This window comes from Dermacentor albipictus, chromosome 7, assembly GCF_038994185.2.
Source record: "Dermacentor albipictus isolate Rhodes 1998 colony chromosome 7, USDA_Dalb.pri_finalv2, whole genome shotgun sequence".
NCBI classification, from domain to species: Eukaryota; Metazoa; Arthropoda; class Arachnida; order Ixodida; family Ixodidae; genus Dermacentor; species Dermacentor albipictus.
Window position 1 is genome coordinate 23,169,795 of NC_091827.1, and position 71,618 is coordinate 23,241,412.

Here is a 71,618-nt window from a genome sequence, read left to right on the forward strand (position 1 = left end):
GTTCTGTTCGCGCACACAGATTTCTTGCTACTTGAACGCATTAAAGTAAGAATAAAGGAACGACAATAGAAAAAAGCAATCAGTTTATTGAGGCCCCTTATATACCGGCTGATTTACAAGAATCCTGTGGCCGCTACTCTAAAATGTTGCGTGGTTTCGTCCACGAATGCGAAAGCACATCGTATTTATAGTAGCAGCTGAGTGGCTTCCGGCGACAACACGCCTACCGTTTCCGCAGAAAGCACGCTTAACGACATTGGCCATTAGGACCGATTTGGAGCGCACAGTCAACAGACGAGAAAGGTACACAAATTCGCACCTTGACACGTTCCGCTAAAAGGTTCGCACATCTGGCACGAGGAGGTATATATGTTTAATCTTCCAACGGTGTCCACACCTATCGCGGTCACTTTCCTTCGCGTTTTTTTTTTTGATAAAATGTACAGAGCGCTGTTTTCAACAGCGGAGCTTGGACACGTGTCTCCTGAATATATGTCAACAAAGGAAGAGTCTGGGCGTGACACTCCGTCAAACATGACACGACAGCAAACTTGCTTCAGCTACAAATATATATGGATATATATATGTACTAAAAGCCCTCGCTTGAGCTGTTCCACGCACGAAGCGAGGCGTGCGTCGCCGCCACTGGTGTGTCGCGCACGCAAGATTCCAATCTCGTGAGCGTGACCGCTACTCACCCTCCAAATTTCAGGGGTTGACCCGTAAGAAGAAATTTAAAAAAAAGAGAGTGGAGAGAAGTAAAAGAGAGAAGGTAGGGATGTTAACCAGGAAGGCGTCTGGTTGGATACCTCTCGTTGGAAAGAGCAACCGAAAAATAGAAAGGAGAGAGCGAAAAGAAGGCGGCGAACCTGTGGGCATGCGCGTACAGCGCTCAAAGGCGCTAGCGCAAGCCGGTGGTGTTCGAAAAGCACTAAAGTGCCTTCGCTGCACTCCGGGCCGTAGATAAGCGGGGACGGTGATCCAATAGCTAATAAGCAGGGTTAAATGAGAAAGTTCGTGTTGGTTTATGCCGGAAATATAACGCCAAAGCTATACAAAGACGAATGGAGAGGGCACCCTGATGTGTTGTCTCCCTCGGTTTCTGTCTGGCTATAACGCAAAATTTTCTACGTGTTCCAGTGGCGTCTGTTCAGATAGTGAGTGATAGTTTAGTCGCCGTGATTCGTTGTACATTGATTGTCTTTGCATATGAAATTGAAGAAAGTGGCACAATATGTGTTCCCTTAGCAGCCGCGAAATTCAAATGAGGCATTGTCAGCCATTCCAATTGGTGCTGAGCAATGAAGAGTTCTCCTTGTCATAAAGGACAGAGAAAAGATGCCTCGCGTTGGTGCATTCCGGCTGGAGAAGAAAGAAGCTGCACCCAGTGCCAGTATATGGGATAAATCATCAAAGAGACGCTATAGAAAAGGACACTAAACAAACTTAGCCAGGTAACGCATTCTTTGAAAGCACCGTTTTTATTCATTTGCCAGAAAAAAACGCACTTTTTAGGAAGAGATTGCGCTTCAAATTGCGCATTATTGCCTCAGTTTCGTGCCTAAGTCATGGGTTTCAACTTATTTTTTACACAGTATGAGTGCTGTTTCTGAGCTGGAAAACTTTTGTAGACTCGTAGGATTGAATAACTAATTTCTTCAAAACGCAACGTAGTCCTTGCTTGGCACTCTTCGCGCAGACATGACACATCCGCGATTAAACCTCACGTGTCGTTAATGTAGACGTAAATAACATGCATCCAATCAAATGAACGAGAGAAGACGCTGCCGAAATCTGTGACGTCGCAGTAAGCGAGTGCGTCAACGTCACGGCGGCATCCCAGTCCTTACTTTTTTGCAATCACACTGACCTGCCAAGCCTTTCTTATACAGTAAGAATGGTTACCCTGATATTGCAATAGAGTAATTTACATATACAGTTTCATTTATCCGACTTCATTGTCCAAGTTCAACCCATACAATGTGGCGAAAGGCGTTGCCATTCAGACGAGACAAAATTGAGGCGATGACTGAAGCACTGAGATAATATTTGAACCTAATAAAAGAAACGAATTTTAGCCACGAAGCAAGGCCCCGTAACAAGCAGCGCACCGAACGATGTGGACTCGGATAATTTATCTCGAGACATCGATCCTTCGAGAAAGCGCTAGCTTGTTCCCCCAACAACAAAGTCAAGAAGAAAGATGCCAATCTTATGGCGACGATGACTCACCTACGACACCGATCACGACTTCGTCACAACGGCGACAGCGACGCCGACGTCAGCGTCGAAGATGGCAACGGTAGATGTGACTGTGATGGCTGCGTAACGCTCGCGATGTTGCAAGGTTGCGGCGTAAATTTCGATACCTTCCGTGGACGCAAGGAAAAGCAGGAGGTGACACAAACTCGATGCGGGAAACGAAGAGTTCGGTATACACTAAGGTTCCGCAACGGAAGCAGCCGTAACTTAACGCGATGTTCTCGCGTATACTCTTAACCGTGTTCTCAAGGGCAGCCACCTTATCATATCGATTTTGTGCAAACATTTTATCGCCCATTACCTATCCCTCATTGAGGGATAGTGAAATATTCTTTCTATTGCGACTAAATTCTTGCCTTCTGCATTTACCTCCTTTTCTATCATGGCTTTCGTTCTGGAACAGCTGGATGACGCCCTTAGTGTTATTGAATCAGTCCTTATTGCAAAGCTCATTTCGCGTCATTAGCCTCCCAGGAAATGGAATATCTCATTGATTTCTCTGCATCAAGTTTTCATTCCAGAGGGACCTGACCAGCGGATCCCGTAAGGAACGCGAATGGGAGGATAGGGAGTGGAGGGGCTAGTGCAGTAAGCCAATTGCCCTCGATGCCCGCAGTGTAGGGAGGGTGCAGGCCGTATTGTCGTTTTATCTGCCACACCGTGTTTTTTTGTATGTGTGTTTGTATTTTGTCAACTCTTCGCGCTGCTTTCACATGCTCCTTTATTTTTTTATATTTCTTTCTGGCTGGCGGAACACAGACAGGAAAAAGAGGTGCTCTATGCTGAACCGCAGAGTAGCGCACGAGAACCGTATGCTGTGCCACGTTCGATGACACGCCATAATTTCGCGTGACAGAAAGTCACTTATCCCGCCCACGTTATGCATGCGCAAAATCTGCATGCGTGACCTCTCCCTACGCCCTCGTTCGCGTCATTTCACCTCCCGCTCCACTGCTGCCTTACTGTATAGGTAGGCTTCATATCGAAGAGGTGGGTCAGGACGCTTCGTCGGTGTGTTCTGTATACCTGCGACATCTGGATACGAGAGAGAGAGAGAGAGAGAGGAGGAAGCTCATAGATGAAGATGAATCGCATAAAGCCTCACCGCGAGTAACGCGTTCATTGTGGATGCTTTGTCCTCGTGACTCAAGCTTGGTCTCTCGCAAATTGCTTGCTTCTGCGCAAACGTATGTTTATACCTTCTTTTTAATTCCTTGTAACTAATGCGATGAAATGTTCATAACTGATAAGGCTTTCCGAGAAATTAATCCCGCGACTTCCTTAGCACTGTTTAAAGGCAGCTACGTATGACTTACGCTTCTCCTTTTTCCCTTCATCAACGTCAATCCATTTTATATTCAATTGAAGAAGGGCGCCTCTACGCAATACTGAATTAAATTTCCTTTCATCAGCACTCTCTATCTAATGCCTGCAAATTTTTGTAATTCATCAAGCAGTTTAATCATTGATTGTCCGCGACAGTGTTTTTCGCTCGTCGGCAACCCATAGTTACTTTAATATACCACAGGTTAATTGTTGTCGCAATTTATAACTTGCAAATCCATTTCTTCCCCCTAATATAGCGCCAGCTATCCGCGTCTGCACTTTCAGTCATACTGCGTCCTGATCGTAAATCTATACCCGCAGGTACATTTATATGCAGGGTGATAGTAACCTCTTCTGCAGAGTTTTAAATAGCGGCAGATGATCATGTAATTATCATAGGCAGACCCTTATTGTGACAAGCGCACAATGTTGGCCTAATGACGAAGCAGGCAAGTAAAGTGTTCAAATTGCTGGAGTTCTTATTTGTGATTTAGAAACACATTTTCCTTGCTATACCTCGTCGCCGCCATTTGGTCATATAAAATTATTTACAAATTTGCACTAAATTGTAATGTTTAGCGTTTGCTCGCTGCCGCAGTCAATATAAGTGACACTTTCGGCCATTCTGATGCGGAAAGGACGCACAAATAGCTTTTAGCAATCTATGCTAGCGTGTGTTTTCTCGGAGTGCAAAATTTAGACAGATAGTCAGACCACTTCATGGGTTACTTATCGCACTGCATAGCAAAGTACTCAATGAAAACGTGATGTATTTCCAGGCATGGTGCTGCTTGAAAGTTTGGCCTCGAGGTGTTTAGAGGTGCAGTGAGAAAGAAGGAATCGCTGACCGAGAGTGTGTGGTATGGTTGCAATGAAATTTGCGTAGTAACAATTGTTAAGCTAAGCTAAGCAAACAACGACGCTGCAAAGCTTTTTTGTTGGCTAGAATTGTTAAGATAAACAAATTTGCAGACACAGGGTAAGGTCGACTGACGGGTGACGTCGATAAGTGAATATCACTGGGAGAAGCTTTCATCCGATTGCGGACGACAAAAAAAGGCGTTGCATTGTAATAATGATGATGATTACGAGAAATAATGAGGCAACTTTGCAACACACAGACGAGCTATACTTAACAGCAGAAACGCATGTTTCTCAAGCGCGAGGCCACGTTCACATTTTAAAAAGTTATTTTTCTTTTCTGTTGACATTCCAAGTGTATTTCTTAAAAGCATTAAGGCGGATCCACGATAAACATAACGGAACTATGTGAAACTGACGTATCTCAAATGTGCTCTAAAACCCATACATACTAACATACATACGAATAATAACATACGGATCATAAATTGTTTGCTAAAAAGTAGGTGAGTGTTTACTATTCCATTCGCTGTTTAAGGAGAAGAAAAAAAGCTGGTTCGGCAGTGCACAGGAAATACGTGAGAGCCATTTGCACAATGTGCACTAGAAACCTCCTATATATATTCACATAATGGCCACGAAATTAATGATTGTAGACTACCCAAATGATTATTAATAACAATTAAGTTACGATAATAAAGACGATAACCGAGACTTCTTCAGATTGCTGCCACCAACATGAAGTTTGTTTCATCCACGTAGACCTTGTCGCGTTTTAAAAGAATTCGATATTGGTGTCTTAACAGTGAATAAAAATATTCGTGGCGTTGTTCAGTTTCGGCAAACCTAAGGTGACATCCATGACTCATAGACAGCAAGAGGCAGGTAACAGCGGTCGTGATGTAATGATAACAATGTTAAATTCCTGAATGACCTAGAGGTCGGAGAAATCATGCTGATGTCAACAAATAATCATCGAACGATAGGACCCCTTCACACTATTCCATTACAGGCACTCGCAGTAAAGCACGAAGACTTGTGTTCCTTTCTTTTTTAAATCTTGTTTAAAGCCTATCACCTAGCATGTTCTGGAACACTGGTTCCCACAGATTCGATCCCGTTCGTTATTTCCCCGCTTCCTTCCCACCGGTGAAGTCGCACGTTCCATTCGAAAACTACATTTACTATTTAGTTTTCTTTGAACAATCCTCGCAATCAATCCTTCGTTTCGGGTGTTCTACCCTTCCGTCTTTTCAAACTGACTTTTCTTTTTCTTTTTTTGCAGCGGTGGTGTATACAGCGTAACAATAAATCGACGATGAGGGTGGCCCGCTAGAGGCGTTCGGGAACGACCGACACGCTCGCGAACTCGGCAACGCGTCGAGTGCATTAGGAGCCGAAGTCAAGAGGGCAGGAACCGAATGCGGGGTGGGTCGAATTGTGTCAAACACGCGCCAGCGACGGGTCCTGCTCTCCTTCAATGCACGCCTCCCCCGTATACGTACAACACCGCACCACCCCTCCCCCATTCTCCCTCTCCCCTAGTTCACTGGCACACGGCCCATTCTGTCCAAACACAAAGTCGGGGAGCATCGTGCTTCTTCTTGCTTTTCAAGTCCGGTAGGGCATAGCGTTTCGCAAGTAGCGACGCAAAGAAAAAGAAAAACGAGAGAAGATTAGGAACAGATAGGAAGGGGTCAGTTCGGATTCGATTGCGAACCAGGGTAGACGACGAACTAAAGCTGAGATCAATTGAAAGAAGAGTGGGGTAGCGGTGGTGTGTATAGAAAGAGAAAGCTAGGAAACTCAAGGAGGGAATGGAATGATGACACCAGTTGGGAAGGAAGAATGGTAATGGAACGAAAGCCCAAGATCATGGGGCGGGATCGAATGGGCACTTAGGCCCGTATTCTGAAACGTTCCTCACCTCAGACCATTTCCTTACCTTACGTGAGGAGCCCTTCATGCCTCCTTACCTCAAGGAGCTCCTTCAGGGCTCCAGCGTATTCTAAAAGCTCCCCTCAACGTTCCTTTCGAAAGGGCCTCCTCAGTGAGGTAACGTGCGTACTTCACGAGTCTTGGTTCGAGGGTAGATGTGAAATATTATATAAACATTCACTTTCAAGCCAGAATAAAGAATATGTGTAATATTTTGTTATGCGCATCGATAAATGTTGACGTGCGCACTGCTATTTTGCTAGGCAGGTGCACATGTTGTTCTGTTTTATTTAACGTTCTGCTTTTTCGGCAGGCAAAAATGTTGGTCTAGCAACATTGGCGACAATCGTCTGACCGCTTCTGACTACGCCACCACGCTTCTGACTTCTGACCAACGCCGCGTTTTGACAGATTGTGATAGCCGCGTACGTAAAAATATGCCGGGGAAGCTGTTTTACAGCGACGAAGAAAAAGACCTAGTAACAGAGCTTGTGCGTAAGTACAAGTTCTCAATCGAAAACAAAAAATCCGACACCGTGTCGCTGTCGAGAAAGATGAAAGCATGGGATGCACTGACTGCCGAATTCAACAGCGCAGAAAATGTGCGGCCGCGCACTGTCGCACAACTAAGAAAGCTATGGGACAACCTAAAGCAGCGGTGGAAGAAAGAAAAGGCCAAGCAAATAAGGAATGCCATGGCTACAGGTGAGATTGTGCTACTCTAGAGTTTGCCCTTGTGTTCGAGCCAATGTCTATCGCAGGAGGTGGGCCGCCGCCGGAACCTGTGGACGAGCGGCTGTCGCAGATCGAGGCTGCAGTTCCGCATCTTTCCGAACGCGTCAAGAACCCGTATGATAGCGACCGACCACCATCAACGCAACCTGCCGATAGCGTGGCTGACATCATCGCCGGAATGACGCAGAGCAACCCGGAGGACAGTGACGACGGTCAGTGACGACCGGCCGCTATACGCACTACTACAGTGTGTTTTTGTGACATTGCTAGGTTTGATAAATCGTTGTGCATAGCTCACCGATGTATACGGTGTGTCGAGACAGCTGCAACGCACCTGCACAGAATGCCGCCGAAGCGTGCATTCAATGCTGTTCTACTTATGCAGCGACCAATTATTTCACGCAAACGGTAAAGCCTCGCTTTCACCGATTCGAACAGTTTGTGGGATCTGTTGTCTTCACGGTGTGGAGTAAACAAAAACAATAATGTAAGCAGAGCGAGGGGAGATGCACTGTGTCATGTTTGTTTGCATGGCACTGCTAATTCGTTGTGATGTTAGAATTATTGTGCATACCAGCTAAGCTGAGCTGATATATATATATATATATATATATATATATATATATATATATATATATATATATATATATATATATATATATATATATATATATATATATATATATATTGGTAACCCATATCTTGGTAACACCTTCAGAATGCAGAAAATAAGAATACAGGCATAAACATGCAGACGTTCTTATTCCTTGGTTATTTGTCTGCCCAGTATGTTTTCTTATGCTGTGAAACAAATACCAAGCAATGTTATGCATGCGAACAGTGACATCACTCAACGCTTACTGAAGTTTCATCTTTCTTAAGCACTGCCTAAAACAGTGCGTACCATATCTACATGTAGATAGATGTGGCGGTATAAAAATGTAATTTTTATGTAACAAATAAGCCAGAGTGCCATAATATTACTCTTAACCCATACATATCCGTGTTTCCTTATTGTGTAGCCTTGTGCACGTCAGTTTTTCTGGGCTCTTGAATGCATGAGTACTATACGAAACCACAATGAGCGCCAAGTGCAAGAGGAAATGTGCAGGGTCCGCTATTTTCTTGCGTATAAGGACCATGAAATAAGCCATTACTACAATCTCCGTGGCTTACTGTTTCGTTTCTATGAGTACATATTTATCTTCAACTGTAAGCACATGAGATGGCCAAATAAAGCACAAACAGCGAGCACTGGTATTCAGACAATTTTTATTTTATAGTATGATAGAATACTAGTTAGCAGCAGACTAGATAATTGTACTTGTGTTTTCTAAAAATGCATTTTTATTTTTGCAGATCGCACCCTGGAACTAAGTAGCACTGAATATTTGTATGTGGATTCTGCGAATGCAAGATCCCCGTTACCAGCAGACCCTACTGATGCCTCATCTGAGCCTGCGCAATGCAGACAGCAAGCCTCTCAGCATACTCAATGCGCTACAACCCAGTCAGCATCTCAAGAAACAGCGGTTAGCCGGCGTGCACTTTTGCAGCAGACGCTATCCACTGAACTGGAATCCCGGCTGCAAGCGTTGCAGGATGAAAGATGTCAAAGAGCCACAGAGCACAAAGCCAGAATGAGAATGATGGAAGAAGAACATGGATGGAAAAGACTGCAATATGCTGACGAGGAGAAGAAAAATTTTTTGCACAGGATGCAGTTGCGTCTTCTGAGGGCTAAACTGAAGGTCTCCTCAATGAGAGCAGAAGTTCTTGCCAAGCAACTGGCTGGTGATGAGGCAAAGAGCAACTCTCAATAAACAAGTTGTAACAGTTTTTAGCGTAATGTTCCATTGGAGCCATTACTAAATCAATCAATCAATCATTTTATTTCAGTATCAAAGACACTTGGTGGGTACAGACAAAAAGCCATTCATCAGGCTTGACAAGGTCTGCACCCCCGAATATTGGCAGACAAGGCGCAAAACAAATACAGCACGCCTACATAAATAAACCGAACAGTGTACAGAAGTCAGGTGTGTGTGCATTTACGGTCTTAAATCAGCTGCTATTGTCATAAATACTAGTAAAAGAAGCATAACAACAAATTATTGTGTAGAAACAAATAATAAGATAAGAAAGAAATACGCTTGAACACACGACAGGGTCACATGAGTACATGAATACTGCATGAGATTACATACTCTATTGCGAAAGCAAAAAGCACCGATAATTAGAACGTCACAGTAAAGCAAAGCAGACTATTAGGTGTGGCACTGTGTTATATTTGAAACTCTGAATTGTTAAGCAGCGCAGGTAACTGGTATTTTAACATCTGAGTGCCATACTTTGTAATTACATATAGGAAACAAGGCATGCACATAAGACGAATGTTTAGATGTCCTAACACACCAGTGGTGCCATGAAGTAATAATGGTCTGTCGTTTTCTCCGTCTATGTCCCTGTCTGGTGAGCTGCAGTGCTCGAAAAGCGTCTCTCAATGAGCCGCCTTCGCAGCTGGTTGCCACGAGGAGTGTCAGCTGGTGCAGGCCCTGGTTCACTTGCATCCTCTTCTTCATTTCCACTCAACCAGAAATCACCCAATTGAGACGCCACGTTATGAAGTGATGCACATGCTGTTATTATTGCACATGTCCTCTCCTTTTTTGTCTGCAGTTTTGTCTTCAGGCAGCCAAACCGCCTCTTCCAAACTCCAAATGCTCTCTCTACAGAGTTTCTCGTTTTAATTTGGCTCTTGTTGTATCTGCACAAAAGTACACAAAGTTACAGCAGAATTAGTCAAAACAAATCAGTCAGCCTGTCAGGTCACAGATGAGCTTAATTATTCGAATTTTTTTGTATACACACATCCGACATACCTTCCCATCAAAACTGGATGTTAAGTAGTGCGTTATGGCAATACATAAAGTGCATGGCAACTCTTGAGCAACATGTAACAAAGGGTACACTTTCCAGCTGCACTGTTTCGTGCACAAGGCACTTTCTTTAACTTTATATCCTTTAATTCAAGTGGTGCATGTTATCTATGGCACTCACCATAAGGTACATGTACACCGCCAAACTGCACACAATCAATAGAGCTGATGAATTTAAATATGCATCCTGCCTTTTTTCTGCAGCTGTCTGGGGGTATTTCAGGGGTGGCATGAGGTACGGCAGGCAAGCGTATCCCTGGTCTCCCAGAAGCATGCCAGACACAGTTCCCTGCTCGTATGACGTCATTACACGACTGTTTTCAAAAATTCGGCTGTCGTGAACTGAACCAGGCCAACCTGCAACAATGTCAAAGAACTGAAGCTCGGGTCCTGTCACAGCCTGGAACAGCAAACAAAAAAAATGTGATTTTAGAAATACTGCATACCTCTGCACACAATAAAAATTCAACACAGAATGAAGAAAACGTTAGTGACATACATTCATCATCATCAACCTGTGTTTATGTCCACTGCCTCCCCCCCTCCTCCCCCCCCCCCCCAGGACGAACGCCTCTCCCTGCGATTTCAAATTACCCGTGTCTTGCGCTAGCTGACTCCAAGTTATGCCTACAAATTTCCTAACTTCATCACCTCACCTAGTTTTCTACCGTCCCAGTCAGGATTTGTCAGTGTCGGCCGTATGCACTCAAACCCAATTTTATTCTGTAAATTCCCTTCTCATGATGATGACATGCATTACTTGAGCTATAAACAGTTTACACGTTAAAATGACACGATTGCACGACAGGAAATTAATACACGGGACAGACTTGTCTGCAGTGTTTCTTGTTGTCTGGATCAACTTACCCAGAAAAACGTATTACATCGCTTAATTAAACTTGTGAAATACACGGTACGCACAGCTACTCATCGTGCAATAATATTTTAGCTACCTCGACATGTCACTAACGCGCAGAAGTTCGCGGGCATCAATCAACGAGGTATTCCTTGAAAACAAGTAAAAACTAAAACGCCCACAACTTACCTGCACATTTATCGAAAACACGCCTTTTCGGTTCCGGTACACTTCTGCGTTGTCTCCTCCGGGACTGATGATTTGCACGTGCGTGCAGTCGATGCAGCCAGTGACGCCCGGAAAGCCAGCGATATTGTAAAACCTTGTCTTGACGGACTTCGCTTCTGCACTTGTTGGTAGGCGCACGTACTTGCGGAACAGTCCCACGCAGATTGCCTGCGTCACCTCCCAGATGCTCCTGCTCACGGATGGCTGCGATACGTTGACGAGGTCACCAACAACAGTCTGCATCGCGCCGGTTGCGTAGAATCGGAGTGTGATGAGGAGCTTTAACACAGGCGGAAGAGGCTCACCTCTTTTATCATCATTTCTGTTGAGCCGGAGCTCTTTCAGTAGCAGCACAATAGACTGCTTGGAGAAGCGATATCTAGACCGAAATTCTTCATCGCTGTACAGTTCTAGTGGGTTCAACCGATCTCTCAGGTTTCTCGCTGAAGGTGATGGATAGCGGTACACCTCACCGTACACGAAGTCAGTTGCTCGTAGCGCGAATTCCACAAAATTTTCAACATTGCTGTCAATGAACGAGCCACACACCGCCATTTTTTTTTTGCAACTGGCCGCGGCGCCGTAGCCGCCTAATAGCCGCCGTGCTACTAATGCCATCTGTTGGCAGATGAGAGAGTTTGCAAAGTGCTGCAGAGAAGCGCCCTTTTAGTGCAAGGAGTGAGGCAAGGCGGCACCAAGGTAGCTCCAGCGCCACCTTAACCTAAGGGAGCTCCAAGGAAGGCCTCAGTGAGGGCACCTTAGTAAGGAGCGTTCCAGAATATGTGGTAAGGCGTCCTTAAGCAGTTGAGGTTTCCTCAGTGAGGTAAGGAGCGTTTCAGAATACGGCCCTTATAGTCTTGGAGCGCTAAATGGTGATTTCAAAAAGCGACTGCCAAACCGGTAAATTTTCGAATTATACTGAGCTACACTTGGCTAATATATCAAATTTCTTAATTTTTTACTCAATACCGCCTCTTTTAGTACGCAAAAGCAAGTGCCAGCGCAAGCAGGCGCGTAAGCCCAAGAAATAAACAATTACAGAAAAGGCGTTTCATTTATTAGAATTGAAAGAGACGAATGAATCAGCTAAGCCACTCCTAAAAATGGCACTGGTCCAACTCGCTGCATTCCGAGAAGCTAAAAGGAGGAAAATTGCGGGGATGTTCATTTTCCGGAACGGAGTCAGTATGGAATGGAGGAAGCCCACTCCACAATTCTGACACGTGCCCATAAATATAACAATTTCAATAAAAAGTGCTAACAAGAAATTTGGCGTAAAGCATTCAATTTAATTTTCTGAAACAATCTGCCTGTAAAAAAATGGAAGACGCTTAAGCTTCGCCTTCAAGAGTGGAACGCGATAGCGTTATCGCATCCCGTTCGCACCGCCTACTAAAGCGCGCTACGCCAGCCAAACGTCGCGATCGGCACAGATAGCCGGGCCCCGACGCGCCATGAAGGCGGAAGCGATCATGGGGCGAGTGGCGCGCCACGTGTCAAGGCAGCGCCGTACATTGCGAGGTGGGGGTCTTCTGTTTTTGCCGCAAGATGGTTCTGCGTGTGCGCAGAGCGCAGCAAAAATTTAGCGGAAACGTACTTCGCTACTCGTGCAACTGCGACTTCTGTAAGTTACATGGTCATAATTACCGATATACGCCGCAGCATAACTTTCTACTGCACGTTTCTAAGGCAACACCGCATTCACTAGAGGCGATTTTGTCCCGTTTTGAAGTAACGAACTCGTGGCTGAGAAGTAGCGTCTCCGTCTCACACTCCGGAGACCCTGGTTCGATTCCCACCATCTTGCAAGATGTTTTTTATTTATGAAGTGCCTTCTGGGATTTATCGCTCACGGCCAACGTCGCGGACGCCGACGCCGACGACACCGGGTTTTCTGCGACACGAGCTCCTTAACGCTGTCGCGTTAAAATTGTGTGATGTTCTGAAGGCTGGCTAATCTATAGACTATCTATAGGCTTCAGAGAAATAAATAAAGATGCGTGGACGGCGTTGACTGCAACATGGCTCTGCGGAGTGCCGCCACGCGCTCGTGTGTTCACACTATGAGTGAATGAGACTGCACCTGAGTGTCCACGGCAATTTGGCGGCACGCGAGTTGATCAACAACAAGGTTCTTCTTGTAAGTGCGATGTGAATCTCGTCAACATCAAGGGAATAATGTCGAACACTTCTGCTGTACTTCAGCGAACACTTCTGCGGACACCCAGATCACGCTTTTTATTTCTTATGCAACACTCCGAACAATAACCTTCTAAAAAGAAAAGAAAGCTAGATTGACCGAGTGATAGTAGAAGCAGATCACAATGGAGACCGGGGTTGAAGGTATTGCGTCACAAAGCGCTCTAATGACTTTTAAAATGGTAACGCGAACCGAAGGGGCAAGTTGCAAAACGGGAAAAACGCGTCCCGCTGCCTCGATCTGCTTCGTCGAAGCGTATCGAACCCCTCTTCGCGCCTTTACAAAGCGAATGGCTGCCATGCACGCTCTTGAAAGCAAAAACAGAAAAATATATACGAATAGAAACGAATGCCTATAAGACACCGTCATTTTTTTTTCCCATGCCTCGATAGCTCTAGGGGTCTCGACACAGAACGCGGCACGTGACCACCCTGGAAAGTTTGAAAGATTTTAAAAAGCGATTAAAAGCTATGTAGATAGACAGTGCGGACGCAGACGGTTATGCACCGGGGTGCCGATGAAGCGATAGCGGCAAAGTGAGGGCAGCCACTACAGGAAGGGCAACTTGCGTTCTTGTTGTGACGATCTCTCTTTCGTGCGCCTTTGTTAATGGAACTTGAGCGATCAGTCGGCTTGCCGGTGCGTGTCAGAAGAGGCCTATAGAGCTGGGTGCTGGTAGATCGAAGAGCGCGCTCGTTTTCAACGCCTTCGGGTGAACGCACGCCAGATTTAACGCATTAACACGGTTTCTACTCTGAAGCTTCCCGCGGGACCGAATGGTCACGTTCGGAGAAATTCTACTGCACTACCGCAGAGAGCGGTTACGCTACCCCCCAGCACACAAATCACTGACTAAGTCTCAATCCACCACTTGGCGACTCCTTCAGACACGAACTTTTCCGAACCCCGTGCTTTACAACCGCATGTACCCCGACGCATACTCACCACTCTGCAAAGCGTGCAAAGCCCGCGCCGACCTCAATCATATTATTTGGCAATGCCCCAAAGCCTCACCCACCAACACCTCCCGCACTAACACACGCATCATTAGTACGGCCGAGCAGTGGGAGACATTGCTGCTCAGCTTAGACCCAGAGGAGCAGCTCTGGGCCGTCCGGATGGCCGAAGACGCCGCCAGAAAGCAAGAACTGGCCGCCGTCTGAGGAAGGGGTGGATTGGGGGTTAGTCTCCCGACCCCCGCCACCCCTTAACCCCATCAAGGACACAATAAAGTTTTATCTCTCTCTCTCTCTTCCTGCATACGATTGTGTTTGTTCGAAATTTGGCGACAGTCTAATGCACATGACCAGCACAGTGGACAGAGTGAAAAATGCGGCCTAATTTAATATTTAAAAAAAACTAAAGTACACGGCTGCGACTCACAAGTGGCCTCTTCGTGTTCAGAGACGATGTGTGCTTAGGAAGCGCGACAAAGTTAAAAGCGAACCACCCAACGAAACAACTTAGACGCTGAGTTTGAATACCGTCGCCCCTTCAGCCTGCTATGAAAATATATGTTTAACGTTTTCGACTATTTGCAGAAAAATGGGCTGGAATCTAGCCTTTAGAGATGAATATTGCACAGACGTATCCATCCTTCTTTTTCTGAACGTATATTTCTTTCGTCTCCTTTCCTCTTTCTCCTGCGCAGGGAATAGTAGGCTAGATGTCATCACACCCGCCGTGGTTGCTCAGTGGCTATGGTGTTGGGCTGCTGAGCACGAGGTCGCGGGATCGAATCCCGGCCACGACGGCCGCATTTCGATGGGGGCGAAATGCGAAAACACCCGTGTGCTTAGATTTAGGTGCACGTTAAAGAACCCCAGGTGGTCAAAATTTCCGGAGTCCTCCGCTACGGCGTGCCTCATAATCAGAAAGTGATTTTGCCACGTAAAACCCCAAATATTATTATTAGATGTCATCACGTGTCGCCACCTTCCATACCATGCTAGCTCACGCTGACCTCTGCCATTCGCATAACAAATTCTTTCTCCTCCTCTTATCTATGACACACTAAGAGTCGATAGGTGCAATCAATTTCTTCTGCCCACTTCTTGTCGCCTATCCGTGCGTTACTGCTTCCGCGTACCTTAGGCGATTAGCCAAAACATGCCTGCCCTTTCCTTCAAGATAACGATATTTATCGGTTCGCAATCTCTACAGTTTCTTATGACAGAGAGTATAGAGACCTAGCACTATTTTCTTCTTTTTGTCAACCTCATCGGACGTTCCTAACCAAGTACACTAAAAAAAAAAAATTCCTCGCCCCTGCATTTTAGTGACTGTGGCGTTAAGGGGACACTAAAGCGAAACAATAAATCAGTTTAGACTAACGAAGCATTGTTTGAGAACCCTGCAGGCATGCATTTCAAAAAAGTAGTTTGATTATTAGATGAGAAATTGAAGGTCCAAGTATCAGTATTCGAATTTCGCGCCGAACCCCCAACGCCGTTACGTCAGCGTGACGTCAGAGATCCCAAAGTACGTTTTCGCATTTGGGCCGCGTTGGCTGAATAAAGGTTCCCGAAACTTGCCATGTTTAATATCTGCTTTCTTTAGAACACAATGTTGTCAATCTGTACCGCTATGTATAATTAGTAGGCCCTAGAACATGCCATCAAAATCCAAGACGTCACAGCCCCCAGGTGCGGGAACTTAAGTAGGCGTCGCCACCTGTCTTTCGTTCTCGCGCTTTTTCTGGCTTGCCAAACGTCTTAACGTTGCAAGAGTGGTGTTTTTGGTGTTGTATAACGGTAATTTCCTGATGCAGACGAAATCATTTTTCACTTTAGTGTCCCTTTAAGTGGTGTAGCTCGAGGTCGCGAGTTCGGTTAATAACTGCTGTGGCCGCATTTCGATGGGGACCGAACGCAAAGAGCCACAGATGGGCAAAATATACACAGAGTCCCCATCCTACTGCATCCTTCATGATCAGATTATGGTTTTAGACGTGCACGATCTCACAATTTAATGTTTCAATCAAATCAAATTCTTGCAGGTTCCGCCTTAATTCTTACTTCAGTTCTTCCAGTTAGATCCCACGCTATGAGGCACAGCGTCTGAAAACAAAACACGCGTGTTTGAAGGATGAATGGGTGAAGGGTGGGGGGGGGGCGTAGGGGGGGGGAAAGGGCGCCGTGTTAATTTCGACTTCCATGTGGCTCTTTGGCGCACACCTAAATCTCAGTGCACGAGTATTCTTGCATTCCGCTAGTATAGAAATGCAGTCGCCACTGACCAGGAAACGAATTCACGACCTCGGGCTTTGCGGCGGAAAGCCATAGCCGCTGGAGTCACCTCGGCGAAAATATCCGAACTTTCTGCTTTATTATGTCCGAGTGTTTTGTTTTGTGATGAGGAACGCGCGCTCAGCGTGTTACAGTGGTCGTCGGTACAAGCTTGTACGTTCAGTACACCGTTCCTCATGTACAGCGACCTTATAAGGCAGGCCTATAGAACACTTAGCGTTATAGGTCGCTGCTCGCTTTTCTGTGAGAGCTGTGGCTGTGCAGACAGTTATACTAACCCTCCCCCCCTCCCCCCCCCCCCTTTCTCTGTATAAAACGTCCTCGCGATCATTCTGCATCCGACATGAAAGCGAGAACGCGTGCGCGCATGCCGGTGTACATCAAGCTTTACAAGTACATAGGAAGGGGGAAGCCGCGCCTTCTTTTTTGTCGTCACGGCACAGCAGCCCCCTCTACTGGCTAATACCCTGCACAGTTAAAGCCACACACCCCCTCTCCCATAACAGCCACCACCCGACCTAACAACTCCTCTTTGGCATGTCAGAGGGGTCCCCGTTGTACCCAGGCACGGCTGCTCTACAAATGACTCAGATGACTTTTTGACCGTGAGAAGAGAGGTGTCCGTCCGTAACGTGCAATCAAAACGATTCCTTTCTTTCTTTCTTTTCCCTTCCTTTCTGGTTTTCTTTTTTTATAATCCATTCCAACTCCACCTACCCCCGCACGTGGCACGGAATTTTAGCTGGCATAAGAAAGATGGTACGCTGGGAAATGTGACATTGTCCATACATCCTAAATTAGGCCAACGAGCTTCTTCGCCGATTATGGCTTGAACATTTGTAAACTATAGATTTTCCCGATCTGGCAGTGTCACGGCAGTAAATTGGGACTTTGTGAAGTAGTAATTGCCGCTGTAGAAGTGTATCTGTACTCGTTGAACCAGATGGGGTTTATACAATAGGTCCCACAGAGAATTTCTAAGAGATGCCGGTAAAATTTATTTGACTGAAACGAGACAAATCAGCCAGTTGGAACATTGCAGCGTCTAAGTTTACGAACTCCCTCGGCAATGTGGGTTAGGAGCATTTATTTAGTAATATATGAAGTCCTTTACGAGAAGTGGAGAAATGCTTCAGGAACGCCAACTTAAATTTCCTCCGGCCCCTTTTATCTCATCACAGTATTATTGTCAGTTATCTCTTTCATTTTACTCTTTCGTTGTCATCAAAAGGCACTTTCTAAGGAACTATACAGTGTTGGTATCTTCTAAAGACTCCATTAACACTTCTGTGGTTGTGTTCAGTTGATGCACCTGACGATAGTAAAACTTAATCCAATTTTAACCCTCCCCCTGTTTTCCCCCTCTGATATCTTTGAAATACTAAACACCGTAAATGTATCAATGAATCAGTGGCTAAATCAACCAATCTCAACAAACAAGCGCCAAGCAAATAAAAATGCATAAGCACAACTAAGGTTCCCTTGTTTTCACGGAATAACTGCTCTCAAATACAGACGCAAGCTGTTTTTTTTTTTTTAAACCTGTTACCGAACAAGCCAACCTGCATCTGAGCAAAGGAACAAATTTAACAACGGGACGTTCCTAGAAAACGCTTTCACACTGTATAACCGTGTACAATACGGTTGAAAAAGATAGAAATAAATCGAGCCGGGCGCTTCGAAGGTCGGGGGTGTGGGGAGTGCTTGCCGGGAAGCCACCCGCTTCGCGAGGAGTATAATGGAGCGAGTCTAAAGTACCGCGCGCGTACATTCGCTTCCCGAACCTGGGTCACACCGCACGCGCCCATGCAAAGACCAGCGGAGAGGAATAAAAGAGTCTCCGCTGTTCCCTACACTGCGAAAAGATAGATGGTGCCGGGAGTCCTGCCTTTTTTTTTTTTATCAGCGACATGACACAGGGAGGGCTGTAGAGTGTACACGGCACATGCCCACGTGACAGGCTCCAACGCACGCAAGACGCAGACGTATACGCATACAGTATACACATGTGAACGCGCGCGCAGAACTAGAACAAAAGTACGTTCTGGCAGCGTTTACGGAGAGCGCCTTGCCAGCAAGGGGTGCTTCCTTCGCGTCCATTTTCGAAAACACAGAGTCGGATCGGCGTGGGGAGATTGTTTTCCTTTTCGCGTCAGCGTCTTTATTCTACGCACCATTTCGGCTAACACACACGGTTGATGGCACCCAAATGGACCGGTGACGAATTGTTCTTAGCTCGTTTGGAGTCGCTGTCTTTTTTTCTGCTGTTTCGTTTTTTTTCAAATTCTTCCTTTCGCGAAGCGAATCAGGTGTCCGACAGTTCTACTTGCGCTGAGAAAATATCTGGTCTGCCTGTCGACAGTTCAGGTAATTGATGGTTTCGGGGTGACAGATGCGTGCGGTAGCCTGTTTCTTGATTGCCCGTCTTATCGATAACTTTAGGATGGGAGTCGTGTGGGCGACAAGCTTGAGCATCTCTTATTATTGTGAGTTATACTGTTGGGTGAGCGGAGGAGAAAGAAATGGTCCCGAAGACAACTGTAAGAAAAAAAAAATCCTATCTGTCTATATATTGGAAGGAGGGCGTCTTTGGCAGTGTCCAAGAAAGTCGATTGGGACAGCAAAAACAGATGACTTTACGGATATAATGACACCTGCCTGAAAATTTCAAGTGATGTTTAGAGTGATATCTTTCGCTCTAAATTGTAGAAGTATACAGACCTCTTAGAAAACGCCCTGTTTCCTTCCTGTTTCTTCTGTCTGGTGTATATCTATCTATCTATCTATCTATCTATATATATATATATATATATATATATATATATATATATATATATATATATATATATATACGCATTGTCACAATTAGTGGACATCGATACGTATACAATGCGTTCACCTGTGCTGCTTGGTACACATTTCTAAACATGTCAGTCAGTGCTCTGTCGTGTGTTTTTTTTTTCTTTGCTGTGTGCTGTGTCGCGCTGTTTAAGGTGCTGCTTAATAGAATATGTATGTTGCGTGTGATCAGGTACACAATTACTGTGTTTCGAGACCTAAAGCGCGCAGCTGATGAACATACGTTCTTCATGCCTCTGCACGCCAATGATAAGCGGGAAAAAAAATTAAAAGTACCCGGTTTTTTTTTTTTTACATTAGCGCTCCTTTAGCATAACTCGCAGGCAGCTTACCCGAGGAAGCAGTCAAAGCATTCTTTTCATTGGCACTGCACTTCTTTTGTAATATTCCTAATGTTGTTCTGTTGTTATTAAATTGATTACTTATCGCGTATCGTTCACTATATTGAATGTGCGTCCAATCGTGTTTATAAAATGCTTATGCTACTGAACGTCTGCAACGGCTCCATTGTAGTCCTTTGGGGCTAGGGGTACCGAGATTTCGTGCTGCGCTGAACACCACACACAAATGAATTAGAGACCATTAGCTCGGTGCTACTAAGAAAGCCCACATTCCGAGTGCATATTTCTGCAGCGGCGTAATTGAGCTCAGATCACAGTCACGGTGGTGCATCATAAAGCTTTCTTTTCTTTGTTCTTTGTCTTGATGACAACACGGTGATGAAGGCATGCTAAAATGAATTGACGCGCATTGCATATAGCCAGTTGCGGACTCCAGACGGCTGTCATATTAACAAAACAAAACAACCATTGCTCAGAAGCTTTATAGCGACATCTAACGACAACGGACAATTGTGTCCGTTCGCAGCAAATAAAAGAAAGAAAAGCTAAGAGTCCAGCTTGCCACCGGTACTTGCAGCTGGACAGCAGTAACAAAAAGAAGGTGAACGTTTTGACGAACGCTTATATGCCCGTATGGCCATTACCAAAAGGGGGTGACCCCCGGAACCGCTACTCACTGTGCACATGCTATTATTTTTTACGCCTCGATATTTAAAAAAAAAAGAAAGGACACTAAAGTAGCAAATCCGGAGCCGGCCACCTCAACTGACCACAAGCTAGTCGGTGGTGGAGCAGAAGGTGCCGGACCGGCAGAAATCTTTTGGCAGCTGCGAATTTCGCTGATTGATGACCGACGCTGCACACTGTCTGACAGCTGTCTGCAAGCAGACTCGGGGCGCTCAACTCTTACGCTGGACCATACAAGCCGTTGGTGTCATGACCGGACCACTGTCCAGTTGGGACTAAAGATATAGAGCAAGACAACTGGCGCAGACAGGACAACAGATTTATCTTCACCTACACACAATGCCACTAAAGTATCACCGCGAAGCCAACTAAAAATGGCAGCCGCGATTCATTTTATGTGCTCTCGCAGAAACATATTCTGAAATTGCCTTCGAATTATGCGTGATCAAAACACTACTGTGCTCAACGAATGCTCAAGGAAAACTTGAAGGCCCAATTATCCATGTTAAGTTTACGTTGTTATAGGTGCCCATAACGTTACAGCAGGTGACTCAGCATAATCGCATTGTCTAACAATGGCTCCGCACACTTTCCTTAAAAACGCAGCCATTAGGTGTCGCTAATGGCGCATTGCCGGTTCTCAGCATCGCTGTAAAACGTGCCCGTCAATCTAATCACACTAACACAATTACGTAAATGATCAGCGATTTCAAGCCCGCTATTGCTCGAAGTCGAACACAGCCATAAGGCCTGGGTAAGACAAGGAACTGAGCAGCTTACTGAATTTTTACGTGAATTCTCCGCACCTGTGGTTCTTATCGCTTTGAAACCTAATGTAGCACCCTAGAAAAACGCGCTTCTTCCAGACCTTTTCTATTTCTATTCTTATTTTAGGGAAGCCTGTAAAAACAATAAAAAATGCACCCGACCCGCTGAGCTTATAAGGGCGGTCACCTAGTGTGTAGGCCGGGTGGAGTCAAATCAGATTATCTAAATGTTTCGGGTGCGACAGTTCCCTGGAGACTGTCGCTGAGCTGGCGTGCTATTGTTATGGCTCTTAGCACGACTGGAGTTGGTAATACTCGTCATAAATACCGATAACTGTCGACCTCCGACAGCGCAGCAAATGACTCGCGCGGCTTCCCCGGATCGGAAGACGAGGCAAGCACGCCTTTACGCGCAAGGAGATTGTCCAAATTTGTGGGGACTATCGTGTAGCTTCAGTGTTGGCAAGCGTATTCCCTGTACTTGCTGTTTATGAGCAGATCTGTTGCTCGTATACTCCCGGCGCCATTATTACAGGATCGGATTGTTCTCAGTACTGCTGTTTCCGTTGTCTTGCCGAGCATTACCACTGGCTTGCACCACCCGTAGACGCGACGCATACGAAAGAACTTGCCAAGCGAAAGTTTTACCATATTTTTTTTCTTAGAGAAGATGCATGGCCACGAAAAATCGGAAAACGCGAACTGTCTTTCGTGAAAGCGAACATTGCCTCCATTCTCGGCAGGATATCACTTGGTGTATAGCTTTTTTTTTCCTTTTCACTAATAGTATACCAGAAATATATTTATAATAATGCGATCCTTGGCCAACATACTCATTGCAAAGACTAGCTTTAGTGGCCCTTCGAGAATTTCTAGAAGCGAGGGATATTCTCGGAAAACATTGAATAGAGTGTTTAAATTTGATAGCACGCATTCTATGTTTTCCTTTTACCCGACTTTGGCCAATCCAATACCTGGTTTTTTGTAACGTCATAAGACTGTAATCCGTGATTTATTATGTGCCCTTATTTTAGTCTAGCTAAGTGACTGGACTTTGTGTTTACTTAAGTGCGCATATGTGATTGGATTCTGTGTTTCTGTGTTACTGAGTTGGCTCGTTTTAGTGTGGCATTAGCCTACTTACGCGTGACTGGACTCTGGGTTTTTATGATTTGGAGTTGTCTTTCAGTTACAGTGTGGCAGTAGTGTACTTATATTACGAAAATTAATGTTGGTATGATTTCACTATTTTTGTTACGATTTACTCGTTTTTTTTAAAATCCCTATATGAAGAGGAGCAGCCGGCGCCAATTAAAGGTGACAACATCTCCTAAATACCTGAGAATAAAAAAAAATGCTATAGCATATAAGCTTTACGGTGTCATTTTGACATGAGGCAATCAAATGCAAATTAAATTCTGGGACGTAACGTGTCAAAGCAACATTGTGATTATGAGGCGCGCAGTAGCGGGGGAATCCGGAACTTTAAGCTTGGCGGCTGGGATTTAATCATGCGCTCCCGGGCTTAGTAGTGATACGCCAAAGCCACTACACGTCACCACGCACCACGACGGGTTATGAAAAACTTGGCATAAGTTCATTGTGACTAGAAGTGCGAAATTTGAGGCGGTTCCGGTTCTTGGTACATCATTCACTGCCACTGGCAGTAAGCAAAGGCTTCACGGTGACAGCCGCAGTACTACACACATCGCCCCAATTTGAAGAGGGACGAAGAAGAAGAAGCATCGAAGAACATGGAGAAAGATCGGCTCCCGCTTTCAACATCGGTTTCGACCCATTAGTCTGAGTGTATCCTTGGTTCGGTTACATCAATCGACGCTTAGCATCAAGAGGATTACGGTGACACCAGGATTTCTACGGTGGGTCGACTATTCACATTTTAAGAGACTTTTTCGAGCAGCCACCATTGCCGCCGCGCTAGGCCAGGTGCTGCCTGAGTGTGGCAATTGGAGGCGAGTCAGGCATGCAAGTCATGATGGATGGGGAGGAACTACCTCCCGACAAGTGCACCGAAGAGTACGGATGGCAGGCAGCAGTTTCTAGGCGAATTTCTACCAGATCCGCTGTTAGCGGCAATTCAGCCGGAGCTAGGCCTCATATGGCTACGTCGCCTAGAACATTCGAGAACGGCAGTCGAGTCAAGAACAGGGTCGCCACGGCATCCCGAATGCCATACTTGCCGAAAGATCACTTTAAAATCATACTCCGACCACGCGGCGGACTCAATATTAGCAAGATTGGCTCTACCAAGATAGGCAAAACCATCGTTGAAGCAGCTGGTCTAAGCTCGGACCACATTGCATCAGACATCATATGCCCGAACGTGAACCAAAACATAATTGTGGCGAGTACGCCGCAACGAGAGAATGCTGAGAAATATGTGAGAATCAGGTCAATTAACCTGAATGGATGCAGCTTCGAGATCAACGCATATGAGGCTGCACCTCACAACACGTGCAAGGGAGTGATAAGGAACGTTGACTTAGCAGATGGCCCGACGGAGCTGGAGAAGAACATAGTCAACTCAAGAAACCCTTTGGCTCTCGCCGTTAAAAGAATCAAGAATACCGGTACGGTGATCATCGCCTTTGATGGACACAAGGTTCCGAATTTCGTCAGATATGGCCCGGTCCTTGTAAGGTGTTCACTATACAAGAAACAAGTCGACGTATGCTACGCTTGCGGTCGGCTCGGTCACAGAGCTGATGTGTGCCCGTCTCCGCAAGAGAGAATATGCCGAGGCTGTGGTGCAGTGAATCCGACTGACAAACATCAGTGCCAACCCAGGTGTGAACTGTGTGGTGGCCCACACCCAACTGCGGACAAAGTGTGTAAGCAGCGCTATACAACTCCATACGTGGTCAGAAAACGGAGAAACGAAAGAGCACTAGCAACCAACGTCAACAAGGACAATAACGACACGCAGCCAAGCTCAAGGTCCCGCGGCAGGTCCAGGTCCCGCAGTCGCTCACGCTCCAGGGGAAGAAGCGTGTCCAGATCCCGACCCAGATCCAGATCCCAATCCAGGACGCGATCCGGATCAAGAGATCGGAGCCAACAGGCTGCATCGAAACCCGGGGAAGGAATCAACGGATCCACATGGGCCGACAAAGTCAAGGGAACGGCCATAGCGGACAAGACGCCTCCTCACCGGGACAACAATAAAACAAGACTTATCTGGGCCGACGACGCGCGTACCGATCCGGTAAGTGCCATGCTTTGTGACCCACCCCCAGAGCAAAGTAAGGATCGTGAAATAGAAAGACTTAAGAAAGAGAATGCAGAACTAAGGGAAATGAATCAGAACATGATTAGAGAGATGACGGCAATAAGGAAACTCTTAAGCGAGGCTAAACAAGCAGAAAACAAAGATAGCACTAATACACGCAAAGAAGCCCCAGTCCCGGCGCCTGCTGGTGAAGGCCCAATGTCAGCCAAGCGTAGGGCTGTTGAAAGTAAACTCAAGAACACTGAAACACAGATGGAGGAAGTCAAACAAGCGCTGGCGTCTTTTAAAGACAACATGCAGATGCTTATGGACAGTGTCTCACAGTTGACAATGAATGTAGGCCATATACAGACGGCACTGAATGACCCTAAGGAGGGACTGAAGGCTTTTGGCGAAAGAATTAAAACCCTGGAAATGATGACTATGTCAATGGACGTAAGGGAACAATGCGGGTCGTCATTCCTCAGAGCTACACTAACTCCCCAGGCGGGGGAGATGAATATGCAATATGGCTCACAATAAGAGGGAATTTCGAATATGGCAGTGGAATTGCGGGGGGTACAATAACAAACGTTCCATCATCCAGCAATACCTTAGGTCACTTCAGTCTAAACCGGATATTATCGCACTTCAAGAGACAGGATATGGATATGTCACACTCACTGGATACAGAGCCATAGAGTGTCAAACGTTCGGTAGGGGCCTGTACGTGCTTGTAAATAAGCAGCTTACACACATCCCACATGAATTAGGCGTCATAGACAAAAACCTAGAGTACCTCATGGTTGAGGTTGTAGTACCAACTTCACACAAAAATCAAAGGAACAATAGCTTATTCGTACTCAACATTTACAGTAATCCGAAACACCAGAAACAACACTTCAAGAGATTATTCGAAAAGGCTACTAATTTAGCTGGAAGTAGACCTCTGATTATATTAGGAGACTTCAATGCAGCCCACGAGCTATGGGGCTACGTTAGGACGAATGCCAAGGGCAGGAATCTGTGGAATCACGCGGATGAGCTAGACCTGGTCTTAGTCACGGATAAGACACATCCTACAAGGCTTGGCAATTCTGTCTGCAGAGACACCACACCTGACCTTACGTTCATTAAGAACACAGAGCATGTTTCATGGACTAATACAAACATGAATTTTGGCAGCGATCATTACGTAATAGAAGTCACACTGGAAGTTGAGAAAGGCCGAACTCGAGAATTCGAGGTCGTAGATTGGGACCTTTTTCGTAAATTAAGAGCCCAAAGCGGAAAAGAAACCACCAAACTCAATCTCAGAGACTGGTGTGAGGGCATCAGAAGGGACATCAAAACAGCGTCCAAACGAATTGTTACAGATACTAATGTAGAGGCAATGGACTCGAAACTTGCCCACTTAATAGAAGCCAAGGAAGCCATAACCCGAAGGTGGCGGGCACAAAGGCTAAATCGTAGGCTCAGAAAAAGAATCGCAGAACTTAACAAACAAATCGAACAATACTGTAACACCCTCTGCCAGCAACAGTGGGACGAGTTTTGTGAGTCAATCGATGGGCAAATCAGGAACGGCAAGGCGTGGAAATTGATCAAGCATCTGCTGGATGAAAAAGGCACTAAAGCCAACCAAAGACACAGCCTTGCCCGAGCCATACACGTAGCCCTTAGGGATCAGCCCATCGAAACAGTTACCAAACAACTAATTGACAAATACCTACCAGTTAGAAATGAGCAGGACCAGCCACTTCCATCAGAATACAGGGGAGCCGCTCAACCGGAACTCGACCAACCCTTCACCATATCCGAAATCCGGAGGGTGTTAAGTGAACTAAATCGAAATTCAGCCCCCGGTCCTGATGGAGTAACAAACAGATCACTTAGAAATCTCGATGAGCCGTCCATTGAATCGCTGACAGACTTCATTAATGAAGCATGGATCTCAGGCGAAGTCCCAGAAGAATGGAAAACTTCACAGGTTATACTAATACCCAAACCGGGTAAACCTCCAAGCTTGGACAACTTAAGGCCAATATCACTTACATCATGCGTGGGGAAGGTCGCTGAACACGCAATCCTTAACAGGCTAAAAGACCACTTAGAAGACAATAATATATACACTCACAACATGCTGGGTTTTAGGTCTGCACTTTCCACGCAGGATGCCATAAAGCAAATTAAACACCACATACTCGACGGATATTCTAGAAATACTAAGGCCATATTGGGATTAGACTTGGAAAAAGCGTTCGACAGAATCAAGCATGAGTACATCCTCAGAACGATAGAAGACATTGGACTCGGGTTGAGGATGTTTAAATACATCAAATCCTTTCTCGAAGCACGCACGGCGAAGATAAAGGTCGGAGACACAAACTCGGAAGTGGTTCAGCTCGGAGATCGAGGAACCCCCCAAGGATCGGTGATCTCTCCCGTCCTTTTCAACCTGTGCATGATTGGTCTGTCCAGAAAGCTGGGCAAGATTAACGGCATTGACCATACCATATATGCTGATGATCTCACTGTATGGTGTGCTGGTGGCAGTGAAGGGCAGATACAGGACGCACTGACTGAAGCGATCAAGACGGTGGAAGAATACCTGAGGCCCACTGGACTCAGGTGCTCCCCCCACAAATCGGAGTTACTACTTTATAGACGTGAAAAGGGGGGCAGGCCTAAGGGCTGGAAACCTCTATCGGAAAGCAATATACACCTACATACAGAAAATGGTGCCAATATACCCAGAGTCAACGTGATCAGGGTACTAGGCTTTTTCATTGATGCAAACGGTGGAAACCATACCGAGGTGAAGAAAATCACCCTTAAAACGGATAACGCGTGCAGGATGATCAGGCGCCTGGCAGGAAGACACAAGGGCATGAAAGAAGATAACCTCATCAGGATAATCAACTCATTCGTACTCTGTCATATATCATACGCCGCTGCCATGTACAATTGGACGCAGTCTCAACTCAAAAAGCTTGACGCAGTGATCAAGAAGGTTGTTAAAAGCGCATTGGGGCTCCCAATTCGAACCAGCACTGCAAAACTGCTCAAATTAGGAATACACAACACGACCATGGAGATCGCGGAGGCTCAAGAAACATCACAAATAGCGAGACTATCTACAACCAGCACGGGAAGATCAATCCTGGACAAGATCATGATCAACCCCATTACGGATTCAGCACAGTACGTTAAAGTTAATCAAGAATTCGCAAACAACATAATCGTCGCACCTCTACCCAGGAATATGCACCCAAAACATAATATCAACAGGAGAGTCGCACGAGCCAGGGCGTTAATCGAGAAAATGGATAAAGGGGGCAGAGGAGCCTGCTTTGTCGATTCGGCTGCCTACAAAGATCTAACTAAGTTCGCGGCGGTGGTAGTAGATCACCAGGGCAATTGCACAAACTGCGCCACGGTCTACACTAACAAACCTGAAGACGCTGAACAAGTTGCCATTGCATTGGCACTAACAGACGATAGATTCATCGAAATATATAGCGACTCGAAAACGGCTATTAGAGCTTTCAATAGGGGAAAGATTGCCCCGCAGGCTGCGAGAATAATTAACAAAAGGCAAACAAATGTTACACGTTACATTTATTGGTTCCCGGCGCACCTTGGTTCACTTGATGGCATTCCCGTCAATCCAAATGAATCGGCCAACAGCGTCGCCCGCGACCTTACAGACCGGGCCGCTTTTACATATGGTTTTGATTCTGCTGGATTGGAGAACTTACATAGAGATACGCTCATTACATACAATGAAATTACAAAACATTACTACATGGGAAGGAGGGAGTTTCCACCCCCTCACTATAGGCTAAACAGAGCACAAGCAGTTACACTTAGACAATTACAGACAGAGTCTTATTATTCACCTGCACAAATAAAGAAATGGTATAACATTACAGACATGAATATTATATGCAAAGCATGCAAACAGGAGATATGCACGCTTGGACATCTGCTCTGGGAGTGTGGGTCGCTCGGCCCTGGCATTTCCCGGAATCGGTTTTTAGGAATGATCAGATCTCCTGATCATATCCCTCAAGTCCTGGCTGTCCAGTACGCCCGTGATAGGGCTAGGAGGCTTGACCTCCCGGTCCCAACATGGAACTAGCCAGGCAGGTGGCAACACCTTGTACAGGACCAGATTAAAGTTTTTCCTCCTCCTCCTCCTCCTCCCCAATTTGAAGTTTTCTATTACCCTCTTGCAACCACGCGATCATTATACATTCTATCTTTCCAGCGGTTATCTTGCGCAAGGTTTAATTTGGGTCACACGAGATGAGATTTCCTTATTTTGGCATGCTACATTTAATGCCACCAATTAAAACCATTTTGTGAACTAAGAAAGTAAGTTATACATTGTTTTTAAAAATTTTGTTCGGATAATGCAGTGTTTTTACAGTTTCGATTGAGTGCCCGTGTCAAGTAGCGGCCTTTTTTTTTCTTTTTTAGTTATCTGAGTAAGTGCAGCTCCGAGGTAACATAATTACCTAGCCAAATTTAGAAAGACAGTTCTTGGAACACGCAGAAATAATAATAAAGAAGAGCTTTTGATTCTAACAGTTCATAACCTGATTACTTGTATCTGTATTTTTTTAAATCGGAAACGACAAATCAACGCAGTGACTTTGATGATTTCGGTTAACTATAACTGCTTCTATATATAGTCTGTGAAACTGCGATGAAACCACAGCCTACTGGCAAACGGCGCGTAGAGAGCTGCTTTCTTATTTCAGATGAGGCTATCATTCCTGCCTAAGGACTGGCCAAACTGGAACGTGTGATAAAAAGCATTTTAATATCTACCACATCCCTGATTTCTTTTATTCGACGCCTAAATTACGGGCTCGCTGTAGTTAACGCACAGGTGACCCTTTTCCGCGCTTACATCAAACGCGTAAAAGAATGAAGGAAACACAAAGGAGAAAGAGATAAAGAAAGAAATAATGTGCATTAATGCGGATGAACTGCGCATCTTCAAAAGCCCATATATGATCATAGAAACACAGTAGGAACATACAGATGCACAAAAAAGAAGACGAAAGAAGAGGAAGAGAAAGGAATAGATGTCCTGTACAGCTTGTCCCCCTTATTTAGCATTACATGATACGTTCATTGTGTTTTGACATTTTCAACCAAATGGTAATGACTGTCTCTTTCCGCATGCTAAAAATTAGTGCGTATTTAGAAACAAATATTTTATAATTAAAGACAAATTAAAATGAGGTACCAAAAAACAACTCACGATCTGCAGGACTTCAATAAAGTTTTACGATGCCATGCCATACCATACCATATCAAAAAAAAAAAGCACCCCCCCCCCCTTCCTATTGCAGGCCGAAATAAACCTACGAAGACGTTACGGCACCCATTCAATGCCCCGCCGTCTACATTCATCGCCACCTTTCTGCACACACTGCGAGAGAGCCGGCTGTTTCCTTTCGTACAAAGGAACGAAGAACGCGGTAGCAACAGTGTGCAGGGGAAGGCAGGGGGCCAGACGCTGCCGGGCGCAACAGCCAGCGAGGCAGGACGGAGTGTCAGCGGGGGGAGCGTGCAACACAGTCGCAACCCAGCAACGCGTCTAAAGAGCCTCGGCTTCGCTAGCCGTGTCAGCACTAATTTGATAAGCCTCCTCCCCGCCATCCTCCCCTCCCCCACGGGACACGGCTGCCCGAAAACCGAGTTTTGACCGAGAGGAGAGAGGCGAAGTGCAGGGCGATCGATTAGCGGCGTATACGGGCGCTGGACACCAGAGGGAGCGCGGGAGCGGAAAGGGGGCGCTCATTGGCCGCGGTCTGTTTCACTATTGGCCGCCCACTGAGAGAGACACGCTTGCAGGCGAGCGAGCGTTCGTCAGAAGCCGGAGGCATTTTTTTGTTGCAGGGAGCTCCGATGTAACGTTTCTCGCTGTGTAACTAGGAAGACGAGGCAGGCGAGTATTTAATTAGCATACATGGAATGTTGAGACCGCGTTCAACGAGACACACGCGAAAAAAAGAAAATGTGAACTACTTGTGAAATGACTTCTTGATAGACGCTTAGATCAGTGCTTGTCGTGAGTGGTGTTTTGTTGACGACGTAGCCAGTGGCGTATTTCTCTTCTAAGCTCTGGACTAAGCTCTCGATCTGAATTGTGTGCGTGGGCCTGCCATTCGTCATAACACGTGGAGGAATGTGAAGTGTAAAAGCACTTCTGTAGTGGGGTGGACAGTACTTGGATGTTTCATAAAGCTCGCTGCCATGTCATCCTTAGCTTCATTAAGTTCATTACAATTCTTCCACCGATTTCTTTACAATTGCAGACAGAGGACTAATAGGGTAGCCGAGTTACATTTTTACTTACTCTCTCCTTAACAGCTAATTTACAGCGTTCGCTGTGTCACTAGCGCCCGTTAATAAGATACGATGGCGCCGCACTCTTCAGCTGATCGATAGGCCACCGCCAAGGTGAAGGAATGCAGGTGAAATGATTGGCAAAGGCGAATGACGGACTTCAAAAGAGCAGCAAGAGAGAGAGTGGTGTCTCTCCTCCGATTGTCCACCACCGCGTAGCGCCCCCTACACAAACGAACACGATTCGGACTACAGACGTCGGTGACTTAAGCCTTTGTAGAATCGAAAAGACATTGATCGCGCGCACATGCGTGGTGTGTTTGCTCCAAGCAGTATACCGTAAGGAGTAGTGCTGGACAAACGGCTCGTCAGATTGCGCCAGCTATCGCATGTAATTGCTTCTCATCATGGGACGAATTTCGGCTTTTAACACGAATAAACAAAGTGTCATGACTGCTTTACGCTAGATGCTTTCTTTCTTTTTCTCTCTATATTAAATAAAGAGGCTAAAATCAAATGCTCCACTTTTAAAAAAGAGGAACTTCACTCAAGCGTGAACTGCGGATTCCGCAGCCATAGGGCGCCATCTTTTCTCTAGAAGATCTTGTCAAATGTCCCAACAGGTACTTGCGGACATTTCCTCTTCCACCACCGTTTAAACCATTTTTTCTATTGTCTCCTACCCTTTCGCGCACGTGTAGTGAGTAGCAGTCAACGGAAAATTTATTCTGGATAATCTATCTGTATATCATCTCCTACTTTTTTCTTTCTTTCTCATGCTATTGATTCAAATGGCGAGGTTTTCTACCTCGCCATTTCGATCAAAGCCGAGTATTAGATCACCACTCATAAGCTGTGATGTAATGGGTCAGGCGCATTTCGTGCAGGATTGCACGACCTGATGCTCACTCAACTTTACCGCAAGTGAAAGATTGCTTAGAACTTGGAGCTTCTGCACATTTTATTTTTTTTGCATAATTTATGAACGAGGTAAAAGACTTCGCGAAAATGGACGTATATAGAATATAGTAAGTTGGAAGCTTTGTCAAAGGTTAATTGTTTCACCTGTATTTGTGTTTTGTCATTGCACAGCTTAATGTCCTTAATGTCCGGCAAATTGGTCATTGTTTTGTGTACACAGCAACGCAATAAATTTCTGCGCACGTGCATAATTATTGCAAGTTGTTGTATTGACAACTCTGTATTTTGTTGAATGCAATCAATTTCAAATGTCGCCAAATCTGCGAAAGCCCGTTGAAGACAGAAGGAAGAAGTTTAGGCCAGAGTCCTTCACTATTCCTAATGGTGGTTGAAGCACCACGCTTGCGGTTCCCGAAGATGCTGCTGGCACCACAGTTCTCCTCATGTAACTTTTGCGGAAAACTCTACGCGCGGAACGGTAATGAGCACGTAGAGGCAGGAAAGAATCCGCGCCTCTGAGCTCCCCAATTCCGTTCGCAACGCTCCCCGCCAACCCTATACGGACGCGCCGCTCCCCTCTCGACGGTGGCGCCACCACCTTTCGGAGAGCGAAAACCCGGGACTCGCGCCCTTTCCCCGCTAGGTTTCCTCTCTCTCTCCACCCTCTCTCTGTTTACCCTCACGGGAGGCGGCCCGGGAATTCCCCTCGCGTGAGAAAACTCATGGCGGGCGCTCAAAACGCATGTGGTGCTCCTCGGGTGCGGTTCGGCTCGCGCTCGGTGGTCCTCGATACATCGACTGCGTGCTGCGTCGGCGAGTGTTGGCTACCGCGGCCCCGCTACAAGGAACGTTCTAACGGAGGCATGGTGCGTTCGCTCGTGCCGTGTGCCTATGACTCGGGTCACGTGAGGACCCCCGGCGTTTGTGGCTCGCATTCCGGCGGGAAGTTCCTCTTCGTCGCACCTTTACCACTCGCCATGGATGATATCCTCATTTTGGACCGTCTCCATCAAGGTGAGGATCCAAGTATGTTGTCCCTGCAGCACGTGCTCGAGGAATGATATCGTGCGTTTTGTGTGTCAACTTCTAAACGTTATTAGATTGATGGCGTGCTCATGCGTAACACCTAAAGACATTGACCGTAATGTCGTTCGCAACGAAATGTGGTTGCGAAAGGTCATACGCCTATGTAATGCGGCTACCCTTGAACCCAAAATTTAAGATGGCGAGATAATAACACAGCAATATTCAACAAGAAAGTATATATTCTTTAGTTTCGGTTAGTATACGAGCGTCCGCACTAGGATAATTTCTAAATATTACTGCAGAGTCTTGTTACCGCATTTGGTGCTAGCTACCGCGTGCTTTGCTTCGAGGCTGTATTGTGCACCGTGAAGAAAAAGATTGCCTTAAAATTTGGTATGGTGTCCAATATAGACAATATTGAAACAATGTCAGATTAGAAAAAAAAAGGGTTGTTCAGTCATAATGTTTGCAAATTTTAGTCATACTTTCGTCACAAAATATGACATCGAGGTGTGTAGCACAACAGGTACCACTACCTTTCATGTTCCATTAGGTACGTTGTTAGAAGGGCGCTTAGTTAGCATATTAAACGGTGGCACGAGATGTGAAGGCCATAATTACGTAGACAATGTAGACCTGAGCAGAACTAATTGGGTTATAAGTTTCAGCATATGATGCTATCTGTGGCAATGCGTATCCCAACGAATATTTATTAAATGCCTTTGCTCGAAATTAAAAGCTACAAACGAGGTCATTTACTCTAGACATTTCTCCTTCGTCTTCTGACCTTGTGATCAAAACCACCACCATCGCAATTAACATTATTATTATTATTAGCACTATAGTAGTAGCAATAGTAGTAGCAATACTACTTATGCATGTCATACGCCGCCTCGTACGCTTTGAACTGCCATTAACGCACTGAAGAAGTGATTTTTACTGAATCCTCAAATGATGAAACTGTCATGTCGATTCCAAACCCAATGGGACGGTGTTACGCGACCTAGAAATATAACCACCGAAAAAAAAAGAAATAACAAAAAACGTGCTGGAAGTTACATGGGTAACAGCCCCTTGACAAGATCACGTGCCACGGGACAGTTATAGTTCTCTGTATTAAATAAGAAAGTTAGCACGTTCCCTTTAGCAGGGTTGGGAGAAAATATGAACCAAACAAGAAACTTTTCAAGCAAGCACCTCTTCTGCTTTGCATCAATTCGGTCAGCATAGCTCTGATAAATTGCGGTAATGATGCATATTGTTCTTGAGTAAATCGCCTTTTCGAATAAACATCCACTGCGTTGCGGTCAGTTACTCACAGGGGACCCTGATATGAAAAAGTTTCATAAGAATAAAATTGGGTTGGAGTGCTTACGGCAGGCATTAGCAAATCATGACTGGGAGCTTGCCGCTGTCGTTGAAAAGAAAAGCGTACAATCATTGCGTTCTAGGGGTGCTAACATATGGGGAAGACACTTAGAGGTTAACAACGAAGCTCGACAACAAGTTAAGAACCCCGCAAAGAGCTATGGAACGAAAAATATAAGGCGTAACATCGACACAGTAAGAGAGCTGTGTGAATGAGTGAGCAAACGCAAATAGCCCATATTCTATTTGACATTAAGAGATAAATATGGAGCTGGGCATGCCATGCAATGCTTAAGGTAGATAACCGGTGGACCATTAGAGTTACAGAATGGTTGCTAAAGGAAGGGAAGCAACACTCGAGGGCAGCAGAAATTTTGGTGAGGTGATGAAATTGGGAAATTTGTAGGCGCAACTTGGAATCAGTTAGCACAATACTTCTCTCCCAGATCACTGGGAGGGAACTTCGTCCTGCAGTGCACATAAAAGTATGCTCACGATGAATAAGACGACGATGGTGATGACGACGTCGCAGTTTATTATTCGCGTAACTCGGAAGACACACCGCAGATTTATGCATTTTTTTCTTCCAGCTTGCTGTTTAGCCCCACGAGAGGCACGCGCTAAGCTTCAGGCGCGAGACACATCTCTTGCCGCCATCAATCATGCAAGAGCCACTTCCCGTGCCTTGTCAAAACACTCTTCTCGCGGTTTTAATTCGGTGACAAACAGACCGTGAGCTTTATATACCGTGACAGCGAGTCATGCGTGCGGTTTCTTTATAATTGAACACCTGGCCACGGCGCCTGCTAAAGAACCAGCGCGATATGCAATCGTGTGTCGTCCACGTATACACGTGCTTTCAACGCGGTGAGCGGTTGCGCTGTTAATAAATAATAGGACCAAGGAACGAAAACTTGTTTGTGGCTCCGTTTCGATTCTTTTTGAGCCCGCGCCAGTGTATGAATGCGTCGTCCGTGTCGCTAATTTAGTTTTGTGAGTGACAGATGCTCAAAGCTGTGTCGACTAGAATGTATGGCCACCGCTGGCAGTAAGACTGCAAGAAGCGAGAATGAAATATGCATTGCCTCCTGAGTGGAACATGCTCTTCGTTGATGCGTGTATAATTGCATGCGTCTCTGAGTCGACGTGGCTTGTACTCATCGCCAAAATCCCTGCAAGTGGTGTTACTGCACTCTCTCGAAAACTTTCGCGTGTTGAGACGCTGGCTGGCTCGTGGATTGCTTTCCGGCTTATGAATAGGGAATTGGAAAATGTTTCTTGCGATGGCCTCGAGCTTGTATGCAAGCAAGCGCAGGATAGCATCGTTGGGTATGCGCCGTCACAACTTATTTGCCCACAGACGCCAAGACGACTTGATGTTTTAACTCCAGAGGGATGCACTGATAACGGCAGCTCAGAATTTTTCATTAATTTCCGTTCATTCTCGCTATGTCGTTAGTGAAAAGACTTTTGAGGGTGACGACAGTTACTTGCTTAGGTGTTGAGGAATTTTGACTCCACGTCTTTCGCAGATCTTTTTCGGAAAGGCGAGGCTTGAATATTTCTGGAATTTCGTTAACTATTCATGCGATTTGATCTCTTACGCTAATGTAACATTCATTTTCTCACTCTGAAATACAGGCGCATGTCAACAACTTGCGGAGCTCAACAATTATTTTTCTAAACAAAAGGTAGTTGCTACTTAAGGTGCAGTAGTTCGTACTGCGGGACTTATATTGCAGAGTTCTTGTCCTTAATTCAAGTGCACGCCCATCAGAAATACGGAGTGTGCAGTATTTTCATCCATACCAATATGGAATTTTTTATTTCATATTGAAAACATGCCCGATTCCCCTTTTCTCCCTAATGCATATGATAATCCATTATCTTTAAAAGCCTAGTATTCATCCACTGCATGGCGAAGGCCTCTACCAGCGAACTCTAATCACTCCATTCTATCCCTGTAACCTCCATTCTATGCCTGAAAATTTTGCACCTCCGCCGTGTTCTCTGTCATCCCTGCCTTCGTTTCTCTTACCTTGGCCACTTATTCTCTTACTCCAGCAGACCAATGGCTATCTGTCCTGTGCATTACGCTACCTGCCTAACTATACTTATTTCTCTTAATGTCCACTAGAATATTAGCTACAGCACCCGCCGTGGTTGCTCAGTGGCTGTGGTGTTGGGCTGCTGAGCACGAGGTCACGCGATTGAATCCCGGCCACGGCGGCCGCATTTGGATGGGGGCGAAATACGAAAACACCCGTGTACTTAGATTTAGGGGCACGTTAAGTAGCCTCAGGTGGTCAAAATTTGAGGAGTCCTCCACTACGGCCTGCCTCATGATCAGAAGGTGGTTTTGGCACGTAAAACCCCATATTTTTTTTTTAAATGTCAGCTACAACAGTTTGCTATAGTTTTTCATTTCATCTCTCGTTGAACGGTTTCTAATAAGCTTCTCAAGCTCCACTGCCATAGCGCAAGTTTCACTTGTATCAACATTCTCTCAAATTGCAAGAAGTGCGAGTTTAGTGAGCTGGGAATATGAGTGCAGCCTTTTCTGACGCGGTGTTCAATTTCGCCAGCTGTAATGGAGTCTGTTCACAACAAACTTTTCTGATAATTCTAATTTATTTCCTTGTAGCAAGCTGCCTATATATTCCACAGCTCAAACGTAAACGAATGAGCAACAAGTGAGTAGCGAATGAGGAAAAGAGGAATCGAACCTGCGACCTCAAGCACAGCAGCGCCATAACTGCGATAAGCTACATGGTTAGGCCGGTAACACACGGTAACACACTTACATCTCTCTCTCTGCACGCAGGCTTGTCGGCCACTCCTACGCCCTCGCCCCTGCCCGACTTGGTGACGTCGTGTCGAGGCACGGGCCACTCCTCGACACAGACCGAGCAGGCGCCCTGCGGCGCGAGCCCCTGCCGAGACGGCGCGAAGGTCGTGGGTCGAAGACTCCGGTATCTCTCGGACACGCTGGACACTGCACCGGTGAGTAAATGTCGAGAGCACATCGTGTCGGCTCGTAAAGCATGAGGTCGCGGGATGGAATCCCGGCCACGGCGGCCGCTTTTCGATGGGGGCGAAATGCGAAAAAAAAAAACACCCGTGTACTCAGATTTAGATGCACGTTAAATAACCCCGGGTGGTCCGAATTTCCGAAGTCCGCCACTACGGCGTGCCTCGTAATCAGATCGTGGTTTTGGCACGTAAAACCCCGTAATTTGATTTAATTTGTCATGTCGAATCTTTAGTTTCCAACTTGTCTCGGTGATAAAAGAAGACGCTTTTAATCAGTCTGATAAGCCTGCTACGTGCCATTTAAGACTGGAACAGATCTATCTGATGAATGTAATAGCGAGAAGCCCAAGTAAATTATCAACAGCCACGGCAGTCATGAAGCTAAAGACAGGAAGCTATACAAGGGCAATAAAAAATGTTTTAAGAAACAGGAAATAACGGTACGAGGAACAAGAAAGGACAGAAGTCAAAGTTCAGAGAATAAACAGTAAAAACAAGAAAAGAAACAATACAAAGTGTATCATCAATCAAAACTTCCACACAGGCACGTACGCGCGTTTTAGGAAACGTTCGCATGACACAAGAGTTTGTAAGAATTATCTGATGCGACGAGCACGTTTGGTGTCTTGTATGTGAGGACACGTCATTTTTCCACGCTTTCTATTGTTTATCTGTAGAATGGGCCCGCTAATGTTTTTTCCGTATTTTTGTCTTAATTTTTCTTGTCCTGCATTACGTCGTTGTTTTCTGTTGACTATAATATTGTCATGAGTACTTCACCAAATTAGCCTCCCGTAACTTGAGCTGCCCATAACGGCGTCCTGATTCTTGGAAACCGCTTGCGAATGAGACGCCGACTATATATATATATATATATATATATATATAAGAGCCTAAGCTAGAACAAAAGAACGAAGGAAACCAAAGGACGGAAAGAAAAAGAAAGCGAAAACAACCACGAGAAAGAAATGAAGAAAGAAGTAACAACGAAAGAACAATCCAAAGCAGTTGAAGCAGACACCTACATGACCACAACAGAAACGAACGCCCCACGGGCACTCCCAGTATGCGCTTGACGAGACGGGGCCTGTGATTGATCGAAAGAAAGAAAGAAAGAAAAAAAAATAAAGAAAAAAGAAGCGCTCTTCGTGAAGCACGAGAGCCACTTCGAATATGTAACGAAGAATCATTCTCTGCACCTGCACTATCAATGGTTGGATCGCGCGGTGACCGAACAACATCGTCCGCAACGCGTGCATCATCCCATGCGATGAATCCGCGCGAAAAAATAATAATAATGGAGAAATCGAAGCAGCGGCAATTCGCCGCATGCATACGAGACAAGAGCGCCATCGTGTCGCCAGTGCGCGTGAAAAGTGGCAGGCGACGATGCCTTCAGGCGACAAAGAACCCGCTCCGCCACCTCCGTTCGTGCAAGAGTGCTTTCACGGAATACAGCGGGGTTCGTAAAAAAAAAATTGTTCAAACGATCGCTGTTCGCGTGTACCGTGCCGTGTCATGGTAGTCGCCGCTACGGAAAGCTCTATACGCTTCGTAATCATGCGAAAGGCGCCAACTCCATTAGTGCCTCGCGTGAAACATTTGCGTGGGTGGGCCTGGGTGGGGGGGAGGGGGGGATGGGGGCGAGGAGGGAAGCGATGTTGTGATCGTGACAGCTGTGCACGATGCTCACTTTCGTGGGCGAAGGTGTCGCTTTAAGCGCGAAAACGCTCAGGTGCGTCGTCGAATCGGCCGCGTCCTGTTTCTTCATTTCTTTGTTTCGATGCATTGGTCTTTCGTCGCTTGCACCATATGCACGTATACATGCGCGTGGTATATGCAGAACGAATGCATTGTGATTGGGCCATTCTTTGTGGAGCGCTCGAAATGGCTCCCCGTGCTGGCGTGTCGGCGCTAATCTTCTTTCTTGCGACAGATGGCGCTTCGAGAGATGACCCGGTATGGGCGTCACGCGATGGGCTTCCGCTGGCCAGAGACCAACGCGTGTAGTGAAGCTTGACTTGTCCCTATGCGTGACGCGCCGGCAAAAAAGAAAAAAAAAGTAATATGGAATGTTCTTTATAAAACTTGAGAGAAAGATATTACTGTAAATCGGCAAAATTTGAACGCAGTTTTGCCTTCACGTTTTTTCGACGTCATTGAGTAAAAAAGTACAAGTTTTAGAGGAGACTCTTAAGAAATGCAGTTTCTCAATGTTGTAACTCTGGAGGCCCGTGTTTCAACCGAGAGCACACGCTGAGATAGATAGTTGCTTTACAAATATGAACACTGTAAGCGCAGGGACGAAAGGACCACTTATACAACAATGCCTTCACCTATAGCCTACAGTGACAACCTGTCGGTCCCTGTCTGGGAGACTCCCGCTGTGCGCTGACGCGCGTCCTGCAGGACCTTTAATTAAGTGTATTCAATCCAATCCTGTACAGTGACAAGCACTCTGTTCTTTTAACTTTCGGACACCGCTAGACGTGAATGAATGCTTAAATTCGCATTGTTTACTCCTCCAAAGAGCTTTATCTTATTAGTTGACGCTCGCGAACTTACCTATGGCGATAACCAGTGGGACGCTAACAGTTTGTTTGATTCCCAAAGGTTTGAGATTGATAGTGAGCTGGTACCTGCAGTGTCCATTTACCCAGACCAAGTATAGCTGTAGACTGTCACTAAATATGTTCGACAGGTGATTCCCGATGAGAATCTCGAAACTAATTTGTCAAGCACTAATTGTTCCCAGCATGCGACAGTGAGAGTCAATGAAGAGAAAGTTCGTAAACAGTATATAAGGTTAATAATTACTTATGGGCTACCGAAACCCAAAGCCTAACGGATGCCGAGAATACTACAGAGCTAGATGTAAAATTAGGCGATCTAAGTAAAGCAAAATAATTATTAGAGACACAGAGTGCGACCATATTTTTTTAGCTGAAACTTACATGAAGTGATAGAGGAATGAAGGGGTCAGTGAGGCTGCATTTTCTATGGTAACAAGCACATAAACAAACAGTCGTTGAAGCCAGAGAAGGCACACCGTAAATTAATGGTTAAGTTTTCTTTGAAAATCTGGAATTTATACGGTAAAAGTAAGTAGGCGAAAAGAAATGATGCCATAGGTGCGAGGCGAACCCACATCCTCCGTACTACGCGTGTGGTTCTTCATCAATTCAGCTACAGTGGCGGCAATGCTTCCGTGCGATTGCATGGGGACTTCTGTATACGTGTACAAGAATATCCCCGGGAGTGTTAGCCCGCGCCACTCAGCGTTATGACGGCGGATCAGGAAAAAAAAAGATATTTTTCATCGCTGACGTCTCCTAGTGCGTGGACTTGGGAGCACGCAACTGGCCAATGAAGATGAAGAGACAGAATTGGGGTGCCAACGAATACGTACACAATAGGGAACCCGCGGTTGGACTTGTACAGGCTAACGAGGCCGATTGAAACCAAGCACAGCTCGGGACAACGCGCCACGTAATCTCATCACGGTAAGGAGAACCCAGGCAATCGTGGAATACATGTTGCAACCACACGTAGACATCATCATCGTCATCACCAGCCTGGTTACGCCCACTGCAGGGCAAAGGCCTCTCCCATACCTCTCCAACTACCCCAGTCATGTACTAATTGTGGCCATGTTGTCCCTGCAAACTTCTTAATGTCATCCGCCCACCTAACTTTCTGCCGCCCCCTGCTACGCTTCCCTTCCCTAGACGTTCTAGCTCAATTTGGGAGTAAATGAATATCGAGATGCCCCAGCCGCCTAAGACATAAAGACCGGTGAAGACAAGCCAAGACAAGACAAGACAAGCGCTGGCCTGGTCGCAACACTGCGAGTGGTGCCGTGCTTTATGAGTGGGTTTTCTCCAGAACTGTAGTAAACGAGGTCTACGAAGGTAATAATGATGATGGCGATGATAAATTCGGGCACCAGAGAATGGAAATCTGCACTTGATGGAAAGGAGGCCAGTAGATTCTCTCCTGTTCGAGTTGCTCGCCGCCTAATCTAAACTTTATCTTAAGCTAACACACGAGTATAGTGATGTGAGTATACAGTGCAATCTCAACAAGAAATTCGCTCTCGAAAGCACCGTATTTATTCTAAAATGTAAGCGATATGTCGCGCCATTAGGAGTGATCAATCATTTCGATCTGAAAAAAAAAGCAAGTGCACCCTCTTGTAGAAAAAAGAAAAGAAATAAAGTAAACTGACAAAAAGTAAATGTTCCTTCTTTCACAGCTCAATCTTATGTTGTGTGTGCGTCCGTGTGGGTAGATGTCAGTTTATATACGTTGGAAATATCGTGCAAGGCGCGGACAGTTACATGATAGCCGGTGGTAGAAACAAATACAGAATGAATATGAAAAAAAAATGATGTGGAGACTTCAGAAGGGTCTCCGTAGGGCGCATCCCCATCTAGACAAGCGTCTACGCCCGTCTGACAGCCAACTGAAGCCCGCAGAGTATGCGCTAGAAAACGGCGAGCGGGGTCATCTTCTTGATGTCTGCTGCCACACACGTGTTCCGGTTCCCATACTTGTCTTTCACTCGCTGAAGCGTAAATAACTCAGAAGAGAAAAGAGAAACCCCCTGAGTGCTGCCACGTGAGAGTGCAACATCATCATTCTCTTAAATTACCACAAAGGTGAAGGAGGCGCACTTGGTTGCACGCGATGATCGTCAACAGAGTAGAGACCGTGGAGAGATCGCTCGAAGTAGGAAAAATTGCAGTACGGCGAAAGTGAGCTGACGTTCGAGTGATGGAAAGCAAGTGCGTAAAAGTATATATAAAAGGCTGTTGAAATTTGGAACACATATTCAACGAGTATGTCGGGCGTTCAACTGACGACTACATTGGGCGTTTCAGCTTGACGTGGTACCTGACGTCTACGTGGTGGGGCCAATATATACGGAAACATACTTAGTCTAAGCAGAAATAAACTGAATAAACATAATGTTTTTAAAGCGCTCTTGCCTTTAGCTTTCTTGGGTATTATATATATATATATATATATATATATATATATATATATATATATATATATATATATATATATATATATATATATATACGAGGCCGCCATCTCAACCTTACACTCGCGCAAGCTGCCTTCAAGGCCTAAAAATCTAGGCGGTCGTAATACTTAGCGTGTGCTATGATACATCCATCTTCGTAAATGCAGTGCCCCAAAGATGAGATAACGTTAGCCTTGTATGACAAAAATGTAGCGCTGTTTGATTTCCGAACCAAATCTAGTTGAAGCTGACGTTGCTGAGTGCTACAGAACGAAAGAAAGTAATCGCAAGGAAATGTGAAAGTATCACGTGGTTGACGATAGTCGTAGTCCGGGCGACTAGCCTGATCACAGTGTTCGCTGCTCGTTGAAAAGGTCTTCCCGCCTGGCCCCTTGATTCAAAGTGCTTTTTGTCATTGATGCAGCATTGTTTCACCATTGATTCACGACTGATTGTTGCGACGCAATGCTCTCGGCATGGGAAATCATACGAATATAAATATATCGAAGAAGAAAATATGTACTATATATATTACATAAATACAACGACAGGGGGGTAAAAAGGAGAAAAATACAGGATAACCACGCCCACTGAATAAATGCATTTAATGCTTCGCCGCATTTGTTTGCTCAACGAACTTCGCCACGCTCTGCGGGAAATGCGTAAAGCCACCAGACACGTTGACACTCCCTTTTAGGCGTAACCCGCGGCAGCTGGAAGACGGTGTTACGCAACGCACAAATTAAACTTGGAACAAAATTGCTGCATACGTATTACGCGAGCTGTTTGATATATCGATCCGGCTCACAGCTTTGAAAAATGCCACGCGTGAGAACACTCCGGTATCCTTGGACACACGTTGCAAAATTATAGACCCCGCCGTACAACGGTATACGCAACTGTTGAGAACACCGTTATACAAATTACTTTAGGTAACTTGCGACAAAGCCGTACAAAAGCATTTTTTTTTTGTGCTCGTTGTTCATTGCTTAAACGAGTGCAGTATACAAACGGCAAGACGCAGAGTGTTAGGGAATAAGATGCTTAAGGCCCAATATTCTACTTAATAGGGACTTTCTTCTCTTTAGTGGCACATATGTATTATTAAACGAAACCATACCAGCTGCGTTAACTTCGTGACTATGTACTTGCCCTGCTGAGATCGAGGTCATGTGTTCGAATCCCGCAGCAGCGGCGAATGAGGCCAAAATGCAACATAAAGGCAACTGAAGAAAGTAAACCTTTAAAAAAAAATCCTAGTGCATTTAGATTTAGAACCTCAGGTGCTCGAAGTTAATGCAGAGTGCCCCAACTACAGTGCGCCTCATAATCAGATCCTGGTTTTGGCAAGTAAAAACCTATAATGAAAATTTTCTTATATAGAAAAACAATTATAAAAAACAAAACATCGCTACATATCAGTGAGCTCGCTAAATCCTCTTTTTTTTCTTCCATGTCGCACCTCCCAACCCTTTATTCGCCCAACCTCCCTGCCTTTCTCTCATTTGTATCTCATACCTTATGATTGGCTCAACAAGGGGTTTAAATTGGCGACTTCAGGAGAAGCCAGTGCTTGGGAACTACGCTTGTATGTGACTCATCTATAGAGTTCATTTTCCTGGCTCAGTAAATGAAGCATATGGTGCATGCATTGAAAAAAAGAAAGGACAGTAACCAAAACAGACAACCCACGATGGTGAGCAAATGCGAAAACTGGAGTTTCATTCCTGGTACCAGCGATGCGCAGTTAAAGCACATTTCCTGCCCCGTATCCTTTATTGCCTGTGGAGGGAGTACGAGGTTTGGTTATTGGTACAATTGGGCACTCAATTTAGCCCGTTTTACCCCGTTCCCTTTGTGGTCCCTGACTTAATCGAAACAGAATGGCTCGCTTTAAAGATCCACGGAATTAAAGGCAATCTGAAGGTTTCTCGAAAGCGCCACGATTAGACGGGGGAAGCAGTGAGCATAAGAGGAGACTGGAAACTGTGGCAAATTCTTTCGTTCCTTTTATTTTGTTTCTTGTATGTTTGTTTTTTGCAGTACATTATTTGCGCTCAGTGATCACTAATCTACAATTCTGCCGTCATCGATACTAATCTGCAGACTGACTCGAAAATCTGTCACAGTCTGTAAGAAGTGTCTTAAATTTACATGCGCATTTAATTTGCCCTTTTTGTTAAACTGAATTTAATATAATAGCAGGGCTTTTCGCCTTACGACGGTAACGGCTGTTTCATCACACAGTATTAATAAAATAAAGACATCAACAAATGTCACAAATTGAGAAAATTAAGCGCGAATAGAGATTACGAGAGCAGACAAGTATTACGTGTACAGTCCGAGGTAGACACAAACAAGAATACATTAAAATTGAGAACAGGATGTGCGTACAACGTACTTTGTTTCACAAACAGGCGTATGCATGAGATAGTCATGTGCGTGACATACAGGTGTGTAAATTAGTATAGTAGGGAGACAGAGTACTATACCTCAAAGCTTCAGTAGCAGTTTGTGAAGAAGGGCTTAGTAATATCACATGGGATTAATATTGCAGAAAGATGGCTGCTTGCCCTGGTTGAATCTTTACTTCAGACAAGCGAAAATAATTTCTAATCCACAAAACGTGCAATGAATGAAGGAGGCGACAAAACAGACAGTGGCGCTCTGTTCTGTCGCCGTGTTCTTTCCTTACATAATTTGCGCACTAGAAAGGATTTTCGCCTGTCTGAAATAACGATTAATATTGTTATCCGCATATATGAAGATCTAAAAAGCTCAGAAAGAATGCAGGCAGAAGACCCTTTTAAGGATGGACACGGTGACCAAAACAGCGCAAGCCCACTAGAAATACCGAGCGTTTGGATTTGTTCCATACAATATTTAGCACGTGTTGTTTTTTATCGCTTCTCAATTTAAACGCACGCGTGTCTTCCGCTGCGCCATGATCAGAATACGACCGCCATCGCTGAGGTTCGATGTCTCAGCATAACAGAGCGATAACGTCCTAATATGTGCTTGGCATGGACCCAAGTAGAAAAAAAAACGCATACAAAGGTTGAAAAGCAATCAAAAATGCATGATTTGTTCCACGACTTCCTACCAACTTGATAATCTCTCAGACAGTTTCAATTGCTCTGTGTACGTGCCCTTTTTTATGACAAAGCGACCAGTGCGAGCGATAGAATAGAACAACATGCATACACACTTCACGCGTAACCGCCTCGGCATTTGAATCAAGGCTCGTTATTGAAAGCGTTAGCAGCTTTTGTTTTTTTTTCGCTGAGTTTAAAGCACCTGCAGTGATGTGTACGCACTTTAGATTTCAATAAATATAGAGCCGTTCCTGGTACGGCTCTTCAAAAAAGGTGGTGTGAAACGCGACGTACTGCTTACTAAAAGCGTTGTGATCGTTGCACTTTAGACCAAAGAGAAGAATGACGTAGCTGTACCCAGAATGCCACCAAACAAGTTTTTTTTCCTTACAACGAGGCGTTTCTTTAGGGACCCAGACATTGCGTACGAGATCTCACGGGAAGCTGAAAGTATTTGTCCCCTGCGTAGTTTAATTGGAAGCTAAAACGAAAATGTTTGGACGCGCACACAGCTCCTGAGAGAGACGAAAACCCTTTACAAATGCACTCCTTACAAACATACCTCCGTGTCAACAGGTGGGGAAAAAAAATGACACGCCTCAATGCAGAAAACGTTGTTCCCCAATTGTCCCTCCTAAGTAAACCCACGTAAGTGATGCGTGAAACACGGACGGCAAAATGGATGAACTGCCGAAAAAAATACACACTTTTTGACTGGGGACTGACAACGCGTAAACGGAAGGGTTAAACGCAGCGTACGCAGCGTCACCCCGTGTTTTCAGGGATGGGGAAGAGCTGTTGAAAAGGGGCCCGCGACTTGCCGCTTCCGTCAACAATTCCAGACTCACTCAAATGTACACGCATCCAATTGCGGTTCGAACAGAAAGCGCGAGTACGAACACCCCGTTCAGAAAACCGGTCAGTCAGTCAGTCCCCCTCAGCCTAACCCTTTTCTGCGCACTAGCCGCACTTAACGTCATTTTTTTTTCTTATTGGAGGGGGGGGGGGGTCTCAGCCCACAAAGACCTGTTTGAGGTTGACCTGCCCCGACCTTCTTTCAAACGGAGGAAGAAAGACCAAGTGAATCAGTGCTGTTCGGTGTTCCTCAGTGGACTTAGCAAGAAGCGAGTGGTTGTGCATGACACATCAAAGCACAGACATACGGAACATATACTGTACACATGTATTCTTCCCGTTTCCGCAAAAAGAGCGGGCGGAGCAGACAGGAATCGACCGTCACAATAGCAGCGTTCTAATGAAAACGGAGTGCGGCAAATGGAAAAGTAAAGGGTAGGTGAAGAAATCGCGATTGACGGCTTCTACAGCACCACGGGCTCCCTCAGTGACGCACAATGCCGGCACTCGAAGGGGCTGGGAAAGACAATTAAGAAAATAAAAGGTGACAAGCTTCCACTAAAGAGAGCACCGGTTCCTTTTTTTTTATTTTCTGAGTCGGTGCTTTGTTCTCCCAGCACGTGTATTAGTCACGTACATGGCAGTCGGGGGCCACAAGTGCCCGATTCGAAAGCGGAAAAAAATGTACATAGAGAAATGTGAAGTTCGTGCACATATATAAACGGGATGCACTTAACTCCTGAGTAGTGCGCCAACACCTAACTCGTTGCAGAGTAGAGTCTGATGGCGGCGACATAGCGCCGCGACCGCCCCCTGGTGGCTAGAGCGGCGCCGTTTGAGTGGCACGACCCCTGGTGGTTTCGACGGCAACGTCGTTTGAGCGGGGGAGATTTTTAAGGAGAATGGAGGGGGGAGAGGGTGCGAAGGGAAGGGGCACGGCTATGGTCGGTTTTTGACGGCGAAGGGTGGTAGGGGAGGGATGGTTTGAAAGTGCGGGCAAAGATCCTGTTCCCATGAGCTCGGGTAAGCGTCCCCTTATTGTAAAGGCCCCGTCGTTCATTCGTTTCACTCGTCATTGAAGTAGCGGCTTGTTCCTTACATCGTGGTGTGAGTGTTTGTTTGTGATTAGCACTCTGCTTTTTCTTTCTTTTTCTTTTTAGAAGGGGGGTAGGCGTTTCGTGGGAGTACATTTGACGATTGCGGAAGGGCGAAAGCGACAGGAAAGTTTTAGCTCCGAAACAGCACTGGCAAAATGAAAGCTCGGGATAGGCTCGATTGGTATATAAGCATTCGCATCGTTTTCTAGGGCTAGCAGAAGCGAAGGGCGCTACGTGGGCTTTATTAATTTCAGTGTAATCAGAGCGGGTTAGTAGTTACGTTCCAAACCCCGGGAAAGAATACAGAGGAAGGATTCGTTGAAATAAAGTGTTGAGAGTTCTAAGGAGTTTATTGAAATGTATAGTGAGAGTATCGCGGTACCGATTTTTAAAAAATTAATTGCGCAATTCCTCCGAGAGAAGAGCTGGCACTCGGCTCACCTGCAGAAGTACTACAGATGAGACTACACATAGGCCTATTCGTTACATGAACGCTGTCTTGGGTGTGAGCTGTTGGTCAAGACAACTGCAGCATCATAAGCCGCGGTCAGCAAAGTTCGCCATGGTTAGCAAAGAAAGCGGCCAATTAGAAATCGCAATGACCACCGACCAACCTGCTCAGTGACAGGGAAAATGGAAGGCGCCTGTATTCTTTTCAGCTCGTATGTAGGTAGTCGCCGTATAGCGAACTGGGGTCTCCGACGCACAGACGCCATTGTAGCTCATTCAAGCGTTCAACTCACTTGGATCGGCGGCCGGGGGACGGGGAGTGGTTGATGAAGGGGGGGGGGGGGGGGGGGGCATGAGGGCGCCACCGTTAGCGACCACCTGCGGCGGGGGTGCCCGGTCCCGCCGGGCGAAGGCACGCATGGATGAGCCCACTGATGAGGTTCGCCACACTCGAAATCGGAAGAGTGCTAGCGGATGCCGATTTACGGCTTCGCAGCCGCTCCGTTTGATTATTACTATTTTGAATTGGTGGCACGGACACGGTCTTCGAAGATAACTCTTGTGAACTATAGGTTCTCTCGGGCAGCGAGTCGTTGATTGATCCCTCAGGATTGCCCAATGCTACATGGGCGTTCCCGTCTTCCACAAAAAAAGAATTTCTTTTTTTTTTTACCCAGCTGTTGAGCTCTTTCCGGAAAACCAGCAAATTTACCGAATTGGTGTCTGCATATAACGGGTGCAACCGTGTGTATCCCGCGCGCAATTTTTTCTCCCTCTTGTCTCTTCCTGTAGCCTAATTATCTCGGTAGACAATCGAGATAACTTCGCTTCATATTCATATTTTATGAAAAGAAAAAAAACATAATCAAATTTTCTCCTGAAACATCGATTGCGAGAGAGAGAGAGAGAGAGAGAGAAAGTTTCTCCTCAGAATCGAAAAAAAAAGGTTTCTTGCTGTTGTTAGGATGAAGGTAGAGGGTATCATTTTTCAATCGCCAAGTCATTCTCGGGTTTTAATGCGACACTTTTCTCGTATAGCTTCGGAGACACAGATTACAAGACGATGGTGTTTTGGGAAAACAGACGAGAAGCATCACAAAGAAAAATACAGCACGATTTGGTTAAGGCGTTTAATGGGGACGTCATTTACTTCGTTTCTATCCTACAGGCCACCTGCAGGAAAATATAAATTGCCTGGGGCTGTGCTGGACCCACTGTGATTTTAATGCTAATAAAAACAAAGTCGAGCGTTTAGTTCTCGCCCATTCGGGCTGTATCATTGTGTCTTCGGAAACGGCGAAAAAAACAAGTGAAGCGCCTGTATAATTGTGCGAGTTCAGACAAAAATCAGGTATGCAGCATGAAAATACCAACCCACCACGTTATGTTGCCTGTTTATACCTTCATTTAAGCCAATAACTTGTGTTTTCGTAAAGAGTAAGGAGGATATGATTATTTCTTTCTCTTACATGTACATGCTTCTCTCGGCATCTAACTGGTGTATTTAAACAAAGCAATTAGTCTTTAACCTTCGTAACATAACAGTCGGTATTGTCACTAAGAACCATCTTGAAAAGTACCCGTTTCCCCGAGCGCTCTTGGGGGTCCGAGAGGCTAGAGTACTAATTATTTTGTCTATCTTCATTTCCGCTAGGCCACACTTCTATATGTACAAAAAACACACAAGAGTGAGTGCGAACAAAGAAATGCTTGAACGTACACTGCTGTGTTTTCCCACGTGACGACTCCCAAGCGCACTCTGCTTTGAAGAACCGGTGTTTCGACCGAGCGTGAAACCTGTGTGGTTAACTGCGCCTGCACGAGCGGAAGCGATATCAGCCCGCTCAGGCCCACAAGCGACGGGTGGTCTAGGGCAGGCCCAAACCGACCCGCTGCTTAAAGGGGGTTCCAACTCCACTTAGCACGGTGAATGTGTGAGGTCGAGGGTGTCGGAGGGTCTGCGTACTCGCCGCCGGTAATTACATAGTGGAGTGTGGTTTCTGGAGTCCTGCTAGAGGACGGACTCTACCACGTTATGCTCTGTGCTGATTCATGTTTTTTTTTTTATTCTCGCATAGTTCATCCCTCTTCTGAATTTTGTTTTCTTCTAACAGCGAAACCGAGTTAGCGGACGTAGGACAAGTTTTACGAGTGCCTAGGCGTGGGAAAGCTAACAGGGCTCATTTTTTCGAACTGCTTGACCTGCTTTTCTTGCGACATCATCGCCCAGTGATATTTATGAAGTTCCATTAATGACAGAATTGCCATAGTCATGGTCATCAACCCTGATGCAAGTTTCTTTATTGTGCACACTATATATATGGCGTGCGTAACTGTATGTGCTGTAAAGTGTTTACCACTGCACATATCATAATCATCACCCAGCACCCGGAATAGCGTGTCAGGCTAATATCTACAGCTTACCACTAAAGCTTGTATCTATGTATTTCCAGTTACGTTCGTGATTTCCAGGAGGTGCCGTTAAAAGCAAGCTTGAGGATGACTTTCAGCGGCTGTTTGTTTGCCTGGTTAGCACATTTGCTTGTGTTTTAGTTTGCCCTTTCAGTAACTTTTCAACATGGTTTCTGACTTTACCTTCCACGCTAATGAAATTCCTTTCGCAAACTGACTGCAGAAAATGAGCTATGAGGCACTGTTCATTCGTTGTCGCCCACTTGATGCTTGCCGTGCTGCCGCTTTCGAGAATTGCGTGGCAGATGCCAGAGTCAAAAAAAAAAAGAAAAAAAGAATATTTTGCTGAAGACTTAGCTGCTGCCACGTTTATCTGCACTCGGCCCAATCGCGTGCATGACAATAAACGTTGCTCTTCCTTTTCTACGTGTTAACCTTTATATCGCAAGCTGATTCACTACAATAGTGAGTCTTCAACTGGGCATCAATAAAAACGTAATACGCTAAATTAAGCGTCGCACGCGCTGCGTCATAACGCAAACAAAAGCACAACATTCGTTGTTCTATAAGCTGCTTCGCCGGAATATTGCAATGCATACCCCTTCCTCGCCACATCATATGCTTACCAGAGCACAACGTGCACGTGCTATTAAGGCAGGGTTGCAAATGTCGGTGGAGGGATGCGAGGGTGGGCGGGGAGTGTTGGCGAGAAGGGCTGTGAAGAAAGCGTTGAATATGACGCCAGCTTCATGTGCCTCGACAGGGGGTCGCGCTAAAACAACGGCCACGGGTTTAGGGGAGCGCTGTATGCCCGTCTGTTTGCCTCCCTTAGCGCGGCAGGTTGGGATCGCTTGGTGAGCCTTACTCAGCATTCACCGTGGCACAGTTTTCATTCCTCCTATCATTGGTAAGGCTGCTCGCGTTTTACGCCTCGCGTACCTTGGCGTGTACGCTCTGATGAACACGACGAAGGGGAAGCTGCTCGCGGTGCTGAACAGATGGCGCTGAGGCTCACGTTTTCTTTTCGAAGCCATATCAGGGTGCCTTAGAACACGCACCTATAAATCGAGATATAACAAGGAATAAGGATCATGTGCTTGCTGCGGTAAAGCTAGGGAAACAACGCAGCATGTGTTATTGCTATTCCTGGAAAGCTTTTCTCTTCGGCTAACAAATGAATTTATTCGGCTGAGTCTGAGGATCGCAAGTGAAATTAATTGTTGGACGATATCTTGTCTGAATGCGAATTAATCACGTGAGAGAAACGAAATAAACGCTGAGCCGTTAGAAGACGTTTCGCCTTTCACACGGAAGTCGTGTTTACTGTTCCATGTGAACATGTTTAATGTTCAGTGTGAACATTAAATTGTCAGAGCATAGGCGCTCGCTAACGGGTAATGTCTACTCCCATGTCGCGCGGCGTTGCTCTGAACATGGGTGCACTCCCATCTACGAAGACACCACAATACATTTCGCGCATAGCACTCAGACTACGAGGGAGATTGTTGAGGCCTATTATATCAAGAAACAAGGATTGCGTTGCGTAAGCATGCCTTCATTAAATTTGTATGGCAGGGAATTTGAATTTTTGAACACCTTCATAGTGTAACATTAGGTTACAGGGTTTTGCATTTTTGCCTGTACACTGATCATGACGCCATCTACGGGAGAGCACGCGGGTATCGGTTGTAGTACATAAGGTTGTGTATGCCTTCAGTTAAAGTTAGTCGTGAGTTCCGCGCTGTCATGTGTGTTTCTTGCCTTTCGTCTTCATCGTCTTGCGGTGCCACTTCAAGATGTTTACAGCATGATCGTTCATTTGATTGGTAACTCATTGTTTACGGCAGTTTATACGGCCTATAAAACTACCAACCACGTTTCATGTAGTTGTCTCGTACTCTGCTGCAGCTATCTATGCTTCGGCTTTTGGATGAAACAGTAATTTCTTTTTCTCCATATTGGTCTCTGGAACATTGACTGAGAGCTGAGGTACGACGGACCCACCATACCGTTTTGTGTCTTCTACAACTTGCCGTCCGCAATAAATGTTGACGCAGCACCAAATATGGAAATAAAGAAAGAAAAGAAATAAATCTGCCAGAGTCTGTGAACATAGCATCAAATTAAATTTCAGTTGGTAGTATACGTCCTGTTACCTACATGGCAACCGATTAAATTATTACTGTCATGCATTGAGAAATCAAGGATTCACGTTTGCCATCGAGCTCATGTTCCGTAAACTTTTCCGGCCGGCTGTGAAGCCTGCTCAGCAACGATGTAATTTGTTCAAATACTGCAGAAGCACAGCACAGCACACGTACGTTAAACATTTTGCATTGTATATGATAATAGAGCAGAAGCAGGCGTTAGCAATTGCAATAACAAGAAGATGTGTATAAACGAACAGCGTCCTGCAACGATATGGCCGAATATATGTTGAGGTGCAGGAGGTAAAATGAAAAAGCGACAATGTATGGATAATTCATAAAGAAGACCACATATCCGCACGACGACATGAACCAGTCACGCAATAGCTGAACTGTTTATGTAAACCGGGACCATACAATCCGAAAAGTTATCACGTACGCAATTGATGGGAAGGTGCAAACCGTTGAAAAATATTGCGCAAATGTGCAGACGGGACCCAGGATAGAGACACACGCAGAGCTCAAATCTGCGAAGATAACGAAAAAAACCCAAATTTCCAACGCAAGTAAGTCGGGTGCCATACACAAGCATTCAGAGCCTGAGTAGCACCGATAGAAGTTCTACCAGCTTGCGTTTCAGAACGTACGTCCTGTCATGACGGCGTTGAGGCGGCATGTGGTCGCAATGTTTCCATGAAGGGTACCTAAATATATGAATCTGGATTGCGCATTGCAAATGTGCATAAAATTATCACTTGCGATGGCACCGTGGCATGCCACTCAAGTAGCCTATTGTTACGATATTCTGTTATGATCAACGTGCTTGCTTCCTTAGTTTTCAACAGATATTGCCGTCTGGTATCGAGTGTCTGTACTAGTTGAAGGAGCCAACAGCTGCGTGGACGATCCTTCATTTACGGTTCTTGCTAACCCTTGCCATGTGACAGTAACGTTGGTTTTGTAAAAGTAATCAAGCATCGGCAATCTATGATTGGTCTCAACAATTTATTTTTCAAAGTGTTATGTAGCTAGTTCTTTCACATGAGGGCCGTACGCGCACTCTACATTTCGGTGGGCTTATGTTTTTATCAAGTGCAAGCATCAGAAACCCTATCAAGGATGGGTGCTTACAGATATAGATTGCATTAAAAAAAACATTGACCCTGATGAGCTTTAATATTGCTTGCTGACGAACTGGTTGGTCATGCATTATTTGTAGCAGTATTAATGCACATGTACAATGCGTGGGCAATGCAATAGGGGACAGCACTCTGCTCCGTCCCTTCTTGTTTTTCCTATATAATTTGTTTTTGCTGTAACACAACTGCGAACAGCCTAGTAAGTGTAGGGGACCTTGAACAAAACGGCAGAGAGACGCGGAAGAAGTTTTAATTATTTAGCGCTAACGTAGATGGTAGCATCTTCCCAACGTACCTGGGCCTTGCGTCAAACACGAAATTCGTAAACAACATACTTTGTGCTTTATATTATCCGCCAGTAGGCAACCATTGTCTTCCAAACCAAGTCTAATCAAGTCTTGAAGAAAAGACTTTATCAGATCAAACTATAGCGTTGTAAGCTCAGCATAGATGATGTTGTGAGCGAATTGTAATGTTGTAAGTAGAGCAAGCATAATGTTGCTCCTAAGTGTGCCCCATACAATATAGATGGGCCGGCAAAGCTTTATTTACTGGCCTTTCTTGCTGGGAAACAAGCAACGAACAGCCCGCAACAGGCTGCCAACTTTCTTCAAGCAGGAAGGCCCCTGAGGAAACGGCGCTAGCACCACCCAGAAAGCTGCACGCGGCTATGTTCCTTCCAGGGCACTTGTCCGGACCAATGAGTCGCTTTGCAGAAGGCGCCAGCGACTGTCAGGATCTCGTGTCTGGCAATCCATCACACTGAGCCATGGAGTCTCCCATAGTATGAACGAGAAGACCGCTGCGTCGGAAAAACGCAATTAGGGGGAAGGAAGGCGTAGGAATGGGATCGAGGTTGGTGCGTCACGCTAACGATGATGGGCTGATACAAAGACTGTTACAATACGGACTTGTGATGGACGAACATCTGTGGACCCGTCGCCTTCTGGCCCCGCTGAATATTTACAGCCCTTGCGACAGCAGCCTGTTCCTTGCGTTCTACTCTGCTGTCGCTTAACGTACTCAAACGCTTCTGAAGAGGTGGAGCGATATTGCATTTTTTTCGCGAGTGTGCCTACCAGTGAGGCGATCGACCCACTGTGAGCTTGGCTAAGAAACCAAGTAGATCCACCATCACGCTCTGCTCCGACGCATTTGGGAACGGTGTCAAGGACGTTTTAAAAGAGCGGAATGAAGACAGTGTTGTGTATTGCGCTGTTGTCATGAGCGTTGTGCTTATGCGCACTGGCGTTGTGACAGAACGCCTGTCTGAGCGATTTCTTCGGATTGAAAGATGTGAGCACAGCAGACCCCAAGCGTACAGCTAAAACTCTCTGTGATACAGTCTTGAAATGAGTTGCGAGTAGACGTCATCTAAGCATGGTTAAGAAAACCTTCGCAAATGAGCGTTAGCCAAACCTGCCGACTCCTCCGAAGAATCGCCAACAAGAATGCAGGCATGAGGGAGGCTAACCTATTAAGGATAATACAGTCCTTCGCGATCAGCAAGATTACATACGCAACACCGTACCTTAAACTAACAAGGGCCGAGAAAAACAAAATAGAAATCCTTATTAGGAAAGGAGTTAAAACAGCCCTAAACCTGCCACCATGCACATCTACGCAGAGGATACTAAACATGGGCATTTCAAACACCCTAGAAGAGTTGATCGAAGCCACACTAGTCTCCCAGCAACAGAGACTAATGCGAAGCAGAGGTGGTCTGAGAATTCTAGCGAAACTAGGATACAAAACTAACAACAAAGTAAGAAACACGGGAGCCATCCCGTCACAAATCAGAGACAGGATACGCATACCACCACTCCCGAAGAATATGCATCCCACTCACCACCAGGACAGGAGGAAAGACAGGGTTAAAGCGTTACTAAAATCACTAGATAAACAGCAAGGGGTGTTCTACACGGATGCAGCAGAATATGAAAGCAGACGAGGTTTTGTCTCAGTGACGACACAGGTTAACGGTGAGAACTCAAAGAGCTGCAGTACCCCGCAAAACAGTGTGGAGGTTGCAGAGGAGGTGGCCATAGCCCTAGCTTTGACTCAAAAAGGGGTGAAAATCATAGTGTCAGATTCCAAAACAGCTATCAGGAATTATACCGCAGGGAGAATCTCCAAAGAGGCGCTCAACATATTGGAGAAAGGACCAATTCCAGAAGAATTAGTGAACCTTATATGGACTCCTGCCCACGAAGGCTTGCCCGGCAATGAGAAAGCGCATGCATTGGCCCGAGAGCTTATTTACCGGTCCACCAATGCAGCCTCTACAGCCAGGGAGCCCCTACAAAAAGAGGAAGGTATAAACACTTACAGCAAAATTCTCGATTATTATAGAATGGGAAGGAAAACACTGCCAGAGGCGCATAAGAAACTAAGTAAGCAGGAAGAGATAACATGGAGGCAACTCCAAGCGGGGGTGATCTGCAACCCCTACATTCTGAAGAGATGGCACGATAGCATTGAGGCCATGAGTTGCAAACACTGCGGGGCAAAGGCGGACATGATCCACATACTATGGACATGTCCTAGATACAATAAGCCAGGTAGGGATAGACAATCCTGGGAGACTTTAATGACCAGCTCAAAGGAAGCTGACCAAAGAGAAGTCATCCGCATGGCCCTGGACACCGCTGAGCTCCAAGGAGCATCAGCCAGCTGAAAGGGGAGGAGTAAGCCGAGGAGACAGGAAGACTCTTGCCTCCTTGGGGCTCTTTTTGCGGGTGCAAATAAACGTTATTTCTCTCTCTCTCGTATTTAAAACTGAAGACAACCAAGTGAGGGCCGAACGTGGGACTTTTACAAGTTTACTAGCAAAATAGCTCTTTGAAATATGTACTCGGATGTGTGGCTTGTAAAGTTTCCGCTTAAATCTTCAATTTTTATGATCTATACATCATCGTCTTTATTTCGGAAGCGCGAAAAAGAATAGTTATATTTGCAAATATACCTAATTTTGTGTTCTATATGTAGAGAGATACAAACAAGCACATAATTTCGTTCTCAGTTTTAATAGCTTGGCGCTCATTTCGTTTGAAATCGCGTCAAGTGAGAATTCAGTGGCAGGAGATTTTTTACTCGACTCACAGAAAACCAATGCTGGGAGACGGCATAAGAAGGGAAGAAGCACACAAACAGTGCTCCGTGTGTATATGTGCTCCTTCCTTATACCCTCTTCCAGCGCTGGTTTTTATGCCTCAGGTAGTCGCGATGGCTCCAACAACATCTTGCAGTTGTTCAATGTGATAGTTGGCTGCATAGCGCCAAAGAAACGAAATAAGGGAATTGAAATCTGCATAAACCGTGAACCTCCCTTCACGATGATGGAATGGAATGCCGAAATCGAAAAGGCGTTAAACGAGCAACGAAAATTATGATAATTCTACGTATGTACCGGGGTGTTGCTCTACTGTAGCTCATGAATATGGTCGAGAGAGAGAGAGAGAAAGCAAGGACAGGAAAGGGAGGGAGGTCAACCAGAAGATTATCCGGTTTGCTACCCTACGCTGGGGTGGGGGAAAGGGGAATAGAAAAAGGAGAAAGGGAGAGAGTGAGCACTAAGTACGTGTGGGTGGGACACTATGCACAGGGACACTATAAACGGTCTCTTAAACCAGTGTACCTCAAGTATTGCAGTAATGCATGATTCGCTTTTCGTGCCAGTGACGGGTGTGGCCACGGTCCGAGTATCTTTGACTCGGTGAAAGGAATATGGTCGAGAAAGCAATCACCTAAGGAAGCTGAAATAATGACAGCAAGTCTTTCTTGGAACACGCCTGTCTTATTCTGCTCCCAAAGAAAAAACGTACTTTCAATACATTTTCCAATGCGCCCAACTTCTATGCGCGTAACGCGGTCTTCTGGGCAAGAGGGGTGTTTTACGACATGTCAGCGCTGCCTTTTAATCACGCTCGTCACTCTCCGCTCAATGCGACGCGTGGCTTCAGAACACGCGCAGATATCCGCGGGCCCCTTCCTGGAAAACAAATTAGCATAAAGCTATGCCAAGCATTCGTGCGTGCACGGGTAATAAATGATGGAGACGGACATACCCGGGATTTAAATTAAGCTGTTAGATAAAGAACGCCTGGCCTCACTCGGCACTGAAGAAATGCGGGGAGGTCAGCATGCACGTAGCTCATTTCCATTCTCGATTACTCGCTGATACGGGGGAATTTTTTTTTTTCAAAGCTGCGTGACGTAATTAATGTAAGTGCATTCATCGCCGCTTCGTTAGGTGTGGTGTGGGACTTAGTATTTAGGCCCAAAGGTGGCCGGCGGTCCGTGTTGAGTTGAAACCGGGCGAGAGAAGAAAGGAGGGGAGGCGGAGTCTGTGCGAGGGGAGTTTCGTTTCGCGTGTAGGTCTTAATCAAACGACGCACGTGGAAGTCTGTTTCCATTCACTTCCGCTGCTGTGGCGCTAATTAGGGAGACGGAGTCGGTCGCAAGATAGGCCTTAGGAATTGTGTTTCACGCGTCGATGGAACTTCATTTTGGGCAGCCACAGATCTTGGTGCGTTCGCCGCGATTTTATGCAGTGCTCCTGGCTCACAGTACGTTGCCGGCTGTCAGTACGTGTTAGATGCACTCGTGTAACAGAGCATGCAGCGGGGACTGGTGAAAAGAGTCGGTACTTTAGAAACAGATGTCACGGATAGAGACTAATATTTGTAGCAAGGTATGGGCATTGGAGGCTTACGAAAAGAGTTCTACTCAAATTGAGGACGACGCAACGAGCTATGGAAAGAAGAATGATAGGTGTAACGTTAAGGGATAAGAAAAGAGCAGATTGGGTCAGGGAAGAAACGCGAGTTAATGACATCTTAGTTGAAATCAAGAAAAAGAAATGGGCATGGGCAGGACATGTAATGAGGAGGGAAGATAACCGATGGTCATTAAGGGTTACGGACTGGATCCCAAGGGAAGGGAAGCGTAGCAGGGGGCGGCAGAAAGTTAGGTGGGCGCATGAGATTAAGAAGTTTGCAGGGACGGCGTGGCCACAATTAGTACATAACCGGGGTTGTTGGAGAAATATGGGAGAGGCCTTTGCCCTGCAGTGGGTGTAACCAGGCTGATCATGATGACGATTGGCATTGAAGGAATACTTTCGTTTTGTTTTGGGGACAGCTGCTCAATAGGACATTTAGGGGGGGGGGGGAATAAAAAGAAAGTAAGGATGCACAGTGAATAAAAGATGCAGTCACAGCTTCGTTCAGCTAACTAATCGTGTCATTTGGACGAGTCGCAGGCTGTCAGAGTGCAGCAAGAGTAGAACTCTGGATATGCCCTTCCTGTTTCCGTGAACGGCATGAACAGAACGCACAATGTTTTAAGATCTCTCAGCCCAATGATGCGCTTCTTGTGCGATAATGGTAAGACACAACTTGTACGATACACTTACCGCATTTCGAACACCATTTTGTGTCTTCTGCATACTTGTCAGTGTCGAAGTCGTCTCGCTAACTTCTCTCTAAGCACATTGAGGTTTACGTCTTAAGACTCAACTCGTGTGAGCGTGATGTTGTCTCGGCAAACAAAACGAATTGGAAAGACGGTAAATAATTAAACTCTTAGGTTATTCATCGCACGAAGAATGAATTGAACAAGCGGATAAAGACGGAGAAGGTTGTGAGTAACAGAAGTGGTGTTGCACCATCGAACAAAGAGTTACTTGCCAAGAGACCATGGCTATATGTATTGGGTGGGTTTATTAATGATTTACTGATTCATCTATGAAATTCTAGTTGCAAATTGCCCTGCTTTTTTTACATGCTTCTGTTATCATGCTGATTACAGCGTTTCAATTTTCTTTATTTTTTTTTACTTTGTGCAGAGAAAGCAGCACAAGACCGGAGAAGTAGTTCTTCACGACTGGCTCACGGACTTCTTGGCGACGTGCATGAGCTCAGTGGTCACGTGGTGGAAGAGCTCGGTGTGAAGGAACAAGGAAGTGTGAACTTTGAGCATGAGTGAAAAAAAAAGAAAGATTAATGCGACCTTGGACTTATACGGGCCACGACCGTAGTTCCACAGTGCAAGAACTTCATCGGCAGCTCCGACTGTTCCATCACCTCCACGGCCATGGAAGTGCTGCCACACCGAGAACTCATCGTCCTTGCACACATTCAAGCGCACAGACTGCCAAGAACTGTTTTTATTCACACATCACATCACCAGATGGCTTTTAACGATCTGATAAAACGAGTGACATTTCGCGAAAACGTACAAGTGCTGCTTCGTTCGCAACAAATGTACGAGAACGACACAAATTGAGTGTTCTTTATGCCTACGTATCGAAGACGTGACCAGCAGTCATTGACCTAGAACATGGCACAGGGGAAGGAAGGTTCATGAAAATAAAAATTGACGTTCACCCGTATGTATCATGAAGCTAAAAAAGAAACCCCAAACGGGTTTCTCAGAGACGAAGTTTCGTAGTTGAATAAAAATTTTTTTAACGACGAGGCTTTATATTTGAGAAACCAGCATAGTTTTCCTTTGTACCTTCATGGCACATACGGGTGAATGTGAATTTTTCTTCTCATAAGGACTGAGCATAAGTGAAGTGTAGGCTTGTGCGCATGCGAAAATTAAGAATTGAAACGAAAATTCGAGCCAGATTGCAGAACACAGACTAGTACTGAACTCAACTTTTACACGCTTTCTTTGAAACCTGTTCTTATTTGTATTCCACACTTCACTTATGCCTCATTCTGGGTCATTGAATGGACCGTGGTTGGTACTTTTCAAACACAAATACTGTGTGGGCTCATATTCCATTTTCATACTCCAAGCCTAGTCTATGAAGTTTAAGGATTACACAGATTCAGCCCAGAGACACAATGTTCTTGCTCATTGGAAGCTTCCGATTGGTATATTTTATCCAGTGGCACTGTCATCGAAATCGGCAACCTCAGGTGTAATTAGTGAGGAGCATAAGAAAAAAGCATACGGAAAGTTTTTAACCTTAGTGTAAGTTGCTCATACTTTGAACATTCCTGCCACGTAATAGAAGTTTGTGAATGGAAATATTACTTCATTCTCGCACAGTGTATTTTGATAAGACGTTAAAAACGAAAATGAGCAATAAAATACATATTGCACAAGTTCTGAACTGGTCTCCTTACTTTAAATTTCAGCATTAATTTTTATGGACAGTAGGTATTCCAACATTCTGATATACTCTGTGGGATTCTAATTCGAACCCTTTGAGTGAACGTGAGTCATGTAATTGGACGTCAATATAACACGTCAAATGCAGGTTTTGCTTGTATTCAGGATGTGCTGCTCCCAGTTACCATTGCTGGGAGCAGCATTGCCATTGCTGGCTATAGATTGTACCAAACACGAAGTGGGCACATCTGTAAAAGGAAGAGGTAAATAATTTTCCTGTAAGAGTGCATTTTTTGCAGCTTTTATATGGTTATAACAGACCCTCTGTATCTATAGTTGAGGACATGCAGTTGTGTTATTGCTATAATATTGGTGTCCACGATATTTTGTGCATATGTAACATTCATTACGACAATAACCACAAAGGTGGCGAAACATTGTTCGACTGCAGTGCATCTCAGGACCATACTCGAGCGTAATCCAGCGACAGTCTATATTCAGTGATGTAGCCATTATCCAGGCTTGAGTGCGTTAATGCCCGTAAACACGGGCCCAATGAATCACGTTGCATTCTCTCCACACCCAGACTTCATCACTAAGTGGAGTGCGGATGACCCAGAGCTCGCTTGACAAATGTTTCCGCATGCCGAGCATGCGCGGATGATAGAATGAAGAGAATTCTTGTGATTCCGCCATTACTTCCGCAAACGTGAGCCGACTGGAAGTTAATTTGTCGTGTTGCTGGGAGAAAGGAACGAGCTAAAACGTCCCTACTCTTACGGTGCTCCAGTGGGCATGATAACTTCGTAAAAAAAGACGTAAATAACGAAAAGAAATCGGGGAAAATGTATAATTTCTCGAAGATAGGAAAGCAATCGACTTCCTCCCCCTCCCTCGCCCTTCCCTCCGTGTTTAGCTGTGGGTAAGGTCTGAGTTGTTTTGCTTTCCTACACTTCTTGCAGCACTGACGTGCCTTTGTCATGCTCTTTTGACCTGGTGTCAGAAGACAATACATCAAAACATTGCTTCCAGGCCAAGTTTATCCTCCGGTCCTGTCGCCTTCGTTGCATTCCCTCGCGCGGAATCGCCCACCACATCATAACTCATGGGTGACGGCGACCAACAGTGACTCCCCCCGGAGGCGGTATTGTTCTGTTTAGTTTGCTTCTTCATGCCTGCTTCGACCGCAGTTTAATGGATTGACGCCGCGGCTAAAGTACAGTTGGTGTAAAGTGTGAGGATGGCAATTAAGTTGGCGTCTACCCCGGACCGCAACGTATAGTGTAGTTCATGAAGCGGACGTGTTCCTCCCCTCGAGAAAGTAACGCATGATATTATGTATATTAGTTTGACTGTCTTCCAGATGTTCAGTGAAAGCACCAGTGTAACTTTTCCTTCAAGGCATGGTAAAGCAGCATGAATAGCGTGGACACACAATGGCATGCACCTCATATATATATATATATATATATATATATATATATATATATATATATATATATATATATATATATATATATATATATATATATATATATTGTGGGAATTTATAAGCTATATTCTGTCATCTGTACACGATCATCATCATACGGGGTTCATATGGGGTTCTTCTTCATCATCGCTTGTGGGGCTGGTTCTCGGGTGTGCTCCGTGCTGTGGGCGTGGTCGGTTCGCCTAATCTTTTGACGCGGAATAAACGCCGTGATTACTGCTGCGTCACAAGTGGTGGAGTGTGCTCTTCGGTCCCCCGTCCTCTGACTCCCCTCTCAACCTCCTGGAGCTTCGATCGGGTCGCCGATTGTGCCAGCTGTCCGCCAGCATGTCGCAGGACGAGCCAACAGGCACTTCTACTTCCACCATCTCGGCCTCGGCTACCCCAGCCTCTCCGTATTGGGTTGTCAGTGGGCACCAGCGCGATCCGCATCTGTTTGCTGGACTTCGCGGCGAAGACGTCGAGGATTGGCTGGACGACTATGACCGAGTGAGTTCGGCTAACCGTTGGGACGATGCGTCCAAGCTACGTCACGTCGCCTTTTATCTGACAGGAGTAGCGAAGACTTGGTTTTTCAACCATGAGGTTGATTTCACGAACTGGGGCGCTTTCAAACAGCAGCTACGCCAAATCTTCGGCACACCGGCTGTTCGTTCCGCCCTCGCAAAAAAGACGCTCGACACTCGCAAGCAACAGCCCGGTGAATCTTATACGTCGTACATCGAGGATGTGCTTGCTCTTTGTCGACGCGTGAACACGGCCATGACCGAATCAGACAGGGTTCGCCACATCCTCAAAGGCATCGGAGCTATTGCTTTCAATGCTTTAGCCATCCAGAACCCCGCTACCGTCACTGATATCGTCGCTACTTGCCAGCGCCTTGACGAACTCGAATCAGTACGGTTGCAGCCAGACACCACTACAAATACTACCACCGACGACCCTGCGTTAAGAGCGATGATACGCGCAATAATTCGAGAAGAGCTCCAGTATCTTGGCTTAGCCGCGGGACCTATGCCTTCTCCTGCCTCCGATGCCAATCTGCGAGACGTCATCAAGGAGGAATTGGCATCCATGGCTGGTGCAGCGTACACGGACCCTCTCACCCCTAGGGCCCCATCAACGTACGCACAAGTGGCCGCAGCTACTCCAGTCATCGTCCCACCGATGCCTCCAAAACCAGCACCGGCTCACATCGCTTCCATGACTACCAGCGCACCTACCCAAACCAGCTATCCGCAGTGGCGTCCTCCTCGTCCCATCTGCTACTACTGCGGCTATCGTGGCCACATAGCGCGTTTTTGCCGCAAGCGCCAGCAAGACGAACGTCGCGGATATGATGTATACGAACGGGATGACTTTTCGCCCGGAGCTACTTTCCATCGTCTAGGGAGCTTCCATGACCAACGCCGTCCTTATGGTCCACCGCGCGGACGCTCTCCATCGCCTACTGTAGCATCCGAGACGGCTTACCGTCCTGCGAGACGCCGCTCGCCGTCACCCCTTCGCCGCTCTACGTCCCCACTGAGACCTGCTTCTCAATTCGCCGAGCGTCGTCCGGAAAACTGAATTATGCAGCTTTTGGAGGAAAAGCTGCATCGAACGACAGGACAGAAATTCCTCCATCGCGTCCGTACAATGTGATATTGGTTGTAGTAGAAGGTGTACAAGTAGAAGCTTTAATAGACACTGGTGCTAGTGTTTCAGTCATTCACCGTGATTTGTGTTCGCGACTTCGGAAAGTTATGACCCCCTATGATGGACCTACGCTACTCGCTGCTCAAGGGGCCTCCATTCGACCTATCGCCTGGTGTACAGCTCGTATTTCCATCGATGGACTTCTCCATCACGTCCAATTTGCAGTGCTAAGTTCGTGTGCCCAGCAGCTCATATTGGGATGGGATTTTCTTTCTACGGCCTCCGCCTCCATCTGCTGTGGACAACGCGTTCTCCACATGACCGACACGACCTATTCACTTCATGCAGATGCCGCACCCCTTCACTTCCTTGCTGCAGAAGATACCGCGTTACCTCCTCGCCATCAAAGCATCGTTACTATCACGTCTGGTGTGATTGACTGCGGCGACGTGCTCGTATCGCCATCTACACGCTGTCTTGCAAGAGGGATAGCCTTTGCATCAGGGCTGGTTAGGTTTGATCATGGCTCTGCACTTCTCTACGCTACAAACCCGACATCCGAAAAGATTCTCATCCCTAAAGGCACTACATTGGCTTGCGCCACTGAATCGGAGTCTATATCTGTTGTTTCCTTTAAACCAGCTTCTTCTGAAGGTCCTTGTACCGGACGGGCCGCATCTCCTTCAGCTCTTGCAGCTGCCATCAGTTCCGACCTGACGCCTTCGCAGTCACAACAATTGCTTGCTTTGCTCCAAAAACATGAAGCTTCCTTTGACGCGCATTCAACTTCGTTGGGAAAGACTTCGATTACGACGCATCGGATAGAGACAGATGGTACATCCATCGTGCGCCGTAGACCATATCGCGTATCGCTAGCCGAGAGGAAAGTCATTGACGAGAACGTCACCGACATGCTCCAACGAAACATAATACGCCCCTCTGCTAGCCCTTGGTCTTCCCCCGTTGTTTTGGTTCGGAAAAAAGACGGCTCTGTTCGATTTTGTGTCGACTACCGAGCACTTAACAAGATCACGCGCAAGGATGTATACCCTATGCCGCGAATAGACGATGCCTTGGATTCCCTGCAGGGTGCCGAGTACTTCTCCAGCATCGATCTGCGTTCCGGCTACTGGCAGATACCTATGCATGAGGACGATAAGGAGAAAACAGCGTTTTCAACACCAGATGGGCTGTACGAGTTTAATGTCATGCCATTCGGCCTCTGCAATGCGCCCGCAACGTTCGAGCGCATGATTGACACCGTTCTTCGTGGCCTGAAGTGGAAGACTTGCCTGTGCTATCTGGACGATATTGTTGTTTTCTCGTCAACCTTCTCTCAGCACCTGCAACGTCTGGATGAAGTTCTCACGTGCCTTGCCAACGCTGGACTTCAGCTAAACACCAAGAAATGCCATTTTGCCAGCAAGACGATCAAAGTTCTAGGTCACATTGTGAGCAAAGATGGCATTCGTCCTGATCCTGACAAGGTTTCCGCAGTTCAGAACTTCCCTCGTCCCGAAAAGACCAAAGATTTGCGTAGTTTCTTAGGCCTCGCTTCCTATTTTCGGCGATTCATACGGGGCTTCGCCTCAATAGCGTCACCTCTGCACAAATTACTGGGTTCTAATGTTCCCTTTGTGTGGTCTCCCGAATGTGAATCTGCGTTCACCCATCTGAAGCGCGCTCTCACATCTGAACCGGTACTACGCCATTTTGATGAAGCTGCTCCTACCCTCCTGCATACGGATGCTAGTGGTCATGGAATTGGTGGCATTCTCCTACAGCAAGACGAGACTTTAGGTGAGAGGGTCGTCGCATACGCAAGTCGCGTTCTGACAAACGCCGAAAAGAATTACACCATCACGGAGCAGGAATGTCTAGCTATCATTTGGTCTGTGCAGAAATTTCGACCTTATCTTCACGGCCGCCACTTTACGATCGTTACAGACCATCATGCATTATGCTGGCTTTCGACGCTGAAGAACTTGTCTGGACGACTTGGTCGGTGGATTCTTCGTTTGCAAGAATACGACTTTACCATTACCTACAAGTGCGGGAAAAAACACCAAGATGCAGACGCGCTTTCTCGCTGTCCGCTTCCTACGACACCAGGCAATGGAGCTCCAACTCCCATCCGTGACAAGCTTTCACTCGATCCCTCCTCAGATGCTTTCTTGTTGGCCACTGTCGACGAGATGCCTCCACACGACAACAAATCCTTCCAATTTCATCAACTTGCCGACTCTTACTGTCGGCGCATCATAGACCACCTTCAAGGAGCTTCGCGCCCGCCTAACGCCCGCCTTCGTCGGCAGCTGACGCAATTTAAGATTGAAAACCGCGTCCTATACCGTCATGTCTATCACCCTGACGGTCAACGCTGGGTTCCTGTCCTGCCACGCTCTCTACGTGCTCATGTCCTGCAGGCTTCTCACGACGACATGACTGCTGGTCACCTTGGTTTTCAGAAAACCTATGACCGCATCAAAGGGCGCTTCTACTGGCCTGGATTGTCCGCCAGTGTAGCGAGGTATGTCGCTTCCTGCGCTCTATGTCAGCGTCGAAAGCTCCCTACATCAGCTCCAAGCGGACAACTGCAACCGGTTCCTTGTCCGTCACAACCATTTGAGGTCGTTGGAGTTGACCTATATGGCCCTCTTCCTGTGACTCTCACCGGTAAACGATGGATTGTGACAGCCGTTGATCACTTGACACGCTACGCCGAAACAACTTGTGTGAGTTCTGCCTCGGCCTCTGAAGTTGCTGCATTCATACTTCAATCCTTAATACTGCGTCACGGTGCTCCTCGCGTCCTCCTGAGCGACCGTGGAAAAGCATTCCTCTCGCAACTACTAGACGAAGTACTCAGAGCCTCCGGAACCACCCACAAGACTACCTCCAGTTACCATCCACAAACCAACGGCCTCACAGAGCGATTTCATCGCACGCTGTCTGACATGTTAGCCATGTACATTGACCCGGATCACAGAAACTGGGACGCAATTTTACCATTCGTTACCTTTGCATATAATACCGCCGTTCAACGCACGACCGGTTACTCGCCATACTACCTTGTCTATGGTCGTTCGCCCTCTACCTGTCTTGACGTCTCTTTCTTCGCGCCAACTGTCCATCAATGTCCTTCCTCCTGCGAAGAATATGTGTCCCGCATTCTGCGTTGTCGCCAGCTCGCCCGCATCAACACCGAAGCACGGCAACAGGACCGCAAGCAGCATTACGACGCCTCTCATCGTGTCGTGTGCTTCCGCCCTGGCGAGGAAGTGCTTCTCCGGACACCAGTTCGTACTCCTGGCTTGTGTGACAAGTTTCAGCTTCGCTTCATCGGCCCCTACAGAGTCTTGGAGCAGACTTCTCCAGTGAACTATCGCGTGGAACCAGTTATTGTTCCAAATGACCGCCGCTGCCGCGCCGCTGAGATTGTCCACGTTTCCCGTATGAAGCCTTTCACGAGACGTTCACCGCCCCTTTGAATTGCGGCCAGGATGGCCGCTCTCGCGCGAGGGGACATTAGTGTGGGAATTTATAAGCTATATTCTGTCATCTGTACACGATCATCATCATACGGGGTTCATATGGGGTTCTTCTTCATCATCGCTTGTGGGGCTGGTTCTCGGGTGTGCTCCGTGCTGTGGGCGTGGTCGGTTCGCCTAATCTTTTGACGCGGAATAAACGCCGTGATTACTGCTGCGTCACAATATATATATATATATATATATATATATATATATATATATATATATATATATATATATATATATATATATATATATATATATATATATACACATATATATATATATATATATATATATATATATATATATATATAGAGAGAGAGAGAGAGAGAGAGAGACCCACTCTCTTATGCCGACTGACACATGCCTCCATGCTGGTTATTTATATATAATTTACTACGAAATACCTTTCGAAAAATAGCAAAGTATTGAGAATAATCTTCAAGGAATTTCGCATGTACTGTTTGAACGTTAAAGTATGCACGAAATTACTGGATCGCGTACGAGAATGTATTTCCATTAACATACCTACAAGATTTGTGGCACAATTCAATGATTCTGCGTGAATAACAGTATGACGACGAGCACTGCTGTGTGATTAGTGCAACAGAAGAAGGTAATCGTGGTCGCTCTTCCTTGGAAAAATTGTGCATGCTAGATTTACTCCCGTAAAGAACGAATGAAGGAATACGTGTGCTTCGATGCAGCCACTGGGTCATTTTGGTGTAAATTAAATTAGTAGGATCACAAAGACAGAGGCTGCAGAAAGGAGATAATGTGCAAGGCCAACCAGGGCACAAATATCGTTTCGCTATCTTACACTGTGGCTGGAGAAGCATCATGACAATAAGGAAATACAGCAACCCAGCTCCTTAGACGAGGTTCGAACACTCCGACGAGGGGCTGTGGGTAGATAGCAAGCGCGGGTCTAGCTATTGGTCGGATACTGGGGACCCAAGTTTGCCTCGTCCGCCAATAGAAAAGGCTGGACGTAGGTCAGGGTTCGTATGAAACGCAACAGGCTCTGTTCCCGAATGGCAGTGGAGGCAGAGGGGATCCAGAGCCTCTGGTTCCGGTAGTAAAAGGTGGCATGGCAGAGGTTAGGAAATACAGCAGCAAGACAATACTTTCTCACGCATACAGCATTCAAAACAATTGGAGACGCTGAGTGCTGAAGTGCACATACCTGAGGCCCTCAAATGTGCACTAAAAAACAAAAAAAATTCGGAATATACGTGCGAAAATGACAACCTGATTACGAGGGACGCCGTAGCGGAGGTCTCTGGAATAACTTTGACCATCTGAGATTCCTTAACGTGCAATTAAACCTGTGTGCTCAAACGCTTTTGCATTTCGCCCTTATTGACATGCGGCCAGAATGACCTGCACGGAACCCGCGAAAGGCCCACTAAATAAAAAAGAAGTTAAGCTGAAATAATGAATTACACTTCTGTACGGAATTCACAGGAAAAGTCGCTGTTACCGTTGTGTGGAACCGGAACGTTTCCGCTTTGGTTTAGATTCGTGTTCAATATTCTGCATATTTTACGGTTCGGGTAAGGTCCAGCTTTGGAGTATGGAATCTAACGGTTCGAACCGGTTCAAACCAGTTCATACGCGTTCATAGCAGATCACAAGTAGGTAGAAATAATGCTTTAGAATTATATACATTATATATATATATATATATATATATATAAAGCAAGACTTCGCTGATTTAGCGCGTCTGCGGTTTTCCGAAGGCCACTGAGAGAGGGAGAGAGAGAGAAATAGAAGACAGAAAAGGCAGGGAAAAGGACTCCGAGAGATTTGGCTTTATTTAAAATAGTACGGAGGCTAAAATTAACGGTGTCCAGCCATTTGTATATATTGATGTAGTGATCTTCATTTCCGAACTGAATGCGAGTTATGCAAAAAAAGAATAGCGGTAGAATAAGCAAGTGTGTTTATTCGCTAATATCAAGTGGTTTATCAAAGGCACTTAAACGAACAAAATTACCATATACCAAAAATATTCAAGTAAATTATTTTTTGATGTTCATGATTTTGGGCAGCCCACGAAAAAGTAAAAGTAGTCTATCTTTAGAAGAACCCTTTGTAATCTACGGGCAAGTTTCCATTTGGAACCTAAATTCAGAGCCACATATCGAAAGCATGGAAAGCTTTTCCATAATGTGACGCATGCTTCCGGTCACCGCCAAGTAATCATGGAGAATGAGCTCTAAAAAGCACCATGTGTAGCAGCACAGCTGGTAAGATTCGATTGACCATTACCGTTGATTAATGACTGAACACCCTACTGCATTCGTTTGGTGCTGCACACTGTGTAAGAGCGTTCTTTTTTTTTTCGCATGTTGCTATAGAACGAGAAGAAAGATTCAATTTTCGGTGGAGGCGTGTCTTGTCGGGAGATAGGAAGAAACTTCAACGCCAGAACGGCGCCACGCTTCCGGTCTTGGGGCGACCGACCTCCGGTTTGCTCTAAAAGGAAATAGGAAAGGTGGAGGGTGAAGTTCCGACGTTGAGTGCATGTATCCCCCATCTATGAATCCCGGTAGAACAACAGTGGTGAATGTGGCTTACATCATGGAAGTCATTTCTATTTATTTTTCTATTTAGGGCTTTTTATTTATTTTTAGAGTCAATTTATTCTTTATTGTAGCTGTGACAAATGGTATGGTTTGCCACTGCAACGGCTGGGCATCCCAGAATTTTTGCGAAAAGGAAAGAAAGCTATGTGTAGAGAAAGAGAGAAGAGTACACAAAATAGCAAGACGCTATCGAATGATTCAATGAAGCGCGGAAGGAAACAGAACGACTAATGAATGACTAACTCTATCAGGCTTTGAAGACCATAAGTTTCTTTCGAGGGCTACTAGAACGCTAACAGACCATGAACACCATTAGTCATTCAGCGGCACATACACCAGCTCTTATACATTTCATAGCGACAGCCCTACTTGTGACACATGCAGTTTCACAAGCATCACTTCTGTCTGAGTTGTGTACGGAGCGCATGGGCAAGTTATGTACAAAATTCTTGACGAGCTCAACAATCGTCACTATCACAACCAATACGTGCTCCTAAAAACAAAATTAAAAATAAAGACAATAACTCCGCACGACAATAGAACAGACAATCGACATTTTGCTAAAGCTCTGGTAGCCTGGGCACGACTCATCAGCCCAGAAAATTACAACGAGCGTTCTTTTACACATTTCGATGCAAAAAATTGGAGGACGCTTAAGCTTCGCCTTCAAGAGTGGGACGCGATAGCGTTCCCGTCGACCCGCCAAGGGGTATAAGACAATGCGCTACGGCACAGCGATCACTTACGATGCGCCCCGCATCGGACTTAGCGCCCACCTATCACGCGGTGAGCGTCGAGCAACGCAGCGTTCGGCGCGGCAACGAAACATGCGCCTGAGCGAACGGAACGAACCAAAGAACTCGGTGTCTCGGAGGGGAAACGATCTACGCCAGCCAAACGTCGTGATCGGCACGGGCAGAGAGATAGATAGTAATCTAAACCGGGAGCACGGCGAAGCGTCGTCAGGGGAGAGGGAGTCCCGCGACGCGCCTGGCAGCGGTCCCAATGCGCGCGCGGCGCGCCTCCTGTCGGGGCAGCGCCGTACATTGAGAGGAGGGGGTCTTCTGTGTTTGCCGCAAGATGGCTCTGCGTGTGCGGAAAGCGCAGAAGAAATGCAGCGGAAACGCACTTCGCAACTCGTGTAATTGTGACTTCTGTACGTTACATGTTCATAATTACCGATATACACCGCAGTATAACTTTCCACGGCTCGTTTCGAAGGCAACACCGCATTCACTAGAGGCGCGTTTGCACCGCTTGGAAGCATCGAACTCATGGCTGAGTGGTAGCGTCTCCGTCTCACACTCCGGAGACCCTGGTTCGATTCCCACCGGGCCAATCTTGGAAGTTGCTTTTTATTTATGAAGCGCCTGCCGTGATTTATCGCTCACGGTCAACGCGGCAAACGCCGCAAACGCCGACACCGACGCCGACGACACCGGCTTTTCTGCGACACGAGCTCCTTAACGCTATCGCGTTAAAAACTTGAGTGCCTGACTGTCGAAGCATTGGTCATCTTGCTGCTTAGGCGCAGGGTTTGAACTCATGGTTTGTCTTTCTCTCTTTCACTTTACCCTCCCGTTGTGTGAGATACCAAACTGGACGAAGCGTAGTAACCTCCCTGCCTTTCTGTTCTCCCCCCCCCCCCCTCTCTATTCTCGCCGCACACGACAACAGCAGCCAATAACACGCTGCATACAAAAGATTGCCATGTTTATTCAATACAAAATGATTTCATTTTCATACGACTTTTGGTGCCAAGGGCCAATTTCGATGACAGACACGATAATAATATCTAAGACGGGAGGCTCCA

The 71,618-nt window shown here is 46.0% G+C and overlaps 3 protein-coding genes across 6 annotated transcripts; 2 read left to right on the plus strand and 1 right to left on the minus strand.

Moving 5' to 3' along the window:
- Window positions 1–6,783: 6,783 nt before the first annotated feature.
- On the plus strand, window positions 6,784–8,978 carry LOC135916948 (myb/SANT-like DNA-binding domain-containing protein 3). 2 transcript variants are annotated; one of them, XM_070521175.1, is made up of 4 exons: window positions 6,784–6,882; window positions 6,980–7,092; window positions 7,149–7,334; window positions 8,482–8,978. In XM_070521175.1, the coding sequence occupies exons 2-4, from the start codon at window positions 7,083–7,085 to the stop codon at window positions 8,943–8,945; spliced, it is 660 nt and encodes a 219-aa protein (XP_070377276.1). In that variant the 5' UTR covers window positions 6,784–6,882; window positions 6,980–7,082; the 3' UTR covers window positions 8,946–8,978. The 2 variants fall into 2 exon arrangements, with proteins under 2 accessions (XP_070377276.1, XP_070377275.1); XM_070521174.1 differs by having other exon boundaries at window positions 6,819–7,092.
- Window positions 8,979–9,090: 112 nt separating this feature from the next.
- Window positions 9,091–11,688, minus strand: LOC135896322 (putative nuclease HARBI1). Of its 2 annotated transcripts, none has more exons than XM_070521176.1 (3): window positions 11,107–11,688; window positions 10,419–10,461; window positions 9,091–9,889 (listed from the first exon to the last, which is right to left on the minus strand). In XM_070521176.1, exons 1-3 carry the CDS (start codon window positions 11,386–11,388, stop codon window positions 9,852–9,854), a joined length of 363 nt encoding a protein of 120 aa, XP_070377277.1. In that variant the 5' UTR covers window positions 11,389–11,688; the 3' UTR covers window positions 9,091–9,851. The 2 variants fall into 2 exon arrangements, with proteins under 2 accessions (XP_070377277.1, XP_065280762.2); XM_065424690.2 differs by having other exon boundaries at window positions 10,253–10,461.
- A 20,645-nt stretch (window positions 11,689–32,333) lies between these two features.
- On the plus strand, window positions 32,334–59,675 carry LOC139047351 (uncharacterized). 2 transcript variants are annotated; one of them, XM_070521178.1, is made up of 3 exons: window positions 32,334–32,792; window positions 36,985–37,163; window positions 59,269–59,675. In XM_070521178.1, exons 1-3 carry the CDS (start codon window positions 32,489–32,491, stop codon window positions 59,371–59,373), a joined length of 588 nt encoding a protein of 195 aa, XP_070377279.1. In that variant the 5' UTR covers window positions 32,334–32,488; the 3' UTR covers window positions 59,374–59,675. The 2 variants fall into 2 exon arrangements, with proteins under 2 accessions (XP_070377279.1, XP_070377278.1); XM_070521177.1 differs by having other exon boundaries at window positions 32,466–32,780.
- Window positions 59,676–71,618: the final 11,943 nt, after the last annotated feature.

What these genes read in the sequence shown, in the direction of transcription:
- LOC135896322 (XM_065424690.2), bottom strand. Translation starts at nt 11,388, where the DNA reads ATGCAGACTGTTGTTGGTGACCTCGTCAACGTATCGCAGCCATCCGTG. An exon ending in TGTTTTCGATAAATGTGCAG is followed by an intron (nt 10,462 to 11,106) that starts GTAAGTTGTGGG and finishes TTGCTGTTCCAG; the next exon opens with GCTGTGACAGGACCCGAGCT. An exon ending in CAGACAGCTGCAGAAAAAAG is followed by an intron (nt 9,890 to 10,252) that starts GCAGGATGCATA and finishes ACTTTTGTGCAG; the next exon opens with ATACAACAAGAGCCAAATTA.
- LOC139047351 (XM_070521178.1), top strand. Translation starts at nt 32,489, where the DNA reads ATGGCGGGCGCTCAAAACGCATGTGGTGCTCCTCGGGTGCGGTTCGGC. An exon ending in CCATCAAGGTGAGGATCCAA is followed by an intron (nt 32,793 to 36,984) that starts GTATGTTGTCCC and finishes CTCTGCACGCAG; the next exon opens with GCTTGTCGGCCACTCCTACG. An exon ending in ACACGCTGGACACTGCACCG is followed by an intron (nt 37,164 to 59,268) that starts GTGAGTAAATGT and finishes TACTTTGTGCAG; the next exon opens with AGAAAGCAGCACAAGACCGG.
- LOC135916948 (XM_070521174.1), top strand. Translation starts at nt 6,825, where the DNA reads ATGCCGGGGAAGCTGTTTTACAGCGACGAAGAAAAAGACCTAGTAACA. An exon ending in AAGGAATGCCATGGCTACAG is followed by an intron (nt 7,093 to 7,148) that starts GTGAGATTGTGC and finishes TGTCTATCGCAG; the next exon opens with GAGGTGGGCCGCCGCCGGAA. An exon ending in CCCGGAGGACAGTGACGACG is followed by an intron (nt 7,335 to 8,481) that starts GTCAGTGACGAC and finishes TTATTTTTGCAG; the next exon opens with ATCGCACCCTGGAACTAAGT.